Source organism: Chenopodium quinoa, unplaced genomic scaffold, assembly GCF_001683475.1.
Source record: "Chenopodium quinoa cultivar QQ74 unplaced genomic scaffold, ASM168347v1, whole genome shotgun sequence".
In the NCBI taxonomy this organism is placed as follows: domain Eukaryota; kingdom Viridiplantae; phylum Streptophyta; class Magnoliopsida; order Caryophyllales; family Amaranthaceae; genus Chenopodium; species Chenopodium quinoa.
The window spans coordinates 1,197,329-1,269,417 of NW_018743792.1; the positions used below are offsets into that span (position 1 = coordinate 1,197,329).

At 38.4% G+C, this 72,089-nt stretch overlaps 2 protein-coding genes and 1 long non-coding RNA gene across 12 annotated transcripts; all 3 read left to right on the forward strand.

Moving 5' to 3' along the window:
• The first annotated feature begins 4,183 nt into the window (after positions 1-4,183).
• LOC110685149 lies at positions 4,184-6,397 on the forward strand. Its single transcript, XR_002503919.1, has 5 exons — positions 4,184-4,525; positions 4,733-4,951; positions 5,079-5,404; positions 5,574-5,841; positions 5,955-6,397. It is a non-coding gene; the product is annotated as an uncharacterized LOC110685149 (long non-coding RNA).
• A 1,003-nt stretch (positions 6,398-7,400) lies between these two features.
• On the forward strand, positions 7,401-30,538 carry LOC110685178 (BEACH domain-containing protein C1-like). 10 transcript variants are annotated; one of them, XM_021861644.1, is made up of 14 exons: positions 7,410-8,503; positions 13,194-13,288; positions 13,729-14,172; positions 14,277-14,496; positions 15,090-15,216; positions 15,974-16,093; positions 16,600-16,653; positions 23,709-24,526; positions 24,609-24,809; positions 24,928-24,993; positions 25,432-25,566; positions 28,172-28,276; positions 29,105-29,218; positions 29,625-30,538. In XM_021861644.1, the coding sequence occupies exons 8-14, from the start codon at positions 24,476-24,478 to the stop codon at positions 29,943-29,945; spliced, it is 993 nt and encodes a 330-aa protein (XP_021717336.1). In that variant the 5' UTR covers positions 7,410-8,503; positions 13,194-13,288; positions 13,729-14,172; positions 14,277-14,496; positions 15,090-15,216; positions 15,974-16,093; positions 16,600-16,653; positions 23,709-24,475; the 3' UTR covers positions 29,946-30,538. The 10 variants fall into 10 exon arrangements, with proteins under 10 accessions (XP_021717343.1, XP_021717336.1, XP_021717335.1 ...); XM_021861651.1 differs by having other exon boundaries at positions 7,401-8,503; positions 13,729-14,496; positions 29,746-29,905; XM_021861643.1 differs by having other exon boundaries at positions 13,729-14,496; positions 15,090-15,221.
• On the forward strand, positions 16,647-19,045 carry LOC110685179. The gene is made up of 2 exons (XM_021861652.1): positions 16,647-18,545; positions 18,623-19,045. Exons 1-2 carry the CDS (start codon positions 17,919-17,921, stop codon positions 18,881-18,883), a joined length of 888 nt encoding a protein of 295 aa, XP_021717344.1. The 5' UTR covers positions 16,647-17,918; the 3' UTR covers positions 18,884-19,045.
• Positions 30,539-72,089: the final 41,551 nt, after the last annotated feature.

Consider the following 72,089-nt stretch of genomic DNA (forward strand, 5'->3'; position numbering starts at 1 on the left):
ACTCTACAACTGAAGCCGAGTACTTGGCCGCTTCGGAAGCAGCCAAGGAAGCTGTTTGGATTCGCAAGTTCATCAGTGAACTTGGTGTTGTACCCTCAATCAAGGGACCGATAGACCTTTATTGTGATAATAATGGAGCTATCGCTCAGACCAGGGAGCCGAGAGAACACCAGAAGGTCAAACACGTGCAACGACAATTTCACATGATAAGGGAATGGAAATCCGAAGGTGAAATCAGAATTTGTAAGATCGGCACGGATGATAATGTAGCCGATCCTTTAACTAAACCTTTGCCTCAAGTGAAACACAACAAACACGTTGAGGCAATGGGAATCAAGCATATTGGAGACTAGCTTTGATATTCCCTGTACAAGTGTTTTTTAATTAAACAGGGTATCAAGACCATGTCTTGGATAAAGAAACACCTGTTAACTGAACATTGAATATTAAATCGAAAAGTATCCCTAATCGAGGTCATCTAACAGATGGACGATTGATGACCGCAATAGATTAGTGTGTAGTATGATTTACAACACCGTTTCTTGTGCTGCGAGGACGTGACAGTCATAAATCATTTGCACAGGTACAGTTTGGAACTGTACTGGATAAGACCTATGAGAGTACTTTAAGAAAATTAAATTTTGTCATAAGTACATTTCTCATTATGGCTATCGGAACTTATTTCCTCAGACCATGAGTACTGTGAAGTTTTCTTGTTTGAGTACTAGGCTCTTTGATGTTTCCTAACGTCTGCCGTATCTGGGGATCATAACGGGAACACTCGGGAGTCTATGTCCTCTCAGTAAGAAGAACTTACAATACAAGACTGGGATTGTCCCCCTACTAACAATAGGGAAAATGTTTTGTTGTTTAAAAGGCCGCTCGAAGAGTGAGACAGTAAAATGCATGGCCATGCTCAGATGGATTTTAGAAATCATCTGTTTATTTGACAGTCAAACTCGGAGATCGAGAAACACTTCTGAACGTAATAAGGATGACAAGGAATCTTACCTTATAGTTCACGAAGAAACATTAAGTGACAAAGGAAATGAGCTATACACAATATGCACACTTGTCCGGAAGGACAAGTGGGAGATTGAAAGGAATGGTGTCCTTCCAACAAGTGTATTATTCCGATAGAGGGTTCAGAATTATTACAGAGGTAATTCTTCAGTAAGGTCAAGTGATCGGAATGCCTAGGTGGAGGCCGCTTCCGATCAGTAATATCAGGATACAATTGATATTACAGCTTAATCTTAACTGAACCCTTCGGGTCGAACCCAATCGAATCTCCGATCCGAGACGTCGAATTAATCCGAAAGGATTTAATGAGTCGACAGAGTTTTGGGAATACAAACGTCGGAAATCGAGCCTAGGGCGTCGATACCGAGCGTCGCAAAATCACAATCGACAAGCATGAGCGTAGCCATAGCTAGGCTAGGCTAGCTCATCGCAAACCTAGGTGCACCATGTGTGTGCTAGGCGCACCATGGTGTTCTAGGCACCATTGCAGCCTAGGCGCACCCTAGCAGCCCATCGCAAGCTAGCATGGGTGCCTATGTGCGCATGGCAGCCATCGCAGGCCACACAGGCACCAGGCAGCCCATAGCAGCTAGCAAGCATGCTAGCGTGGTGCCTGGGTGCATATGGCGCCTATCGCAGGCCATGGCATCACCAGGCGCACCATCGCAAGCACTGGGTGCTGCGTGCGTGCGTGCCTGGCCTGGCAGCACCATCGCAAGCACCAGGTGCTGGCATGGCTAGCTGCCTGGCAATGGCGCGCCATGTGCGTGTGCTTGAGTGCTAGCCTTCGCATGGCAGCACTAAGCATCGCAGCACATGCGAGGGGCTGCGCGCCAGCTCGATGCTAGGGCCTGGCACTCGCAGCCTCACACACTAGCCTCGCACAAGCAGCCTCGCATGTGATGCGTGTGGGCTGGCAGTGCGTGGTGCGTGGTGCATGGCTGGTGCGTGTGCGTGCAATGCCTGGCTAGGTGCTAGGCAGCAGCGCCACGCATGCGAGTGCGTGTACGTGCGCACATGCGTGGCTAGTGCTAGCGTAGGCATCGTGCTAGTGCGTGTGTGCGATGGGGTATGCGAATGGTGCGGGGGGGGGGCAGTGTGGCCAGCATGCGTGGCTCGCTAGCAGCACGCATGCTGGCTGTGCTAGCAGTGAGGCGCGAAGAGTGAGTGCGTGGGCTGCTGGGGCTAATACCAGCACTAGGTGCTAGCAGCGCCCAGCGCCAGCACGTAGCACCAGCACAGCCCAGCAGCAGCGTGCACTGGCTGGCTAGCTGGGTGCTGGGCAGCAAGGCACGCTAGCTGGCAGCCCCAGCTGGCACGCTAGCTGGCAGCCAGCTAGCACACCTTGACCCGGTTTTGGGCATGGTGTGTGGGGACCAACACATAGCCTTGGGGATCAAGGCAATGGTCCCCCCCAAGCCTTGGTCCTCACTTAGCTTTCTCTATATTTGTGCCATGTGTCGATTTGTGATTGAGTTGATTAATTATTTAATTTTGGAATTAAATAATTATCATTTTACCAACTCTCCCACATTGATGGGAGATTGGAAATCAAGGGATCATTTCCCTATAAATACCAAGCTTGGTATTGGGATTTGACACAACCTTGAGTGGAATTAAAAAGGCAACTCTAGAAAAGAGTAAACCTTTGATTCGTAAAACTCATAGTTATTTTGTCCGGGTCTTGACTAACCTTCAAGACTTGGGACGGCTCGGGTCGGGTCGAGGGTAAGATCCGTCGGAGATCTCGTCTTTTCGGGATTTTGAAGTAAGAGCTCTTTAGGAGCGAAGCACGCGTCAAAGGTATAATTCTTGTCCTTAATCTTGTTTGATTAAGTTTATTATGCTTGTTTAATTGCTTTAATTGAGGGGCGGGTCTTGGTGGGTTTCCTTCCGCGTAGTGTCGGGTCACTACGAAACCCTACAATCCCCATTTCATGATCAATGTGGGATAGTTGCATTTTTCACTAATTTATTTGATTCCAAAATAAATTATAAAACAATGCAATTACAAATCAACAAGTGGAATGAGGAGAGGAGAGGTTAGGTGAGGACCATGACCATGGGGGGACCATTGCCTTGTTCCCCAAGGCATGGCTCTAAGCCTTGGTCCCTACTCTCCTCAAACCGGCTTCAAGCAAAGGAGTGAGCTGGCTGCCCACCTTGCTGCCCAACTAGCACTGCCAGCCTGTGCACAGCTAGCATGGCCAGCACGCACCAACCAGTACAGTAGCACATGCGTGCTGCTAGCGAGCCACGCATGCTGCTGGCCGCTGGGCGCTGGGTGATGCCTGGCATGGTGCTACTGTGCGAGGCTGTTAGCATGTTGCTCGCTGCTTGCTGCTTGGTGCTGCCATGCGAAGGCACGCACGCAAGCAAGCAAGCACAGCTTGCTGCTGCTGCCATGGCCTACACGCACACGTACACGCACACGCACACACGCACAGGCCTAGCCATGCAATAGTGCTGTGCTATGCGTAGGCTGTGCGAGGGCTTGCGATAGCACCTAGGCACACAAGCACGCATGCTGCGGTGGTGTTGTGCCATGCGAAGGCACGCACACACGCAAGCACGCTGCTGCGATGGTGCTGCCATGCGAGGCACGCACCCACGCAAGCACCTAGTGCTAGCGATGGTGCTGCCTTGTGCGCCTAGAACGCATGGTGCGCCTAGCACACACATGGTGCGCCTTGGCTTGCGCCTAGCCATGCAAAGTGCATGCTAGCTCGAGCTAGCCTAGCGTCCACATGGCTAGGCCAATGTGATGCTATGGCTACGCTCGAACTTGTTGCTTGTTGATTTTGCGATGCTCGGTCTCGACGCCCTAGGCTCGATATCCGACATCTATGTTCGTAAAACTCTAGTGCTCATCAAATCCTTCGGATTGATTCGTCTGTTCGGATCGACAGTTCGTTTGGGTTCGACCCGAAGGGTTTAGTCGAGACAAAGCTGTAATATTAACTGCTCATTAATATTACAAATCGGAAGCGGCCTCCACCCAGGCATTCCGATCACTTGATCTCACTGAAAAATTAGCTTCCTGATAATTCTGAACCCTCTATCGGAATAATACACTTGTTGGAAGGACACCATTTCTTTCAATGTAATGCGTCGAAATACTGATTACTAGCGTTTAACCTTATAAATGGGCGTTGTGTATGAGTCGATGCGAAATTGAGCTCCATGTTTGAATTTTTAGGGAGAGGTTGTATACTCTGATGCCTGGGCAACGTCTAATTCCATTTTCGATCTCTTCTTTGAAACCTTTAGGATTGGACATCATACCCGGAGACTTATGGACCATGTAGTAGTTGTTGCATTGGATGACAAAGCATCTCGATGGTGCTTAAGTTTACATCTTCATTGCTATGCTCTTTTGCCTGAAGAGATTGATTTTTCTAAAGAGGCGTACTTTATGACACCCGATTACCTGAAAATGATGTGGAGAATGATCGATTTCCTGCGAAGTGTACTTGAAATGGGATACAATTTTGAATTCACTGTAAGCTTCTCCTCTTTGCTTTACTTGTCTAAACATCTGTGTAAGCTGTTATAGCTTCATTTATTTTTGCAGTCAAGTTTTTGTAGATGCATGAACAGATATCCTATTTCATTTCCTCTTTTGCATCTGCCTTAGTCATAGCGATTTATTCAAGTTGCTATATAATTTGAATTTGGATCTTGACATGTCGGTGCTTTTTAACCGTAGGCATCTGAAGTTGGTGGGCTCATCATGAATTAGGTCGGGGTGGCTACTGGTTTCGGTATCCCGTAGAAAGTGCTTCTTTTATGCCTGGGGTATTAGCCACAACTCGGTTTTCCCAAAATAATACGAAGTAAATACTGTTCTTAGAAATTTGGCAGAAAGATGAAGCTGATGCAATTAGAGGGTCTCCTCAGAAATCTTGATCAGTTTGCTTCACCAAAGGTATATATTTCTGTAAAACCCAACTTACAAATTCTTCTCAGTTTTCTAATTCCTCCCAATTTTTCTTTATTTCAATAAATTATTGCACAACATTTTTCTAATTCAATATTTTATATATGTTAATTAGTGTTGGATATTACTCCTTTGCTGCTGCAAATTGAACTTGAACAATACCCAACTGGCCCTCGTATTGCTTCTCGGATGTTATACACTGTATGTAATAATCCCATTACTTTCTTTGTTAGTATAACATTATTTTGTTGTTGATATGATTTGAAAGTTGTAGTCTTTTCGAAGTATGATCGATTTACTGGTCCGATAATTGATAGGTATTTTTGTTTCTTGAATTGGGTAGGCAAAGAATTCATTTGGAGATGTTAGTGATAAGGTGGTGGCTGATTTTGGTTGTGGGTGTGGCACATTAGGAATTGCTGCTGCTCTTTTGGGTGCAGAGTTAGTTTTTCTAGCATTTCTGTGAGCATGAGTGCTTGATTTGATGTTTAATGTACTTTGTCCGAAAATCGAGCTTTTATCAAATGATTGAATGTGTGAAGTACATCAGTCATATTTGTTTGTTTGTTGTCTTCTTTTTTCTTGGGCTGAAGTTGATTGCTATCAACAGTCATGTTATAGGTTTCGATGTGCACCATCTAATTTGCGCTCTAGCATGTTTTTTTATTTATTTATTTATTATAAATTTTCTTGTTAGACCTTCCTTGCAAGCTGAATAGAAGTATAAAGTGTTCCCAGTTGTTAATTTTGTCCTTACATGCGCTTGAATAGTAAGTATCTAATACATTTATGTCTTCTGCTTCCTTTACATAGTGATGCAGATTACTGGTTACTGTCGGATGGTGATGTCAGCATTACTGATATGTGGAGAACAGACTGTATCCTTTCACTTTTTTTTTTTTTCTTACGTTTCATTTTGTTGTATAAAACATAATTTTGTCAAGTTTCTGAAGAAAGAAACATGAACTTTGATTCCCTAACTCAATGATAGCTGGAGTTGAATGGAATGAATTAGGGACCATCCACGAAGACTATGCTGTGGCCAATGTTGGCACACCACAACCACAAAGCCCACATCCAAGTGCTACAGAAGTTCTACCTAATAACATGATGGGGAGGTGATTAACATAAAGTTCTGAGGGATTTGCCAATGTTGTCCATCTTGAATGCTTATGCTGGAACTGAACTGAGCTTCGTATATGTTGGGAAGGGAGCAGCATGACTTTGTGATGGTAGTGTGTAGATCAATAGGGTAATTGGTGCTAAATTTTATATAGTATGGGTAAGAAAACGAAGAATGAATCAGATTTGGTAAAATTAATGGAAGTTCCTTGCAAATAGATTCATTTTTTATTGTGAAATAAATCACTGTTGAATTGTTGAGTTATGGGGTTTGATTCCAATTATCAAATGTTGATTTCACAATTTAGGATTCTTTGTTAATTTATTTGTCTGTTTAGTTAATTTAGGGTTCTTCGTTAATTTATTTGTCTGTTTAGTTAATTCCAATTATCAAATGTTGATTAACCATCCTTATACATGAAATTCGCCATTGTAAGTGAAATTTTTGGCAAACAACTCATTATTAGTTTTTAGGTGTGCTAAAACCCATATGAAATCTACACTATTACAATAATAATGTATGAGGAAGAGATCTAATGTATGAGGATATCATTATTATTTCTCTTTAGCATTTTGTATACCATTAACACTATTACAATAATTTATGAGAATTACTAAACAACAATATTGTACAAAAGTATAATTAAGGATATTAATAGCTAAAATAAAGCATTGGAAAGCGTGAAATCACAAATGATATAGGGAGGGGAATGAGCTTGATGTTGAAAGCCTATCATTACCTGTCTAAGAGCCTCACAGAAACATGAATAAGTTATATAATCACTCCCGCTATCAACCTTTATAAAGGCAAATGCATCTTAAGCTGTCAATGAAGCTCTCCGAAGTAATGACTGTAAAGAAACAGATTGCCAATTAGATACATAGCTGAAAACTGCAACCTTATTTGCAAGCTTATTCAAAATAAAGTACTGTACTTTAGTTTTTTAATTCATTTAGTTGAAAACATCGACAATCCGGATGAGTGGAGCTACAGTGAGATGCAACAAAATAAATATATCAGAGTAGCTCACCAAGTTAGATTATCATAATCAATTGATAATTATGGTCTCTGAATTTCACAATGTTATTCAATAATCAAATCATGCTGTATCTATAATCTATAATCTATATCTATCTATAATAATAATAATAATAATAATAATAATAATAATAATAACTCTTAAAAAGTGAGAAGTTTACCCCCCTCTCTTTTGAACAGTAGAGCAGTGTTCGGATGGTTATACCCTCGCTGTTTTTATTTATTTACGGTTCTGCCATTGCATCTTGATTTCCTTTGATTTGTATCACGGTTATTTGCTGAAGATGGTTTTCAACCTCTGCTCCGGCCTTTCAACCTTGAATCGTTGCGGCTTGGACCTCGGCTAAGACCCTCGGCAACACCTTGGTTTCGGCGGCTCGAAGTAGCTTTGGCTGGCCTCGGCAATTGGAGGTGGTGGGCTGAAATACCTTCGGCATACCTCGGCAATGGAGTTTGAAGCTTCGGCCATGGCATAGAGCTTGAAGCTTTGCTCCGGCCTTTCAACCTTAAATCGTTGCGGCTTAGACCTCGGCTAAGACCCTCGGCCTCGGCAACACCTTGGTTTCGGCGGCTCGATGTAGCTTTGGCTGGGCCTCGGCAATTGGAGGTTGTGAGCTGAAACACCTTCGGCAAACCTCGGTAATGGAGTTTGAAGCTTCGGCCATGGCATAGAGCTTGAAGCTTCGGCGTTACTAGCCTCGGCTATGGAGCTTGAAGCTTCGGCGTTGTTAGCCTCGGCTATGGAGCTTGAAGCTTCGGCGTTGCTAGCCTCGGCTATGGAGCTTGAAGCTTCGGCACTACTAGCCTCGGCTATAGAGCATGAAGCTTCGGCGTTGCTAGCCTCGGCATGGCTCAAAAATGGAGCCTCGGCGAAGCTTGCTCAGAGGCTGGAAACTCGAACCTCAACCATGAGTGGTTTCGGCTGGGAGATCTTTTCCTCGGCGGAGCTTGCGAAGAGGCTAGGTAATGGAGAAACACCACCTCGGCTTGGAGAAGCCTTGAGCAATGCCGAACCAATTTGCTCGATTCGGATCTTTGAGCTTGGCATGAAGCTATTTAGCCTCTGCCATGAATGGCTTCGGCCTAGGGGAACCTCTGCCATAAATCAGCTCTGCCATGCCAACGCAACCCATGACCATCTATTAGCCCATTTTCAGAAATACCCTTCCAAACACCGTGTTTGAGTTCGATCAATTAACCCCTCCTAAAACCCTCATCCACCATTCCCATACTCCAGCGCCCAATTCTGTACTCCATCTCTCAAAAATGTTTTCTTCTTAACTGAAATTGAGCACAGATTAAGATTGCCCCCAAAATTACTTGATCGTCCATTAGAAGATGCTATCAAGGGTGAACTTGAATCCATCTTCTTGGACAAGGTTTTATCATCTTTCTTTTTTTGTTTTCTGGGTTTAATTTAGGGATTTGTTAAACATCGCCCACAAATTACTACATAAAGCCCACAAAATTCACTTGGTTTCCCAAAATTGCCCTTGACCTTAAAAAAAAAACACTCACACTCTCATCACTCACACTCTCATTGCTCATCTTCTTTCAACCTCTCTAAAAAAAAAAAATTTCAAAATAACGGCAATGTCGAGGCGGCAAGGCAAGGAAGTGGCGGCGGCGGCGGAGGGAAGGATGTCCCAAGGAGGAAAGGTATATTTTGTTTAAAAAAAAAAAAAAAAAGGGGAAAACCGCCGTGAACGCGGTGGGGCGCCCTGGCTGGACGCCCAGCCAGCGGTGGTGGCGCCAGATGCAGACGCCGCCACCAGTTGGCTGGCGCCTGGGCTGGACGCCACCGCCACGGTTGTGGCGTTTATTCTAGGCGCCGCAGCCGTGGCTGTGGCGTCCAGCCCAGGCGCCAGCCAACTGGTGGCGGCTTCTGCATCTGGCGCCACCACCGCCGGCTGGGCGTCCAGCCAAGGCGCCCCCCCCAATTTTTTTTTTTTTTTATTTTTTTTTAATTTTTTTAAAAAATTGTTTTTAATTTTTTTTTTTTTTTGTAATATAATTTTGAATTGTTTTTATATTTTGTTGTTTATTTTTATAAATTTTTTCAATTTCGTTGTATTTTTTCTACGTTTATATTTTGTTTACAATTATTTGTATGTTTTTAGTTTATTTGATTTGCGATGATGATTATTTATCGTATAAATTTTTGTATGTTTATATATTTTAAAATTTTGTGTAGGGTCGTCATGGTGGGGGGAAGAATATAGAGCTTCTTAGTAGAAGTTATTCAGTGGAGAGGTCGGGGCATAGACATGTCAGATCCCGTGGTATTTCGGCCTCAGTTCGTAGAGAACGGATCCACCGTCGGGATGAGGATGACGATGACGATGATGATGCTGAGGAGGGTGACCAGGAGGAGGAGCAGGAGGAGGGCGCAGATGAGGATGAGGATGTGGACGATGGCAGTGGACCGTATGATGATTACGGTCCATTCAGTCAGAGGGTTGATGACATGTACGAGACGCATATGGTGGAGGTGCGTAAGGGTAGGGGTGGTAGGTTTGTTAGTAGATCTGACACATCATCTGCGTCCACTGTATCCGGGGCAAGTAGGAAACGGTCGAGGGCGGGTAATGATTCTTGGGTTGTTAGGAGTGAGGTGCCCGGTGGGCCTGTTGACGGGAGTGTGATTCCTAGCTTTCTAGGACACATAGCTGCCCGTATTTGGGAGGACCAGGAGAGGCCTTCAGTTACGGGGTTGTTGAAATGTCATACCCGGGAAAAGACTTGTAGCTTTTTGCGTACATGGGCTGAGGCCTGGCCGGCGGAGAGCGAGATGTTCGAGCGACTGGAGGGCACTGGGGTGAAGCACGTTCCTGCCACCAAGCACGATAAGATTGACATTACGCTGATCACGGCTTTCATTGAGCGATGGCAGCCGGATACAAACTCTTTTCACCTTCCGTTCGGTGAGATGACGATCATGTTACATGACGTCGAGGCCATTCTGGGGATTCGTGTTGAGGGTAAACGACTTTGTGCAATTTCGCTGTACATCAACTCACGCACCAAACCGTAGTTGTCTTCGCCCATTTGAAAAACATCAGTCACGACCCGGAATCCGCAGTTACCATCTCCGATTACATCATTCCACCCTTCCAAGTACGACATGATGATCGCAGGTATCCTTTCCTTGTACGGAAACTGATCAACATCGTTTCTTCCTATTCACCATATAATTAATTATAGACAGTTAAGAAGGCAGGAGTAACACTTTAAAACTATGTGCAATAAAAACAACCAAAACGTACCAGTTCTCAGGGGCATATTCACAGACGATGAAGATTGACTACGACTAGATGACGATGTCCGACCACGAGAACGACCACGACCAAGACCACGGATATACTCAAACGCACTCCTGTTCCGCCGTTGTCGACCTCGAGGACGGTCAACTCCTTCGGGTTCCTCATAATCTAAGTTAGACGGGTGGAACATGTCATGAAGTACATGAGTAGCGTCACGAATAATAGAAGGATGGGTGGAGGACACTCGGTCGTACATCGAACGGAACTGCTCCAACTCCTCCTGTTCACGGTCGGCCGTTTGATTGTCTGCATGCTCACCAATAACAAGCGTCCTCCAGAATGCTGTCAACATGTAACGACGCCCTTTCTTCTGTAATAACGCGGTGAATGGTGCATGCGCAAGGTAATCCATGAGTTACTGAAATAGTACACCCACACCGAGTATACACTTCGTCAGCCAAGTCCCTCACCCTGTTCAGCTCAGTGAGAATCAACCCCAAGCAGTAGTGCGACACACGACCTTGGAGAATCTTAAATATAAAATGGCTATACATCGTACCATGTCGTCGTTTGGAGTCCTCTAGAGAGTTCCTGATGTCGTTCTTCTGAGTTTCAATTGACTTGTTCAGTCTAGCGAACAGTGTATCCAAAGCAGCGGTCGATGAATCAATCTAGTCCTTGGTAGCTCTATGAGCGCTCTCAACTCTACATGTTGTAGTGTTCCCAAAATGAAGTACCTGGTTTGTCCAATATTTGACAAACTTTTCCCTGTGAGGGACCCATTGATGCATCACATAGTCCACCAGTGCCGCACACCACTGGTACGAATCCCTGAAGTTAGCCAATGCTCGCTCATACGCTTCCTCTGTGGTAGCCTGTAGGATCTTCCGCCACTTACCATTCACTAATCTCTCTGCCATTTCCAAATTCTTCTTGAAAAGGTTGTAGGCTTTCACTTTCACGCAGTTGTTGATGTGCCATGTGCACAATAAGTGGTTCGATTCGGGAAACAGCTCTGCTATGGGGGCAAAGAGACCTCCCTCACAGTCGCTGACGATGGCTGCTGGATGAACATTAGGCCCGATGTAGTTTCTCAGCTTCTCCAACACCCAATAATAACTTGGAGCCGTCTCATCCCTGATGATTGCATGACCAATCAGAAAGTTCTGGTTCGTTGGAGCCATCCCAACCATCTCAACCAGAGGGAACTTGTACTTGTTTGTCTTGTACGTTGAGTCGATCAAAATCACAAATGGCCAAGACTTGATCATATCAGCACAATCAGGATGCACAAGGAAAAGATGAGTCACCTCCGCTGTATCTTCATCAGAATCAAACCAGAACAGGTAACCACGTGATTGTGCCTGGTGTAGCAGCTGCTGTATAGGGTTCCTTCCCTCTGACCGTTCAAACCTGAGTTGCTGTCTGACGTTGTAGATGTGTCTTCGGTTTGGATGGTCTTCTGGAAATTTCTCTAACACAGATGCTAATATTTTAGCAGGCTTCACTTGAGCATCACTCATTTCTTTCACAACTAGTTTCGCAGCAGGACTTAAGCCGCTCAGTTGTCGATACCCTCTTCATATACTATCATCTCATGGTTGTGATACCCCCATTTAGAGTAACCTATCACTTCCCAACCGTCACGACTCCGTAGTTGTCGAACCTTTACTCTGAACTCACACCCACAACCTTTCCGCTTTGTGTCAAACCGAGTGGCTGTACGAAAATCTCTTTCTTCTCTTTTGCGATAACGGTCACATCTCAAAATGCGATCCATTCTACCATCCCGTTGAGATTTATGAGTTGCTACTACCAAGCAAAATCCAGCTGCAATTGCAACCTGTTTTGCCCAATCAATCGCCTGTTGAGCTTCTTCGAATGGACCATCATGTCCAAATATCTCACTGTAATCATTTCCGTCTCCACCATATTCCTGCATCAATTATATATTACAATAAATACATTTAACGGATAATACATTTAATTTCTATATTTCCACATAATTAACACAAAAAAAAACATAATTATATATAATCAAACTTAATTTTTATAAAAACCTAATTCGAATTTTCAAACTAAATTTAAAAATATACCATTTCGAATTTTCAAATTTAATTTTAAAAAAACCTATTTCGAATTTTCAAATTTAATTTACAAAAAACCCATTTCGAATTTTTTTAAAAAATCATTTTCGATTTTTTTTTTCACAAAAAAATTAAATAAAAAACAACAAAATCAAAAAGGAAAAAATAAAAATTAATTATTAAAGGTGGCGTCTGCCAGTGCTGCCACAGCTACTGGACTGGCGCCTGGCAGGGCCGCCTCACCCAGTGGAGTGGCGTCTGCCCAGGACGCCAGTCTGGTGGTCTGGGCGTCTGGGCTGGACGCCACTCTGGTGGTCTGGGCGTCTAGCCTGGACGCCACTCTGGTGGTTCTGGCGTCCGGCTTGGACGTCCAGGCTACGGTTTGGGCGTCCACCCTAGGCGCCGGAGCCACTACGACGGTAAACCGTGAATTTTAACGGTGACTTACCTCGTTTTCCGTCGACGACGACGTACCTCCGGCGTCCCCCGCATCTCCGGCCTGCCATCCGGTCTCCCCCGGCGAGCCAGTACGGCTCCACATTTTTTACACCGAGATTATTTCAATTTTAGCAAAAGGGCATAATGGTCAAATCATAACATATTTGTGGGCTTTATATGGTAAATTGCGGGCGATGTTTAGCGTTTCACTTAATTTACTGATTAATCAAATTTCCCCTCTTTTTTTTATAATAATTCTAAATTTTAAAACGGTGGTTTAGGTGATTGCGAAACAGGTTTGTGTGTATCAATTTACGATATCAAATCAATTGATGGCGGCTTTGTATTACCTGTTGAAGGTGCTCCCACTTATACGGTATATGATTTTTCTCCTTTAATTTTTTTTGGTTGAGTAATTTGCAAAAAAAAAAAAAAAAAAAAAAAAAAAAAAAAAAAAAAAAAAAAAACTGGGTATTGGGATTAAATGACTTGAACTCCAATTAAGTTGAAGCTTTGGATAATTATCTTAGCATAAATTTCCCAGAAATGAACCTTTTTCAACAATATTGTTACTTCATGTTTAATTTTGAAATGGAAGGCACAACTTTTTACTACATTATGTCAATTATGTGTTAATTTTCAAAATTATGATTCTTGTTCGTGTTGTCATAGCAGAAATTGCTTATTGTGAAATAAATTGAGGCCCTTATGTCAAAATTATTATAGTGACTAGGAGTGTGCTTGTTAGGGTGATGCAAAGTACCGCGATAATTCAATGTTATAGTGACTATGGATGGTTGTATTGAATGGTTTCAGGTTATTTTTGAGAAGTTTTTGGAGAATTGTATGTTCATCGTTGACGGTTTGCCAGAAGTGGTGATTTGTAAATTGTGCACAAGTTTTTATTGCAATGCACGAGATGGTGAGGTGGCTTAGAGCTTTAAGGAGATGTTGAGGTGTGGGTTTTGAGGTTTAATTTTTTGAAATTGAAAATGGGTGCATCATCTGGAATTAGTCCCAATAGACAAGTGGAGGCTGTTAGATGAATTTGGGTTCTGCATAATTTGTATGGAACTGTATATTTTCTGTAGGATTTTTGGGTACTTAGATTGTTTTATCTGATTAATGAATTCTAAAAGCGGTAATGAGCTTTTATAATATTAGCAGCTTTAAGGATGCAAGATCAGAAATCATACCTTACTGGGGGCTTTTAGAAGAAAAACAAACTGAGTGGTTGTCAGATAAATGGAGATGCCAGAGGTCTTCCCCCCATCCTTGTGAAAATAGGTCCTTCCATATATATATGCTTATGCCTGTTTATTCTCTGTCGTCTTCTCTAGGAATGATCGATTTCTTTCTTGCAGAGGCATTTTCCATTCATATCGATTTGGGTTTTTCTGCACCATATTTTGATCTGTCGCTTCTTCGATCCGCCATGTTTATTTTGATTTGAGTTTCTCTACTTTGATGCGAGTATTAGCGAGATTTGGGGAAACGATTACTCATACATTAACGATCGGTCTTCTTCCAGTTGAAGAGGCGACGACGGCGGCGGCGGGTAATCAATTGGCGTTTGATTCACTGGTAATCCTATTATGTTTCTGATTTTAAGGGTTTTTTTTTTTTTGTATAATTCTTTGCTTGTTGATTTTTATGCCGTTTTCTGTAAATTTTAATTTTATGTAGCAGTATATTTTGTTTTGTTTTTTTATTTGAAAAAATGGGATGATGGGAGGGTTGTAGTTGAGGGTTTCATCTGTGAATTGAATCAGGATAATTTGATTAGATTCACTGTTCTTTGTAATGTTGTTGGTATCAATGACAATATTCTAAATTTCATATCCTGCTGCTTCTAATTTGCAAGGTTGTGCAATCCAAATCTTACAAATCTGGGTGTCTTAATAAGTTGAATGTGTTGGTAATATTTGTTCTGAATTCAACTCAAACTAATCTGAGAGAATTGTGTGTTTGAAACTCGATACACTTGCTTAGTGCGGCTTGAATTGCTGAACGTAGCATGTTCCTCTGATGGTTTTCTAGCAGTTTGCCTGTCTAAATGGTAGTCTGTAATATTGGTGCCAATTTCAAGTAGCATTTCTTTGCTGAACATAGCTTCAAATATGTTTCCTGCATTTCTTTGCTGAACATAGTTTCAAATTAGTTTCTTCTTTTGCTAGGCAGGAATGTTACTGGGGTAGAGTACAATTGAAAATTGCATTATAGTAGAATATAGAGGACTCTTGAAGGGCAGCTGCAGGAGTATGAATATGAAGAGAACTCTTGGCATATCTTGTGTCATAATGGGTAAGGTTTGTATAAATTTTGAGTATACTCGACTTGCACCTACTTGCACCATGTAAGTGAGATGTAGCCATTCGTAGGCTTTTAGTACGTAGTAAACAAATTACATACTGTATCCTTTGTATATAGCTTACCTCTATGGCTCTTTTAGGTGCTGCTTTTTGTTAATGTCAGGACTTAGGGCAATGAAATATAGGGTAAAGTGGCTATATTTTGATTGGTAAGGCATTGCTCCGTTAAAAGATACAAGGAACGTGGTGTATCTGAACTTTTGAAGTCGGCATCAAGTCTTTAGACTGTGAAGTTGTTTGGTAATTTGATAGAGTACTTAAAAGTTGAGTTGAAATGGTTGGGTTTGTGACTTTGTATGTAAGTGAGATGTAACCATTCGTAGGTTTTTAGTACGTAGTAAACAAATTACATACTGTATTCTTTGTATATAGCTTACTTCTATGGCTCATTTAGGTGCTGCTTTTTGTTAATGTCAGGACTTAGGGCAATGAAATATAGGGTAAAGTAGCTATATTTTGATTGGTAAGGCATTGCTCCGTTAAAAGATACAAGGAACGTGGTGTATCTGAACTTTTGAAGTCGGCATAAAGTCTTTAGACTGTGAAGTTGTTTGGTAATTTGAGAGAGTACTTACAAAGTTGAGTTGAAATGGTTGGGTTTGTGACTTTGTATTAGATAGTTTTGTGTTGGGTGATCTATTTTCATTTGCATGAGTTTGAAACTTTTTACCCTCTTATTTCCTGGCCAGGGATTGTGCTCAGAAGCAATTATTATTATGCCATTATGAAGGATTGGAGGTCCTGGTCGGAGGATAGCGAATGATCAGCTTGCAGATTTGATTATTGATTGTGAAGAAGATGCTGATACAGTAAGTCTTATTATCATCTGCTTCAGTGCTTCACTGACCTTGTTAAAAACCTCTTGGGTTGTTCAACATCTCTTGTGAACCTGTGGTTATGTTTTGGGATGAATGTTGTCTGTGCCAATGTTGATTCTGCTCGGCGTTTTGTCCAATGTAGCATTTTGAGATGAATTCAGATAATTTGCACCTAAGATCATGCTTTTGCTCTAAAGTGATGAATGCTGTATGAATTGCCTGCTAACTGTCGATATCTAAAAACTCAAACTTATATTTCTGCTATGTGTGGCTGGGGTTAGAACTTTGGATGCTGCAAGATGTCTCTGCTTTGGGATGAATGTTGCTGACATACTTATACCTTGATTTTTTTATTTTATTTTTTATTTTTCATGGCATATGGATACCTAGATAGCAGTGCACAAAATTCAGTTGTTATTAAACTTTTGATTCTGTTTCTCTTGTTGGTTTGACAATTCGCTTATTTTCTTCTTATTCGGTTGATTTTTCATCTCCAGTTTTTGAAATCCAGCCTTCTTCCCCTGAAACTGATCTTCTTACTTCTGATAAAGGTACCATTTTTTTTTTCTCTTTTTAATTTCTTCTGCATTTATTATTTTTTGATAACAATTTTCCTCTGTAGTTTATTTACTGGTTATATATACATTTTTGTGATTTTTCTGTTCAATTTTCATTTCATAATTTTATACAAGTATATTTTTTGTTGAGTTATTTAGAGTATTGTAGTGGAGAGCTCGCTCCACTTGTTAGCGCGCTCGTGCAAGGCAAGTGCGACCCGCTCCAAAAGCGCGACAAAATCGCGCTGAGTTTCTGGAAAATCTATCAGATTTTGGAGGCGCACCCGCGCCTCCGGATGGCGCGACCCGCGCCTAGGGCGCGACAAAATCGCGTCAGGTTTCTGGAAAATTGGATTTTTGGAAGAACAAGGAGCGCCCGCGCGAGCAAGTGGCGCGCCAGCGCGCAGGGGGTGGTGCGCCCGTGCCTCCTCGCTCGTCTTCGGTTTTGTGGTTATTCCCTTTATATCGTATCGATGCTTTGTTTTTGGATACACAAAAAAACTCCTTCCTCTCTGAAATTCTTCCCTCTTTACATTATTATGGAAGAACTTTGCAAACTCTTCTTTAATCCTCTATCATTAAAGTTTATTGATTGAGAATTTAATTATCTTATTACACATCTTTGTGCTTAGAGTGTGGTGTTGTCTATTGTATCTTAAAGTGAGTTTCCGGTTTCAACCCAAGCACCGAGGTGGGGGAAATTATCACTTTAGGAAAGTGTATACACGCCTTAGACAAGTATCCGGTATAGAAGACTCACGCGGTCATTGGTTTTCTCATGTTCTTAGGTGGTTTTCGGCTTGGAGTGAGGCAAGTAAAGAATCTTTCATATTAGTATTATTTTGTTGTAATTTTTGTTTTACATTGTTAATTCAGTGCTTGGTTTGTAATACTACGTTAAGTATTTGGTGTTGTAAATTTCGTTGGAATTTATACACATTCTAGGGTTTGTCCACCATAGTTAAGTGATTCTTGTTGTGTAGAATTGCATTGTAAACCCTAACAATTTAAAGTGATATTTGAACAACATGTCTAGTGTGAAAGAACTTACCACAAACTTTGTCAAACTCAAGAAGTTTGACGGTGTGGAATTTCGACGATGGAAGAAGATGTATTTTCTTCTTACATCGTTGAAGGTTGCCTATGTTATTAGCACTCCTAGACCAGTAGAACATTAAAATGAAACAATAAAGGATGTGCGTGAGATATCTAAGTGGGATAATGATGACTTTATATGTCGGGGATATATTCTCAATGGGATGGAGGATAATTTGTTTGATGTGTATCAACATGTTGAGTCGGTTAAAGAGCTATGGGAATCGTTAGAAAGCAAGTATATGGCGGAGGATGCTTCTAGCAAGAAATTCCTTGTAAGTAACTTTAATGATTTCAAATTTGTTGATGGTAGATCAATTATGGACCAATTTCATGAGATACAACGTATTTATAGTAACTTGAAACAATATGGAATCAATGTTGATGAATTGTTTGTTGTTTCGAGTATTATTGATAAGCTGCCCAATAGTTGGAAGGATGTAAAACATGACTTGAAACATAAAAAGGAGGACATATCTTTGTCCAATTTGGCTACCCATCTTCAAATTGAAGAAGGGATAAGGGCCATGGAGAAAGCTAAGGATGGAAATCCTAGCTCTTCCACCATCAATGTGATGGAGGAAGGCAAAACTAGTGCTTCAACTAGTGGTAAGAGGAAGATGTTTAATTCCTCTAGGGCAAGTCCAAGAAACAAAAGAACAACAACAAGTATGCTTGTTGGGAATGCGGTAAGACCGGACACCGCAAGAAGGACTGCTACATTTTCAAGAAGAAAATGGAGAAATCCAAGGATGGTCAAGCTTCTAAGAGCAAGGACCAACCCACCAAAGGTAATTTATTACATGAGGTTGAATTTAATTCCGGTATGGATTTAAATGCAACGGATCCTAACATTTTTATGGTGCAGGATGATGACTCATGGTGGATGGATTCGGGGGCTTCAAGGCATGTATGCAAGGTGAAGCATTGGTTCAAAACCTTTCACAAGGTTGGTGATGGAGAAGAGCTCTTTATGAGAAACAACTCTACCATCATGGTCCAAGGAAGAGGACAAGTTGATCTGATGTTTAGTTCGGGCAATAGTATCATCCTTAGGGATGTATTGTATGCTCCTAGTATTTCTAGAAATCTTGTATCAGGCCCAACCCTGAATAGACTTAGATATTAACTAGTTTTTGAAGCAGATACATGTATTATTACTAAGGGTAGCACTTTTATCGGACGTTGTTATTTGTCTCATGGTTTGTTTAAACTCTCATTAAGAGAGAAGTCTGTAATGTTGGATGATGTTGTTTTAATGTTGGTAATGACAATATTATGAATTTGTTTTCTTTATGGCATTATAGATTAGGTCATGTGAATTACAATAAGTTGAACTTCATGTCTAAACTAGAACTTATTCCACCATGTGATATTGCTCTTGATAAATGTACTACTTGCATGCTTAATAAGATCACTAGAACTCCTTCCAAGAAAGTTGAGAGATGTTCTAAGATCTTAGAAGTGGTTCATAGTGATTTGTGTGACTTTTATAGTACACCTTCTTTGGGAAATAAAAGATACATAGTTACGTTTATTGATGATTTTTCAAGATTTTGCTATGTGTATCTTTTATATTTCAAAGATGAAGCCTTGGTTAAATTTGATATTTATAAGAAAGAGGTAGAAGTGCAAGTAGAATCTTTAATTAAGAGATTGAGAACAGATAAGGGAGGGGAGTATTATGATCCTGCTTATTTCCAATCTTTGGGTATTATTCATGAGACTACAGCTGGTTATGCACCACAATCAAATGGTGTAGCTGAAAGGAAGAACAAAACTCTTCAAGAAATGGTTAATTCCATGCTATCTTACTCCGGGTTGAGTGAAGGGTTTTGGGGTGAAGCTATGTTGACGGCTTGTCACATACTTAACTGTGTTCCCACTAAGGGAAAAGATTCCACTCCTTATGAACTTTGGTACAAAAGGAAACCAAACTTGAAATATCTCAAAATTTGGGGTTGTAAGGCAGTTGTAAGAGTGTCCGGTAACAAAAAGAGAAAGCTCGGTGAAAGGGGCTTGGAATGCATTTTTATAGGTTATGCTGAGCATAGCAAAACCTATAGGTTCTATGTTATAGAACAAAGTGACTTTATTTCGAAACATTCGATTATTGAGTCACAGGATGCAATTTTTGATGAAAATCGTTTTTCATCAATGAGTAGACCTAAGGATCTACAAGTTAGTACCAAAGGAAAGGAAATTGTTGATTATGATGATCAACAAGAATCTCATGAATATTCATCTAATAATTAGGATGAGACTTCTCATATTAGAAGAAGTAAGAGACAAAGGAAACCTAAGAACTTCGGAGATGATTTTATAATCTATCTAGTTGAAGGATCTAGGGATGTCCTTAGCTTGACTACTCCATATTGTTTTAATGTGGATAGTGATCCAAAATCTTATAGTGAGGCCATATCTTCCCAAGATAGTGCATTTTGGAAAGAAGCTATAAATGATGAAATGGATTCCATCATGGGAAATGACACTTGGGTCTTAGAGGATTTACCTTCTGGTTGCAAACCTCTTGGTTGCAAGTGGATTTTCACTAGGAAAAGGAGACCGGATAGCTCCACAGTGAAATTTAAAGCCAGATTGGTAATCCAAGGCTTTAGGCAAAAGCATGGTGTTGATTATTTTGACACATATGCACCGGTAGCAAGAATAACCTCGATAAGGTTGTTAATTGCAATGGCTTCGGTATACAATCTAGTGATTCATCAAATGGATGTCAAAACGGCATTCCTTTATGGAGATCTAGAGGAAGAAGTGTATATAAAACAACCCGAAGGGTTTGCTTTGGAAGGACAGGAAAATAAGGTGTGTAAATTGGTTAAGTCATTATATGGACTTAAACAAGCACCAAAGCAGTGGCATCGGAAATTTGATGACACGATTTTGTCCTTTGGATTCAAAGTGAATCAAGCTGATAAGTGTATATATAGCAAATTTGATGACAAAGGTCATGGTGTCATCATTTTTCTATATGTTGATGATATGCTTCAAGTCTACAACAAGTAAAATTGACCAAGGAATTCTTATCCTCATCTTTTCCGATGAAGGATTTGGGGGAGGCGGATGTCATTTTGGGCATCAAGATAATTCGGGACAATGGAAGACTTATATTAAGTCAATCTCATTACATTGAGAAAATGATCAAACAGTTCAATACGTTTGATAAGTGTCCTGTAAACACCCCCATGGAACCCAATGTAAAATTGGTTAAGAATTCGGGGAAAACGATTTCCCAATTAGAGTATTCAAGGATAATTAGATTTGATGTATGCCATGACAAGTACAAGACTAGATATTGCATTGGCTGTGGGAAAACTTAGTAGATCTACTAGTAATCCGGGTGCACAGCATTGGTTTGCAGTTCGGAGGGTCTTGAGGTACCTTAAAGGTACATTAGACTATGGTTTGTCTTATAGTGGATTTCCTTCGGTTTTAGAAGGATATTCTGATGCAAGTTGGATCACTTACAAAGAGGATGACTCTTCTGTAAGTGGTTGGGTGTTCATGTTTGGGGGAGGTGCCATTTCATGGTCTTCCAAGAAACAAACTTGCATTGCCGATTCCACTATGGCAGCGGAGTTTATAGCTCTTGCCTCAGCTAGTAAGGAAGCTGAGTGGTTGAGAAATCTCATGTTAGAGCTGCCTTTATTGCCTAAGCCAATCTCACCAGTAGCTATTCATTGTGATTCGAATTCGGCTTTGATAAAGGCATATAGTCAAGTGTATAATGGTAAGTCTCGGCATATTTCACTAAGGCATAGCCTAGTGAAAGAGCTTATCAATGATGGGGTCATAAGTCTTGACTATGTTCCTACGAAAATGAATTTGGCGGATTGCTTTACTAAAGCAATGCCAAGACATTCCATCATATTTGCTTTCACTGGAATGGATTTATGTCCTAAAGCACAAATTTGTGAAACCCAATCTAACGCTTGAAGAAACATCAAGTCTTAGATTCAATGTGGTTGAATTACATTTTTGTTGTTTGTTAGCAATATTTGATGACCCATATTGCTATATTACTTGTGACGGTAAGGTAGCGTCAATTCAAAGTTCTCAAAGATTTAGAGTTGAGAAGCTCTAAATGAAAGTGTCTTGTCACGAGGACACACTTACGTATATGAGAACCTACCTATATAAGTTCGAAGTTTAGCCGCTTCAAGAAGTCTAGATGGACATATAGACTTTGATGAACTTATGAAAGATACGGACACATGGTTGTATAAAAGTGTCAAGTGATGTTAAATTCGAGTTATCTTGTGTGTATTTCACCTTCGAATGATTAGAGATATCCGTGTGATTCAATCCATATGGAAATCATGGGATATGATCATCGTTAAGTGTGTTATACTAAGTGTCAATTCAATCCGTAGGGACATTGACATTGATGCATGAGATGAAGCTTAATTGATGGAAGTAGAGAAGGATTTAAAGGAACACTCTAAATGGGGGAGGATTGTTGATTTATTTAGAGTGTTGTAGTGGAGAGCTCGCTCCACTTGTTAGCGCGCTCGTGAAAGGCAAACGCGACCCGCTCCAAAAGCGCGACAAAATTGCGCTTAGTTTCTGGAAAATCTGTCAGATTTTGGAGGCGCGCCCGTGCCTAGGGCGCGACAAAATCGCGTCAGGTTTCTAGAAAATTGGATTTTTGGAAGAACGAGGAGGAGCGCCCGCGCGAGCAAGTGGCGCGCTGCGCCCCATGGTGGCGCGCCCGCGCCTCCTCGCTCGCACCCGCGCCTCCTCGCTCGTCTTCAGTTTTGCAGTTATTCCCTTTATATCGTATCGATGCTTTGTTTTTGGATACACAGAAAAAAACTCCTTCCTCTCTGAAATTCTTCCCTCTCTACATTATTATTGAAGGACTTTGCAAACTCTTCTTTAATCCTCTATCATTAAAGTTTATTGATTGAGAATTTAATCATCTTATCACACATCTTTGTGCTTAAAGTGTGGTGTTGTCTATTGTATCTCAAAGTGAGTTTCCGGTTTCAACCCAAGCACTGAGGTGGGGGAAATTATCACTTTAGGAAAGTGTATACACGCCTTAGACAAGTATCCGGTATAGAAGACTCACGTGGTCATTGGTTTTCTCATGTTCTTGGTGGTTTTCGGCTTGGAGTGAGGCAAGTAAAGAATCTTTCATATTAGTATTATTTTGTTGTAATTTCTGATTTACATTGTTAATTCAGTGCTTGGTTTGTAATACTACGTTAATAATATGGTGTTGTAAATTTCGTTGGAATTTATACACATTCTAGGGTTTGTCCACCATAGTTAAGTGATTCTTGTTGTGTAGAATTGCATTGTAAACCCTAACATTTTTTTCCTTTTTTTTTTTATTTGGAAGTTTGGGGAATTTAATTTTAGCTTGAAAAAAGCTTTGTTCAATCAAATTTTGAATACTTAATTCAGTTCTATGAGTTATTACTTATTTATTTTGATATTTGAGTAGTTTTGCTAACACTAAATTGTGGAAATTAATTTTCAGGTGTATGCTATTCTTTGCTTCTATAAATTTTCTGATTTTATACTTTACCGGTAATTAGAATCAGTAGCAGAACTCTGTTTTTAAGCTTCATTTGATAGTTCAATCGTTTGCATTAACTAAATTTTTGTTTTGTAAATTATGAGAATGCCTTCATGTTGGGTTTAGAATACAACCTACCCTTAGCCCCTTCTAATCCTCCTCCACTTTTCCCGCCTTACAGGAGGATGATGAAAACACTTACCAGTGCTCCATCCTTTGATTCTCCGTCTTTTCTGTTTATATCACTTCTAAATGCTGTCTAACTGTCACTGGTGATACTTTACTGTTTTGAATTCATACTATGCTATGCTGGTTAGTTTGGGATTATATTGATTTGTTTAATTTTGTTTTTACTTTCTCAAATTTAATTGATTTAGGGTTTTTGATGAGTTTTGATTTTGGTTTGCAGCTTATCAGGAGCAATTTGGCTAAGTTAAAGGTACCCCTCCCGAATAGGAAGGTTATCAGGATCGGGATCCTACTTTGGATTGGTGAGAGGAGTAGGATCGAATCGGCAAAATCGGATCGTAGAATCGTAAGATTCTACAAAATTGATAAAAATAGTAATAAAAGGGTTGTTACATAATTAGATAACATTTTTTAAGCCATAAAAATGGTAAAATTTATAGTTTTTGTAGTTGGATAGTAATTTTCTTAGCTTAGAGAAAAGTTTGATTACATTAGGCTCATTTTATTAAGTAAAAAGTAAGATCGTACGATCTTGACCGATCCTACTCGATTCTGTCCGATCCTGCACGATTATGTCCGATCCTGATTGATCCTGTACAAACTAATAATAGTTTAAATGAAAAACAGGATTGTCCGATCCCACCCGATCCTGACCGATCCTGTACGATCTTGTGCGATCCTGACCGATCCTACAACGATCCTGCTTACTCTGCGATTCTGCATCTGATCCGAATCGTTTGGCTAAAATGGGATCGTAGGATCGCACGATCCTACGATCCGGATCGCGATTTTGACAACGATGTGAATAGGTCCACTTATCAGGAGCAATTCGGCCTAATATAATTAATCTGGATGCCAATTAGGTCCACTATTCTTCTTCGATTTCGCAAAAATTCGGATTGTGTATATACATATAATCTTTACGATTTCTGGGTTTAGGTTTAGATGTCTGGGAAATTTTAGGGTTTAGATTTTGAGAAGGGGTCAATGATGTCGCAACTGCAATTGCTGCTGCAAAATCGAATTCGCCAGCCTACGGTTTGTTTTCTTCAATTTCATTCTCTAATTGCTGATTTGTTTGATTTTAATTATCCAAAATGGGGTGGACCTTGAATTACAGAACACTACTGGGTATCTATCTACATGGAGGTCTGTGGAGAGAATGGCATCAGCTTCAGAAATTTTTGTTGCCAAAAATGTGTGTGGAATTAATCTATCAATCAGCGCTGATAATGCCAGGAATAATGCTTATAATTTTGACAAAATCGACGGTGTTGTTGGAATCATCAAACTTCTGGGTAATTTGGTTGCATCAGGACATGTAAATTTTAATTCCAATGCCCCATTGTCAGTTGTTACCGGCAGTTCTGGATTGCCTGATACAGGTGGCTCTATGTTTGATGATAAGGTTTCTCTTTTACTTTTTGCTCTGCAAAAAGGCTTTCCAGGCATCCCCAAGAAGACTTATGACTGCTAATGTGTACACAGCTTTACTGGCAGCCTCGGTATGACATCACTTTAAATTTTTATATTCATATTATTCTTCTCTGTTTGTTCATTAGTCTTGTTCAGTTTGTGGATTTACTAAACGAATTTGTGCCGCTAGAGTTAAGAAAAAAGTGTTCTTTAGGTTATGATAACGTGTCTCTTTGTCAGTTCTGGGAATGTGCTTCCAGAAGATAAGTAGATAACTTGATAAGTCTTTCTATTATCCATGAAAAAAATGTTTCTTTTGAATTTATGATACGATATTTTGAGTTGGGTGATTAGTTTTCTATGATTATAATTCCCAAGTTTCTTTGCTCATCTGCTTCTCTGCTTGTATAGTTGTGTTATGTTATTCTTCCAAAGACGCAACATAGACAATTTGTAAATTCAGCTGCTGTTGATTCATACAAGTTTTCACATAATTTTTTGACATGGATTTTGTCTTATTCTTTCAGATAAATGCTACTTCGACTGAAGATGGTTTGAACTTGTATGATTCTGGACATCGATTTGAACATGTACAGCTTTTGCTGGTTCTCTTAAGGTCACTTCCCTACGCATCTACAGCATTGCAATGTCGAGTGCTCCAGGTACTGCTCTCCACTCTTTTGTAATACACTAATAATATATGGTTGTCTTGTTGAAGAATTGAATCCCATAAAAGTTTTAATAGGTATTTTCCATACAGGTTAACATAATACATATTTTGGATTCTGGGTTTTGGACCTTGAAATTATTCATTATAGTTTTTGAATAGGAGAAAATGAGGTAGTGGTGATTGAAGGAAGATAAATAGTATTGACAATTGAAATTATATTGCTTCTTCTTTATGTTTTATTTTTTGGTGATTAGATTTAACTGTTTCTTATTTAGGCATTAACAGTGTAGCTACTTCTATGTGAAAAAAGGGAAGGAATACCTAAGGATATTTTTTTGGAAGGAAAGATTAAGAATACCAAAGGATTTTGGGAGGAGGAGGAGTTAGTGTAGAGATTCCCATTTTTGTTTTGGCCCTTTGACCTTTTATTTTTATTTTATTTTTACTTTTTTTATTTTATATATTTATTTTAATGTTTTTTAATTTGTTATAATAGTACTTAGTCCAACATGATTTCACACTTTTGGGTTATCTTGGGAGCTGTTCACTTGTAATTTTGTAAAATGTTCATAGTGACCTTTCTCAAACCATTTATGTTTGTTACTCATATGTTGTTACCACTCATTTAAATCTTTTTAAATTTTTTATGCTTGTTACTCTTTTAAAACTCTGGTAAGTGGCCCATATGCTCTTTCTTTTTCTCACTTTATACACCTTTTTTCCGAAGTCTTTCAACTGGTTATCTTGTTATGTCCTCTTTCTTTGTCAGATCTCGCATGGTTCCTTATGACAATTCATGTTAGCCGACCCATTTGGGTCTAAAGCTTAGTTGTTGTTCATAGTGACCTTATTTTTTTTACAAAAATTTAAAAATCAAATATTAGTATTTATTTTAATACAATTAAGAGGGTAATTTCACCTAGGTTAGGAGTGACTAGTACTAATTGCATGTAGCATTAGGTTAGGTGTGAAAGGAGCTACAGACGTGGGAGGTTTTTGTTTCAAGTTTATGTATTAGCGTTGAGGTGCGCAATATTGCGTACCTAACATGTTCTTTGAATTATATCGTGGTTGTACCTAATTGTTATTTGTCTGTCTATTTACAATCAGTAATATCATGAATTTGCTTTTCAATTCATGAAGTGCAGTCTTAAGTCCTCTTAACATAGTGCTGTGAGTTTTTGTTAAAAAGAAAAATTACATAATGCTGTAAGTTTAAGGAAATTTTCACTTTTGCTACCACCAAAACACATGTGTTTCACTTTTGCTACCCCTTTAAATTTTATTTTTATTTTACTACCACCTAAAAGCACATTTGTTAAAATTTGCTACCTGTTAACGGATTCAGTTACTATTTCCGTTAGTGAGATCCAGCCACCCTCAATGTCACCTTCCAGCCACCCCCTCCCTCCTCAGCCACCCTAACTGCCTCCCCGTCAGCCACCCAAAAAAAAAATAATAATAAAAATGTTGAAAAAAAAAAGAAAAATCAGCTGCCTCTTCTTCCTCCTTTCCTCCCTGCCTTCTTCTTCTTCTTCCTCCCTTTCCATTATTTTGGCTGCTCCCGTCAGCCACCCCTGCCCTGCCGGCGGCCGGCGCCCAAAGCTTTGGCCACCAGTCCACCACCCTAACAACCACTTGCCCCCTGAACTGCATCCTGCCATCGCCACCTCCACCACAGTCACGCCAGAAAAACCCTATAACCACCCCCAAAAACCCAACCTCATCCCCGAAAATTCTAAACCCCAACCCTTTCTCTTTCCTTCCTTCCTACCTCCTTCCTTTCTCTTTCCCTTCACTCTCCATTAATTCCGATCCCCTCCACCCTCTTTGCTGCTGCTGCTTCACAAGCTGAATTCCAAGGCCGGTTTCGTAGTGTCTCGGGTTCCATGGTCCCTCCTTATTCTCTCGTTTAAGGCCAAAATCAAGTTGAATATTGAGTCTGAAACCTTTTCCTCCCTTTATTGTCCTCAATTTCTCTCTCTTCGTTTTCAATTTCCGGCCGCCTCCTACCCTCTCTCGACACCGAAATCTCAGCTCGCCCCCCTTTTTCGATTTCTAGGTTTTCGGTGTTTTAGGTTCTGGGTTAGGGGTGGCTGTTTTGGGTGGGGAAAGGGGAGGGGGGTCGATTCAGGGTGGGGGAAGGGGAGGGAGGGTTGTTTTCCGGTTTCGGGGGTGGGGGTTGTGGCAGCGAGAAGGGGATAAGGGAGGGGGGTGGGATGCGTAGGTGGAGGAAAGGGAGGTGGATTGGAGTCACCAGCGCCGACAGGGGGAGGGTGGCTGACGGGAGCAGCCAAAATAATGGAAAGGGAGGAAGAAGAAGAAGGCAGGGAGGAAGGGAGGAAGAAGAGGCAGCTGGTTTTTCTGTTTTTTTTTTTTTTTTTTTTTTTTTTAATTTTTTTTTTTTTTTTAATTTTGAATAAACTTAACGGAACCCTGACGGTTTCTGTTAAGTGGTAGCAAATTTTAATAAAGGTGTTTTTGTGTGGTAGAAATGCATGTGTTTTGGTGGTAGCAAAAGTGAAATTACCCTTAGTTTAATGCAGCATTTTATACAAACTTTTAAGGTTTCTAAATTGCCGTCTACATGATTTCAGGATCTTCTGTTTTTGGCTTGCAGTCATCCAGATAACCGGAGCTTTCTAACTCAAATGGAGGAATGGCCTGAGTGGCTTTTGGAGGTTCTCATATCAATTTATGAGGTAGTGTCTCTATTCATTCTGGAAATGTCTAATTTGAAAATAAATTGCACGGAGGTGGAAATTGGAGTGTAAATGGAAATGGGAAATGGCCAATATGAAAAACTTACAGACATAAGATCATATGTACACTCGAATTGCTTGTGACATAAGACATAACTAAGATTATTGAGCAGATAATGTCAGTCAAAGAGAGAAGATGCTTGAGAGAAGATTGGTGATGTAGAGAGAGTCTAGAGATTCTGAAGGGAGTTGGGAGAGAAAAAGGGACATCACTTGTGATGGCTGCTTTTGTTATCAGCTCGAAAGGTTGATGGTCCAATTCTGTCAAGCTATGGATATATTGTGAGTCTCTACCCATATATAGTCCTGCTATGGTGTTCAATTTGGCTCAGGGAGAAAGGTTGGTGGAGAGGTGATTGTAAGAACTGAGATGCACTGAAATATAGTGAGCCATCTTTGGTCACATTTTATTTTTAAATTTTTTTTTTCACATTTTTTTTATTAAGTCATCTTTGGGTTATAGTGGCCTGACACTCTTTTAACGAAGTTTGTTGTCCTCAAGATGCTTTCAGACATTCCCTTAATGTCCTTTGACGATACTTGCTACTCCTCGAATTGTCCTTTCCTGCCCGTGCATACTGGGGATGTTTCAGGAACGGGAAATGTCACCCTTTTGCCCATTCTGTGCTTCATAGCTATGAAAAAGCATTACGAAACTGGACATATTCTTACGGTTATCGTTAGAAACTGGGGATATCTAACCCATGTGCTTTGTGTATGTGTATGAATCACTTGCGTACTGACGTCATTGTTCTCTTGTTTGATTAGAGAACTTCAGTGAAAAGCTTGAATTCTTCAAGTTTGGGAGATGTAGAAGATCTTATACACAGTTTCATGATCATCATGTTAGAACATTCAATGCGGCAAAAGGATGGATGGAAGGTGGGCTTACTTGGTGCAGTACTTATCTACCTTTATAGCAGGAATATAATATATAAACTTTTACAAATGTCTAAAGGGATTGTCTACAGCATACCTTCGAAAAGATGTTTAGTTAAATATGTTGATTTGTCTAATTGTGATTCCTTTCACTTCAGTGTGCCTCTTATTTATTATTCAAATACAAGAAAAAAGATAGCTTTTGTTTCTATTTCTTTTCATCTTTGTGCTTGAGTGAGTTATCTGGGAATCAGTCTGTTTCATAACTTTGTTGATCAATAGAGTTAAATTATAACTTAATATGTTAATCACTTTATTAATGACTTGGCCAATATGTTATCTTCTTATATCTGGTTGTTTTGAGTGCAATAGTATCATTTTTGGCCTTGCTGTTATTTCTTTTGCACAGGATATTGAAGCGACAATTCATAAGATCTGTCTTCTTAATTCAGCAGCAGCAACTTATTTCAGCAACTGTCTTCTTATTTCAGCAGTAGCAACTTATTTCAGCAACTGTCTTCTTATTTCAGCAACAGCAGCTTATTTCAGCAGATCGGTCTTCTTCAAGATTTTGAGCAACTTATTTCAGCATCAGTCTTATTTCTTCAAAGATTTTGATTCCAGCATCGGTCATCTTATTTCAGTAACTTATTTCAGCATTGGTCTTCTTCAAGATTTTGATTCCAGCAGCAGCAGCTTATTTCAGCATCGGTCTTCTTCAAGATTTTGATTCCAGCAGTAGCAACTTATTTCAGCAGCAGCAGCATCTTATTTCAGCAGCAGCAGCTTATTTCCAGCTACAGAAGCAGCTTATTTCAGCAACAGAAACAACTTATTTCAGCAGCAGCAGCAGATTTCAGCAGAAGCAAATTATTTCAGCAGAAGCTTATTTCAGCAGAAGCTTATTTCAGTAGAAGCTTATTTCAACAGAAGCGTATTTCAGCAGAAGCAGATTTCAGCAGAAGCAGCTTATTTTAGCAGAAGCAGATTTCAGCAGAAGATTATGTCAGCAGAAGATGATTTCAGCAGAAGCAGATTATTTCAGTAGAAGCAGATTTCAGCAGAAGCAGCTTTTTTTTTGCAGAAGATTATTTCAACAGCTTATTTCAGCAGCAGCAGATTTCAGCAGAAGCTTATTTTTGCAGAAGATGATTTCAGCAGTGCAGAAGCAGATTTTAGCAGCCGCAACAACAACAGCTTATTACGAAAGACTTTGGTAAACATTCTAATAAATGAATGCAAAAATACATTATGATTTCAATGTACTTATTTCGAAACAACTTCAAATATATTAGTAGAATTATGTATTTCTTAAATTTTACACATTTTTTTTTTACCATAAGATCATTGTTTTTTAATTAAGTTTATTTCATTACCATATTTATTAGTAATGTTTTACAACAATGGCTTTATGTAAATACCCAATTCTGTGCTATAAAACATTACTAAGAAATAAAGTGATATCCAAGTTTGATATTTACACTGTTTTCTTAATTTTTATTCATTTCACATTTTAAGTAAATTAGAAATGCTTACTAAAACAATGATCTTACTTTTCAATCAAATTAGAAAAGAAAACTTCAAAACCTTATGTTGTTGTTTTTTCCTTCAGCTTCATCGGTAGTTTACAGTGGTCCTAAACCTCTGAAGAAGAATTTCAAGATTAACTAATGAAAAGTACAAAAGTATTTTTCTTACCTTTTTTGTTTATGACAAAAGTACTTTCGTACTTACCTTTTTTAGTGAAATTATTTTACATCTATCCTATATAATAACTTTGAATGCAACAATCTTCTCTTAGATTACATTAAAACTAAAAATTTTAATGACATGCACAAAATACACAAACATAATTACCGTGTAACAGAAACATCGAATACAGTAATCACCAATAATAATCGCCGTCATTGGGGTGCCGCGCGCGAAAATAGAATATCTAATGTTATTTATGAAAATAGTAATTCAAAAAACTTCTTTTTAACAACATAATTTAAATTATATCTATCCCATATACTAACTTTGAATACAACAATCTTCTCTTAGATTACATTTAACAATTTAAATTTTAACGATATGCACACAATACGCAAACAAAATTACCGTGTAATAGAAACACCGAATAACACTAATAATAATCACCGCAATTGGGGAAGCGCGCGCGATCCCACAACTAGTGTATTTCTAATGTTACACTAAAATCTAAATTTACATTGTAGTATATAAAAAAAAATTCATATACTTCTAAGAAATTATATGTGTCAGTGTGACACATAGCTTCCCTCTCCTATGCAATATAAGTATGTCATAACATCTACTAAATCAGTTTAAATTTTTTTAAAGGTTTACAAAATTGCTTTTAAAAGAGGTTGAACTTTTGATCAACAGTAATTAAGTTTAAAACCTTACGGAGATTATCTTAGCTATTTTTTATTTATGTTTTCATTTTCAACTTAAGGAATAAAAGATAAATCTAAGTTTATTCGGCAGATAAACAATAAAACATTTGTCAAGTGACAACTTTGTATATATAAATCACTAACTTTTTAATAAATATGGGCCTAAAATGTCATATTGACTAGATTTTTTGTTAATTTACCTATGAAATTGCCGATTGATAAACATTTTTTGTTTAAGTGATAAATAAACTGGGAATTCTTCCAACTTAAATATATATGAGTTTCATGGAGTATGTGATTTTTTCCATTAGACCTTTTATAGTTGGTAAAATATCATCATATAATTTATATGTATTAGGAAACAAGTAATATATTATGATTGTTAAAAAAGTAATAATCCATGGTATCATTCTAGTCACACACTAGTTGTTACTTCGTATTAAATATGCCAAAATGGTTGTCTTGTCTTATTTATTTGTTCAAATAAGTACAAAAATAATGAAGTACATGTATATTATAAGCAATAGCTAATGGACCGTGTACAAAAAATTATTACGCAGATAGGAGTCATTTGGACTAAAAATTGTGGGCATTAAGGTCATATCCGTATTATTGAACAAAAGTATCGATTGATGAGAACAATACTTCCTCTATCTCTTATTTTTTGCCCTATTAAATTTTTTACGGTCTTAAAAAACGTGTATTCAAATGTATATTCATTATTTTTATATGCGTAAATTATAAAAATATGATACTATAAAATATACAATGAGACGATTCTAGCAAGATCTCACATGAACATATTATAACTTAGTCCGTTTTAGGTTGGAAGGAAATAGGAGGAAAAGGAAAGAAAAATCATTGTTACTTATGTTTGGTTATAAAAATAAACGAAATTTGATAAGAAATGAAAAAAAATGGAAGGAAAGCTCTCTTCACAAAATCTTCCCTTTTGGAGGAATTAGAGAGGAAAGGAAGAAATTAAATCTATCAAGTTTAAAATTAGTCATACCAAACAATAGATTACTCTCTTTTTCCTTCCTTTACTGATATCAAAACAAACATTAGATGATATAGTTTCTTTCCTTTTCCGTTCTCTCCCTTTCTCTTACCTTCCCTTCCTATCCCTTTCTTTCCTTTACTATTATTAAACCAAGTATAGCCTATAGATTAAAAAATATTCACGGTCAAAATTTTAAAAATTTGACCCATATATTTACAATACGGCAAAAATAAGGGATGAAAGGAGTACATAACATCAAATACCCTCCCCTGTGCATGCCACATCAACTTTTAAGTAGATCATAGCACTGAAAGGGTTAAAAAAAACAAAAAAAAAATTCATTTTAATCAATAATAATTCCCCATTATTATTAATTTATTAAATCAAATTCAATAGAAAACAAAAAGAACCTTAAATCACGTTCAACTTAAGTTACATTGTCAAATAATCTATTGAATTATACAATCCATTCAACATAGGAAAGTAGAATGAGATTTTATTTTTTATCAAGTCAAATTATTTTAGTTGAATTGTTAAAAAAATGTATTGAATTATATAATAAACATATAGTAAACAAACCTATTAAGAGATACCAAGTTAGATCCAAGGTCATATACGATAATTTTTAATAATTTTTCTTAAATTGAAACTACATTTAATAATAAAATATAAATTTGTCTATAATATTATGATGAATCCCTACTTTTTAAAAATTGAGAAAACTCAACTTTTTATGAATATTGTTTGGACAATTATACACTCTAAAATGTTTATTTACTTATTTGTCCTCATTCATTTTAATTGTCTTTTTTAACTCTTAGAATAGTATATGGACTTTTATAACCCTAAAAATATTTATTTACATGTTGTTCATCATTACTAACTGTTGACCTTATGATTTTGATGATGACACAACCTAACTTATTTACATACTAATAAGTGCTTGATTGTTTAAGTGTGTGATCAGATGCATTGAATAGGAGAATTAAGTTATGTTGCAAAGATTCCATGAGGAACAAGATAGCACAGGACAAAGTAATCCAAAAGAGAAAAGTTCCCTCACAGGAACTGACACTTTAGAGTTGGAGCCTTGAGAAGAGATGTTCCTCTTAAGGAACAGGAGCTTCGGAGTAGAAGCTTCACCAGAGAAGAAAAATTCCTTTGGAAGAACAGAAGTGTCAAAGTAGATACTTTATCAGAAAAACATGAAAACTAAAATATTTTTATGTTTTAGGATTAATGTAAGTATAAGAATTAAGTTTATACTCTAAATTAGCTATGTGGAATTGGCCTAAAAGAAAAGTTTGTGTGTTGCTTAATTTTACGAAAACCTATGGTTTAATTCTTATCCTTTTGATTTATGAAAAGATATTATTTTCTTTTTAATTTCGAAATCTCAGTTACAAAAATAAAATCTGCTCATATTTTCCAAAACTCGCGGACTACTCTCCATGACTTAGTCCATGTCATGGTCTTGCGCATTAAGGAGTTCATGTCCTTAATTTTAGGACATGATCAGTTTAGTGGGTAGAAAGTAGTGGCGTTAAGGCCAAGCAGCACAAGGCATTTTTCCTAAGCTAAAAAGGTTTATAAATAGCCAGTTATTTCAGTTGAAAAACTCACCCTTGCTCAAATAGATTTTATCTTTTATTTTCTTTAACAGAGTTAAGAGTCTAATTCCACACTAGTGAATTAGAGTGTTCTTATGTTCTTATACACTAGTAGAAAAACACAAATGCACATCGAGGAATTCGCACCGGTTCTTAAAAACTAGTAGGAAAAAAACGAGGCGAGATTTAGTGTAAGAGCAATGGCACTGGTTCAAACCAAACCGGTGCGAATTTCTTGAAATGGCACCGGTTCAAACCGGTGCTAATTGCTTTCCTAAAAAAACCCACCCCTTTTCCTTCTTTCTCTTTCCCCTCTACTTTCTTTTTGTTTCCTCAGTCTTTCGTTTTATCTCTCTCTTCTTTCTCCTCAACATCATCTCTTTCCCCCCATTCTGTTGTTCCTCACTCTCACTGTCTTCTTCCATCCACCATCTATTTATCTTCTTCTTCTTGGATTTCTAGGTTCGATTTTCCTAAAATCGATTTTCTATTCATCTTCTTCTTCTTTGTTTTTCTGGGTTCGTTCGATTTTCCTAAAATCGGTTTTCTATTCATCTTCTTCTTCTTCTTCTTTGTTTTTTTGGGTTCGATTTTCCTAAAATTGATTTCTATTCATCTTCTTCTTCTTCTTCATTTTTCTGGGTTCGATTTTCCTAAAATCGATTTTTGCAAATCAGAAACCTAGATCTATGTTTGAGTCCCTCGATGTCGGCCATGATTGTTTTCCCATTACACCTTGCATTATTTGAGAGTAACAATGAGGTTGAAAAGGGGTTAATCTTAGCCCTAATTGACGCACTTGAGCAGGGGTCGTCGTGGCCTGAGCTCCTTTACAGTTCCGGCAAGGGCCTTGACATAATGCTCCAACTGAGTCTTCCTGTTCGAAATGAACTTGCTTGCTAACATTTGTTGGTAGATTTCTGAAACCCTAACCTCTCTGTTATTTAAGTTTTCTAAATTTATTTTAATTCTATACTTAGAAGCATGTTTAAGTGGCGGATGAATGATTCATGTTGTATACCAGCATACGTTGCTGGCGGGCTGGATTATTGTTGCTGGTTATTGTTGCTGGATTATTGTTGCTGGATTATTGTTATGAATGATGAGCATGTGTACTATTAATGTGCCCAATGAACCTCTTTGAGCGGACATGTTGTGTGCTATAAATATCATAATGCGTTGAGTCCCTTGGCCGTAAATAGTTACACTAGGATAATCCATATGATGAAGGGACTCACTTTCATCATACAGCTTCTCACTGTGATTTGCTCCGGTTTGTCTGTTGAGGTAGCACAGTTTGAGAAGTTTTTGGATGAAAAAAACCCCCCTGATGGATTAATGAATTATTTGCTTTATTTTGAGGAAATTTGCGGTTTTTGTTGATGAATGTTGTTGTAATTTACGTTTTCTGTTGATGAATGAAGTGAGGTTTTTGTTGAGGAATGATGATGAATTTTGCGAATTTTTGAATTAACTTTACTCGTAACATATACGGAGTAGTACATGTCATGCATATAAATAACCCTAGGGAAAAAAGTTACCCTAGGGGGGGGGGGAGGTTTAGAGTAACTATGACCCCTATTTTGAGGGGAAATTATTACCCCTATACAACATTACCTTCAGTCCAAGCACTTAAAAAATGTTAGAATTTTTATTCATTAACTTGTCCTCCCCTATTACCGGCATTCCAGGCATCCCCTTAAAGTTTATTGTTTAATGTTTCAATTGGAGTATAATTTCTTCTTCATTTGTCACCTATATTACTAAGTTCCCCACACTCTTTTAATTCTACATTATTGACTTTTCTGTTTATTACTATCCTACTTGATAAGCACGAGTCCAAGTGATTCATTACACTCTTCACTTGCAATTGTTGTTGTAGTATGGTGATTATTAAGCTGCTGAAATCGAAACATATACGTGTTGTTGAATTTTCAAGTACAAGTAATGTCTTTTGTTATGCTTCCCCTGTACATAGAATCTTACAAAATCCTCACTTGATTGTCACCACCTTTTCATTGTAGTTTTGCTTTGCTTTTTTGCTTGCTTCAAAATTACTCAATTCTTAAACTTGTTCTCTCTAATTTTCACTTTCTTGTTTGCATCATTTTGTATAATTGAATAATTGAATAATTGATTCATAACAATACATGTACATCGGGGTGTTACACTCACACACACACACACACACACACAGCCACATAGGGCTTGATCATACACCCAGAGGAAATAGTAGAAGCATTAAACCTTTAGTAAACAAGAGTTGATAAATAAATTATCCTTATTGGACATCATACAAGTAGAGCTCGTATTCCGATTCTTCAATACCAATACATGTACACGCCGTTGTATAAGTTTTTGAATGCTCCCTTTGCACAATATAAGAACTAGGTGTATACATCTTCAAGCTAAAGGCCTAAGTTCAGTATGCATAATTCCACAGACTTGGTTATTACTTCATACTTCTAACTTTATCTAGCACATAAGAAGTACAAGTATATGTTAGATTGGTATTACTGAAGTGCTCACCTTAGCATTTGCTTCACCATTTCTCTTAAGATATGTGCATTTAGCCGGGATGAGATAGATGGGTATGTTGAGGCTGCTGCTAACTACATGGTGAAGGATGATCTCTCGATAACACCTTCCTCAACCATCTCGAGCAGCAACCTTGAGCACCAGCAGAGCATCCCAAACAACCAGCAAGAGCAGAACAACAAGAAACGTAGCAGTAAGCAAACCAGAAGCACCAAACCTAGGCTGTAGCAACCAGAAAATAGAGCAGAAGCAGCAGCTAAGACAAGGGGCAAAGACAAACAGCAGACAAAGCAGCCAACAACATAAGCAGAACAGTAACCAGCAAACGAACAACATCACCATTAGAAGCTTGCAATAGCAGGAACAAACAGCGGCATGTACACCATAGAAACACTCTAACCAGCATCCAGCAGCAGACACCCAGCAGAAGAAGCAGAAAGCAAAACACAACAAGCTGAACACTAGCACCAATCGGGACAGACACCACTGAAGCAACCACACACAACACCAGCATCCTTCCTAGCAACCGTTGTCGTTCTTCAGAGAAGCCAAGAACAGGCCTTAAGAACCCAAGAGCCTGATAACAGCTAGCAAAGCAAAACAGCAAAAAGGACCAACAACAGCAGCAGCCACCAGCAAGGTTACATCAACAGTAGCACCCTGTATTTTAATTTATTTTTTGGACCAAAGTTGTAATATTACAGCCTTTTTTAATGAAAATATGTAACTTTATATATATGTTAGAGTTTATATATAAATTTAAGTGGAAAAAATGAAATTTTTGTTTTTATTTTTTCGGGGAATTAAGGGCACCGGTTTTGAAAATAAAGGGGGGTTTTGAACCGGTGCGCATTTCATATTTTCTACTAGTAATACTAGAGTTAATTCTTTTGAGTTGTATTTTGGGGAATTGGGAAGTTTGAGTGAACTTTTGTTTTAGCTTTGAGTGAAGCTAGGAGAAAGAGAAGAGAAAGAGAAGAGAAGAGTAACAAGTTGGGTGACTTATTGCTTGGGGCTTTGAGTATTCAACCCTCCCTTCTTGTAGTATTCATTGAAACAACAATTGGTATCAGAGTCTAAGTTCTCGGAGAATCAGGAAACCCTGACGAGAAGGATCTTGGTCAAGATGAATACTCATGAAAAGCTCGAGGAAGGAAATTCAACTCAGAGGCCGCCTATGTTCAATGGTAAGTTTTATACTTACTAAGACCGAATGGAGATCTTAATCAAGGCAGAGAACTACCAAGTCTGGAGGGTCAATGAAGCCGGTGATTTTGAAGTTACCAAAACAAATGCTGAAAATGAGGTAATTCCTAAGCCCATGTCTGAATACGATAAGGAAGATTTTAACAAAATGGAAATCAATGTTATCACTAGGCGAAAAAGGGTCTTTAACACTGGTTCAAACCCCCCTTTGCGCACCGGTTTTGAACCGTTCCAGATTTGAGGGATGCCAAATCTCTAAAGATTTCGCACCGGTTCAAAATCGGTGGCAATTCAATGATTTAGCACCGGTTAACCGGTGCGAAATACCCTCTTTGGCACCGGTTAACCGGTGCGAAAAGGTGATGGCGCGCTTTTTTTGTTTTTCTTCAATATAATAGACACTGGTTAGAAGCCTGAACCGGTGCCTTTAACTGTGTTTTTTTTTCGGCAATAAATAATAATATTAATACTAATACTAATAATAATGATGAGAACCTGTACATCCTGCATTAATTGGACCATTTTTATATTATAATAACAATAATTATTATTTTTATTATAACATTATAAATAATAATAATAATTATTATTATAATATTATAAATAATAATAATAATTTCTAAATTGAAATAATAACAATATATAGATATTAATTAATAATCCCAAATGCAATACTAATTACAAACAATACTAATTAAAAAAAAGTGTCCTAATTACAAACAATACTAATCAATAATGTAGTTAACAAGTTCAACTAAAAATGATATTTACAAATTAAATGTGATGAAGGACGCCAACATGTCTCGAACTTCATTAAGTTCTTTGCTCGTCAACGGACCTCCCTTTTGTACCTTGCAAAACTTGGAATGAACAAAAAGTATGTTAAAATTAATAACTTAGGTTATGCATGTAAAATACATTTACAAGTTCAGTTAAGCAAAAATTTATTACTTAGGCCTATTTGACTACTAGGATGCCTATTTCCTACATTTCTCGTCAAATAAACACATTGTTACTCATAATGTCATTATTACTTAGTTATAGGCGGCTAAGGCTTGAAATCACATGAATTGAGCATTTCAAGTGTTTTAGGACGCATTTTGCTCCAAAATGGCCCAAGTAAGGCCTATTTGACTACTAGGATGCCTATTTCATACATTTCTTGTAAAATGAAATCATTCTTTCTCATAACATGTCATTATTACTTAGTTATAGGCGGCTAAGGCTTGAAATCACATGAAAAGAGCAATTTAAGGGTTTTTAGGGCGCATTTTCATCCAAAATGGCCCAAGTAAGGCCTATTTGACTACTAGGATACCTATTTCCTACATTTCTTATCAAATGAACTCATTATTTCTCATCACATGTCATTATTACATAGTTATAGGCGGCTAAGGATTGAAATTACATGAATTGAGCATTTCAAGTGTTTTAGGACACATTTTGCTCCAAAATGGCCCAAGTAAGGCCTATTTGACTACTAGGATGCCTATTTCCTACATTTCATATCAAATCAACTCATTGCTACTCATAAAATGTCATTATACTTGGTTATAGGCGGCTAAGGCTTGAAATCACATGAAAAGAGCAATTTAAGGGTTTTAGGACGCATTTTCATCCAAAATGGCCTAAGTAAGGCCTATTTGACTAATATGATGCCTATTTCCTACATTTCTTGTCAAATCAACTCATTGTTACTCATAACATGTCATTATTACTTAGTTATAGGCAGCTAAGGGTTGAAATTACATGAATGGAGCATTTCAAGTGTTTTAGGACGCATTTTGCTCCAAAATGGCCCAAGTAAGGCCTATTTGACTACTAGGATGCCTGTTTCCTACATTTTATGTCAAATGAACTCATTGTTACTCATAATATGTCATTATTACTTAGTTATAGGTGGCTAAGGCTTGAAATCAAATGAATTGAGCATTTCAAGTGTTTTAGGACGCATTATGCTCTAAAATGGCCCAAGTAAGGCCTATTTGACTACTAGGATGCCTATTTCCAACATTTCTTGTCAAATGAACTCATTATTTCTCATAAAATGTCATTATTACTTATTTATAGGCAGCTTAGGATTGAAATCACATAAAAAGAGCAATTTAACGGTTTTAGGACTCATTTTCATCCAAAATGGCCCAAGTAAGGCCTATTTGACTACTAGGATGCCTGTTCTCTACATTTCTTATCAAATGAACTCATTATTTCTCATAACATGTCATTATTACATGGTTATAGGCGGCTAAGGATTGAAATTACATGAATTGAGCATTTCAAGTGTTTTAGGACACATTTTGCTCCAAAATGGCCCAAGTAAGGCCTATTTGACTACTAGGATGCCTATTTCCTACATTTTTGTCAAATCAACTCATTGTTACTCATAACATGTCATTATTACTTAGTTATAGAAAGATAAGGCTTGAAATCACATGAATTGAGCATTTCAAGTGTTTTAGGACGCATTATGGTCCAAAATGGCCCAAGTAAGGCCTATTTGACTACTAGGATGCCTATTTCCTACAATTCTTGTCAAATGAACTCATTATTTTTGATAATTTAGAGTGTCGGAGGAGCGCTCGCACTTCTGAATCGCGCTCGCGCCAGTTTGGCGCGACCCGCGACTAAACCGCGATGAGTTTCTGGAAATTCTGGAAAAGTTTGGAGGCGCGCCCGCGCCTCCGGTTGGCGCGCCCACGCCATGGCATGGCGCGACCCGCGCCTAAACCGCGCTAACTTTCTGGAAATTTGAAGATTTTGGGCAAAGAAGGAGGCGCGCCCGCGCGGGCAGGTGGGGCGCCCGCGCCCTATGATGGCGCGCCCGCACTGCTGTGGTGGCGCGCCCGCGCCTCTTTGCACGCGCCCGCGCTTCTTGCCGTTTTGCGGTTTTATACGACGGTTGATTCTATTTATAATAGAACGTTGTTTTCGAAAGAGATTGATACATAACTTTTCTTTGTTATTATCCCTAAGGAATTCTCCATTTTTCTCTCAAAAATCTTGCAAACTTTTGTGAGAAATCTTCTTGATTTTAGTCTTCTTTGTGAATTATTCATCATCAATTTGTTTCTTAGTGCAAAGAACAATTGGGCTGACTTTTGTATCTCAAAGAGTATTTCCGGATCAAACCCAAGCACCATTGTTGGGGAAATTAAACTCTTTAGGAATGTATTCATACGCCTAAGTCAGTGTATCAAGGATTGAGACTCAAGTGGTCACCGGTTTTCTCATGTTCATGTTGGATGTAATAGCTTGGAGTAGAGGCAAGTAAAATATCTTTCACAACTAGTGTTTTCATTGTGTTTTTCTGTATTACTTTGATAAATTGGTGTTTGGTTGTAATACATTGAATTGTATTTGGATTTTTGTATAATTCATTATCAATTATACATAGTTAGGTTTTGTTCCCACAATTGTTATAGTAGTTCTTGTTTTAGAATTACTTGAAAACCTAACAATCTAAAGAGTTTAAGCGTTTAGAAGTAATCAAGCATGTCTAGTGTGAAAGAATTGACCACAAATTTTGTCAAACTCAAGAAGTTTGACGGTGTGGAGTTTCGGAGATGGAAGAAGAAGATGTACTTTCTTCTTACATCTTTGAAAGTGGCCTATGTTATTAGTACTCCAGGGCCTAGTGAACATGAGAAAGAATCCTTGGAAAATGTTCGGGAAATGTCAAAATGGGACAACGATGACTTTATTTGTCGTGGTCATATTTTGAATGGTATGGAGGACGATCTTTTTGTGTATCAAAATGTGGAGTCGGCTAAGGAGCTTTGGGAGTCCTTAGAAGGCAAATATATGGCTGAAGATGCTTCAAGTAAGAAATTTTTAGGAAATAATTTTAATAATTTTAAGTTTGTTGATGGTCGGTCCATAATGGACCAATTTCATGAATTACAACGAATCTATGGGAACTTGAAACAACATGGTATTTCTATGGATGAATTGTTTTTAGTTTCAAGTATAATTGACAAGTTGCCTGCTAGTTGGAAAAGTGTTAAGCATGAGCTTAAACACAAGAAAGAGGACATGTCTTTGTCCGAGTTGGCCACCCATCTTCAAGTTGAAGAAGGGATAAGAGCCATAAAAAGTGCTAAGGATGGGAATCCTAGCTCATCTACCATTAATTTGGTAGAGGAAGGAAAACCTAGTGCTTCCACTAGTGGAAAGAGGAAGAATAATACCTCTTTCAAGAAAAAGTCCAAGAAGCAAGCAAACAATAACAAGTTTGCTTGTTGGGAATGCGGTAAAGTTGGTCACCATAAGAAGGACTGCTTTTCTTACATGAAAAGAATGGAGAAAGCCAAGGAGGGCCATGCTAGTACTAGCAAGGAACAACCCACCAAAGGTAATCCAATTCATGAGGTTGAAATTAATTCCGGTTTGGATTTAAATGCAACGGATCCTAACATTTTTATGGTGCAGGATGATGACTCATGGTGGATTGATTCGGGGGCTTCAAGGCATGTATGCAAGATGAGGCATTGGTTCAAAACCTTTCACAAGGTTGGTGATGGAGAAAATCTCTTTATGGGAAACAATTCAACCATCAAGGTCCTTGGTAGAGGACAAGTAGAACTAATGTTTAGTTCGGGGAATGCAATCATTCTTAGGGATGTGTTGTATGCTCTGGAAATTAGTAGGAATCTTGTATCGGGGCCTTCCCTGAATAGTCTTGGCTATAAACTAGTGTTTGAAGCTAATAGGTGTATTATTACTAGAGGAACAAATTTCATAGGTCGTTGTTATTTATGTAATGGATTATTTAAGCTTGCTTTGAAAGACATGTATGGATTTGATGATGTTTGTTTGAATGTTGATGCAAGTGATAATCATGTTGATTTAAGTTTATTTGACTTGTGGCATTCTAGATTAGGACATGTGAATTATAATAAAATGCTTTTCATGTCCAAACAAGAATTGATTCCATGTTGTGATATTTCTCCTAATAAGTGTTCTACTTGCATGTTGAACAAGATCACTAGAACTCTATTTAAGAGAGTTGAGAGAAGTTCTAACATTTTAGAACTAATCCATAGTGACTTGTGTGATTTTCATAGTACGCCTTCTTTGGGGAACAAAAGATACATGGTCACTTTTATAGATGATTATTCTAGGTTTTGTTACGTGTATCTTTTGCATTCCAAAGATGAAGCTTTAACCAAGTTTGGTATTTATAAAAAGGAAGTAGAATTGCAAGTAGATTCATTTATTAAGAGAATTAGAACTAATAAGGGAGGGGAATACTATGATCCAAGTTATTTCCAATCTTTGGGTATAATTCATGAGACTACAGCTGGTTATGCACCACAATCAAATGGTGTAGCTGAAAGGAAAAACAGAACTCTAGAAGAAATGGTTAATTCCATGTTATCTTACTCAGGTTTGAGTGAAGGGTTCTGGGGTGAAGCAATGTTGACAGCATGTCACATTCTTAACCGAGTTCCCACAAAGGGAAAAGAATCTACTCCTTATGAACTTTGGTACAAAAGAAAGCCAAACTTGAAGTATCTCAAGGTTTGGGGTTGTAGGGCAGTCGTAAGAGTGCCCGGCAACAAGAAAAGAAAGCTCGGTGAAAGGGGCTTGGATTGCATATTTATAGGGTATGCTGAGCATAGCAAAACCTATAGGTTCTATGTAATAGAACAAAATTACTATATATCTGTTCATTCAGTTATAGAGTCAAGAGATGCAATTTTTGATGAAAACCGATTTTCATCAATAAGTAGACCGAAAGATCTACAAATTAGTGCCAATGATAGGGAGTTAGTAGAGCTGAATGATCAACTTGAAACTCATGAAAGTGCATTCGATTATGAGAATGTAGGACCTCCTCAATTGAGGAGAAGTACTAGAGAAAGGAAAAATAGGGATCCTCTAGATGACTTCATAATTTATTTGGTTGAAGGATCTAGAGATACCCTAAGTTATACTACTCCATATTGTTTCAATGTGGATAGTGACCCAAAGACTTATAGTGAAGCAATATCTTCCCAAGATAGTGCATTTTGGAAAGAGGCTATAAATGATGAGATGGATTCCATCATGGGGAATAACACTTGGGTCTTAGAGGATTTACCTTCCGGTTGCAAACCTCTTGGTTGCAAATGGATTTTCACTAGGAAAAGGAGACCTGATGGCTCCATAGTGAAATTTAAAGCCAGATTGGTTATCCAAGGCTTTAGGCAAAAGCATGGTGTTGATTATTTTGACACCTATGCACCGGTTGCAAGAATAACCTCGATAAGGTTGTTAATTGCAATGACTTCAGTATACAATCTAGTAATCCATCAAATGGATGTGAAAACGACATTCCTTTATGGAGATCTAGAGGAAGTAGTGTACATGAAACAACCCGAAGGGTTTGTTTTGGAAGGACAAGAAGATAAGGTGTGTAAATTGGTTAAGTCCTTGTATGGACTTAAACAAGCACCAAAACAGTGGCATCGAAAATTTGATGACACAATTTTGTCTTTTGGATTCAAGGTGAATCAAGCTGATAAGTGTATATATAGAAAATTTGATGACAAAGGTCATGGTGTCATCATTTGTCTATATGTTGATGATATGCTTATCTTTGGTACAAGTCTACAACAAGTAGAATTGACCAAGGAATTCTTATCCTCATCTTTTCAGATGAAGGATTTGGGGGAGCCGGATGTCATTTTAGGCATCAAGATAATTCGGGACAATGGAAGACTTATTCTAAGTCAATCTCACTATGTTGAGAAAATGATCAAATGGTTCAATATGTTTGATAAGTGTCCCGTGAACACCCCCATGGAATCAAATGTCAAATTGGTTAAGAATTCGGGGAAAACAATTTCCCAATTGGAATACTCAAGGATAATTGGTTCCTTGATGTATGCCATGACTAGTACAAGACCAGATATTGCATTGGCTGTGGGAAAACTAAGTAGATTTACTAGTAACCCGGATGCACAACATTGGTTTGCAATAAGGAGGGTCTTGAGGTACCTTAAGGGTACGTTAGACTATGGTCTATCTTATAGTGGATTTCCTTCAGTTTTAGAAGGATTTTCGGATGCTAGTTGGATCACTTACAAAGAGGATGACTCTTCTGTAAGTGGTTGGGTATTTATGTTTGGAGGAGGTGCCATTTCATGGTCTTCCAAGAAACAAACTTGCATCGCTGACTCCACTATGGCAGCAGAGTTTATAGCTCTTGCTTCAGCTAGTAAGGAAGCTGAGTGGTTGAGGAATCTCATGATTGAGTTGCCTTTATTGTCAAAGCCAATGCCACCGGTGGCAATCCATTGTGATTCCAATTCGGCATTGATAAAGGCTTATAGTCAAGTGTACAATGGTAAGTCTCGGCATATTTCACTAAGGCATAGCCTAGTGAAAGAGCTTATCCATGATGGGGTCATAAGTCTTGACTATGTTCCAACAAAGTTGAATTTGGCGGATTGCTTTACAAAGGCAATGCCAAGACATTCCATCATATTTGCTATGAATGGAATGGGTTTATGTCCAAAAACACAAATTTGTGAAACCCAATCTAACGCTTGAAGAAACATCAAGTCTTAGATTCAATGTGGTTGAATTGCATTTTTGTTGTTTGTTAGCAATATTTATGACCCATATTGCTATAGTACTTGTGATGTATGAGGTAGCGTCAATTAAAAGTTCTCAAAGGTTTAGAGTTGAGAAGCTCTAAATGTAAGTGTCTTGTCACAAGGGCACAATTACGTATATGAGAACCTACCTATATAAGTTCGAAGTTTAGCCGCTTTAAGAAGTCTAAAAGGACATATAGACTTTGATGAACTTATGAAAGATACGGACACATGGCTGTTTAAAGGTGTTAAGTGATGATTAATTCGATTTGTCTTATGTGTACTTCACCTTCGAATGATTGGATATATCCGTGTGATTCAATCTGTATGGAAATCATGGGATATGATCATCGTTAAGTGTGTTGTACTAGGTGTTAATTCAATCCGAAGGGACATTAACATTGATACATAAGATGTGGCTAGAAGATAGAATTGGAGAATATATAAAGAAGACACTCTAAATGGGGGAGGATTGTTGATAATTTAGAGTGTCGGAGGAGCGCTCGCGCTTCTGAATCGCGCTCGCGCCAGTTAGGCGCGACCCGCGACTAAACCGCGATGAGTTTCTGGAAATTCTAGAAAAGTTTGGAGGCGCGCCCGCGCCATGGCATGGCGCGACCCGCGCCTAAACCGCGCTAACTTTCTGGAAATTCGAAGATTTTAGGCAAAGAAGGAGGCGCGCCCGCGCGAGCTGGTGGCGCGCCCGCACTGCTGTGGTGGCGCGCCCGCGCCTCTTCGCACGCGCCCGCGCTTCTTGTCGTTTTGCTGTTTTATACGACGGTTTATTCTATTTATAATAGAAGGTTGTTTTCGAAAGAGATTGATACAGAACTTTTCTCTGTTATTCTCCCTAAGGAATTCTCCATTTTTCTCTCAAAAATCTTGCAAACTTTTGTGAGAAATCTTCTTGATTTTAGCCTTCTTTGTGAATTATTCATCATCAATTTGTTTCTTAGTGCAAAGAACAATTGGGCTGACTTTTGTATCTCAAAGAGTATTTCCGGATCAAACCCAAGCACCATTGTGGGGGAAATTAAACTCTTTAGGAATGTATTCATACGCCTAAGTCAGTGTATCAAGGATTGAGACTCAAGTGGTCACCGGTTTTCTCATGTTCATGTTGGATGTAATAGCTTGGAGTAGAGGCAAGTAAAATATCTTTCACAACTAGTGTTTTCATTGTGTTTTTCTGTATTACTTTGATAAATTGGTGTTTGGTTGTAATACATTGAATTGTATTTGGATTTTTGTATAATTAATTATCAATTATACATAGTTAGGTTTTGTTCCCACAATTGTTATAGTAGTTCTTGTTTTAGAATTACTTGAAAACCTAACAATTATTTCTCATAACATGTCATTATTACTTAGTTATAGACAGCTAAAGTTTGAAATCACATGAAAAGAGCAATTTAAGGGTTTAAGGTCGCATTTTCATCCAAAATGGCCCAAGTAAGGCCTATTTGACTACTAGGATGCCTATTTCCTACATTTCTTATCAAATGAACTTATTCTTTCTCATAAAATGTCATTATTACTTAGTTATAGGCGGCTAAGGCTTGAAATTGCATGAATTGAGCATTTCAAGTGTTGTAGGATGCATTTTCATCCAAAATGGCCCAAGTAAGGGCTATTTGACTATTAGGATGCCTATTTCCTACATTTTTTTATCAAATGAACTCATTCTTTCTCATAAAATGTCGTTATTACTTAGTTAAAGGCGGCTAAGGCTTGAAATTACATGAGAATTTCAAGTGTTGTAGGACGCATTTTCATCCAAAATGGCCCAAGTAAGGCCTATTTGACTACCAGGATGCCTATTTCCTTCATTTCTTATAAAATGAACTCATTCTTTCTCATAACATGTCATTATTACTTATATAGGTGGCTAAGGCTTGAAATTACATGAATTGAGCATTTCAAGTGTTTTAGGATGCATTTTGCTCCAAAATGGCCCAAGTAAGGCCTATTTGATTACTAGGATGCCTACTTCCTACATTTCTTGTCAAATCAACTCATTGTTATTCATAACATGGATATTACTTAGTTATAGGCGGCTAAGGGTTGAAATTATATGAATTGAGCATTTCAAGTGTTTTAGGACGCATTTTGCTCCAAAATGGCCCAAGTAAGGCCTAATTGACTACTAGGATGCCTATTTCTTACATTTCTTGTCAAATCACGTGTTAAGAGCTAATAAACTAAGTAAATGGCATACCTCATCAAGCTGTAGTGTGTCTCTACAACGACTCACTATGTCAAACATGAATCTCATCACGTATAGGCCACAATCAACTCCGTTATCTTGTTGTGCGCACTAGCATAGGAACAAAGTACATGAATCAAACATGCATAGAAAATTAGTAACATTTTACGCATTGTTTATTACGAAAATCACAATATCATGTAGCATTACCATCGGTAATTTCCATGTGGGACCTTGAGGAGCTCGACAATTTATCTTTTTCATAACACTATAGAAAAGCCAGATTAAATATGATTAGTATGCCTAATAAATGAGTTAGGTAATGGTAATCAACACTAGGTAGCTTTATTTACTTTTGCGGTATGGACTTCACGAGGAGATTTTTTGGATGAGGCAATCGAGCTGAATAAAAAAGGAATATTGTGTTACCGGAAACACAAATCACCAGCAAGGTCCAATGCAAACTACACAAATTCACAATAGACAAAGAAATCAATAATTAGCCATGTACAATCTATAAGCAGGGGAAACAAATGAATTTGACATGGTTAGACGTACTCCTCATAACATGGGACGAATATGAACTAGTATCCCGCACGCACTAATTCCTTGATACTCCGTTCAACATAGTACAACACGTCAGGGTGGTTGCCTAAGATTCTAGTAGTGGAGATCCGCTCGGGGCATAACCACCCAACTTGACACGGAGAATCAATGTCATGTAAGTGCTCCTGTAGTGCTCTGCATGCATGATAATAGAATATTAATGGAAAAATAAATGAAAATCACCACTAATTTGAATAACATAATTTGAGCGGCATTGAATTACCTCATGAATGTTTGAATGAGGGAAATGTTAAGCATTGAACCACTTAGAAATTCCTTCACATCTTCTTTGTTGAGCCATGCAATTGCATCGTCATCATAGTGGAACAATGCCTTGGGTAGTGCAACTTGAACAGGAGTGTCACTAGGCAACATACTAACACGGTTGTGTAGATAAGTTAAATCTTTAGAGAGCGATTGAAGGACCGTGTCTGCAACAAGTGGAGTGGCTTGCATAGCTGAACCTCTTGAAGAGTTCTTCTTCGACGCTTTTTCACTCTCTGACTGTTGTTCACTCCTCTTCTTTGCCACAGGTTGATCAATGCTTTTAGGCTGCTCGACCCTCCTTCTCTTTGAAGTTTGGCTTTTCTTCGAAATCTGATAAAGCAAATCATACAATTGGTTAGAAAATAAATCCATCCAACTCTTGGGAAGACAACCGGGCATAAAGTGAACCCAAAATCTTACCTCGTTGATCAACCTTACCCTAACACATGGCCATTACACAAAGCTACCTTTTGCTTCCTAGAGTGTAGTAATCCCATCCTCCTCTACGGGCACCAATACTAGGATGTACTCGAACCCCGCAATCATAGAATTGATCTCGACCAAGTAATGTTGTGGCCTAAGCGGTCGCAAATGGACCGTACCACTGATCGGTTGTGCACTACCATACGCAACCAACTCCAAAGCTCCATTGTTTGATAGCCCTGGGTGTAGAAGTGCACAACGGGTCTCTTCCTACACCAATTTGGAAGAAGAAAATTCATTACCGAAAACAAAACCGAAAACATCCGTACAACAACACACACAGAAACACACACAACAACACACAACAACACACACAGCAACATACACAGCCACAAACAACAGCAACACACATAGCCACACACAGCAACACACACAACCACAAACAACAGCAACACACACAACCACAAACAACAGCAACACACAGCAGCACACAACAACACACACAACCACATACAACAGCAGCACAGAAACAACAGGAAGACATTAGGCAGACAACAGGCAGGCAGCTGGCAGATAGCAGACAGGCAGACAACAGGCAGGCAGCAGGTAGGTAGCAGGCAGACAATAGGCAGGCAGCAGGCAGACAACATCATGACAACATGACAACACATAAACAACAAGCATGACAGCAGGAAGCAGGCCGACAGCAACATGACAGCAGCAGGCAGACAACACAGAAACAACGGTGAGACAGAAGTAGCACAGAAACAGGATAAAAACAGAACAGAAACACCAGATAGAAGCAGCACAGAAACATGACAGAATTAATACTATCACCTCGGACATCTCCTTTCCCGATCAATCGTTATGCAAGTAATACAATGGTCACTCTCTCAAACACCTCCAACATAACCGAGAACATTTACATAGAACTAAACAAATCACCTGTAAATCTGGAAATTCATGAGGTGTTGGATTATGAAGCTCCCTCGAGTTCGCATGTGTAGGAGTACCTTACGTAACTCAATATGAAAAAACTAATAGATATGAAACTACCTCATGTATGTCATCATCGTCTCCATGTATCCCATCTTCTCCTTATCCTTGTGGGTGACTACATGAGTCGACCGGTGTAGTCGAGGGGAAAGGCAAGCCGGGCAAGTTCATTTACTTCGCCCAAGCATTGAATTCTTCTCGTATCTCGTTGCGCACTTGTTCCTTGATTGATGCCACCGTGGCATCCAAGTCATGTGGGGAGTTCACACTTGCTCAGGATCTTCCTGATTTGGTATATTCTAGACCCATCACCTTTTCCCATCCTAGCAAGGTCCCTCCGGCACCTAATACCCGTCCTGGATGGTAGGGCTTTCCCAAAGCCAAGGTGAAAGGGTCCTTTTCTACTATTGGGACGAGCTTGCCTTTAACCAGTTCTTCAGTGTACTCAAGCTGCAGCAAAAACAAAAAGGCAACATCAAGTTAATGTTTTTGTAAAGTGATATTTATGCAAAAGCTTCATAAAGTTCACTAGTTCATAGTTGCTTACGAGTTTATCTGCCATTTCTTTGGTTTCCGGAGCTTTGATGATCCATTTTCTGGTTTTCTTGTCACGCAAATGCAGAGAATAAATGAAATCGCCAGCACGACTCACCAACGTAGTGGTCGTGGAGTCAGAGGGTTCTTTAGAGGACCCTAGAAGCGCAGTGGGGTATACTCCCTCCTTGACCCACGTTTCCCTCCATTCACCAAATGTCTTACACCCCATACGATGGGTGTATTGCCTCTGCAATGCATTTTTGGAAATTTGCTCCCTCAGTTCCTACATAATTAGACATGTTAGTATCATTACGTAAAAAAGAGTTAATAGTTTATACAATTGTCATCAGAATTACTTAAACTTACAATTGCTTCCTTTTTACTTTTTTGAAGAGCGAAAGCTTCCAAATCATCCTTTGATACGCTTGGCCATTTTTGCCATGGGAGTTGCTCTTCCTCGATGACTTCATCATCATTGCCACCTCCTTTCTTATTCTTTAGTTTTCTCACAACTGTCTTTGTGATCCACCCACGAACTAAGGTGGTCTTGAAGCCTTTGAATCTTTCCGCTAGTAAAGATTCAAACACCCTTCGCTTGGCGGCATCATTTGGAATATTAAACAGACTCTGCAAGCACAAATAAAAGTGATTATTAGTTTCCCCTCTTAAATAACAATAAAGTGAAGGTATTTATAATTGTGTAAATGTGCAAACAAAATACTTTCCCTTGTATCATTCCAAAATGTGTCAATCAAGTCTGGAGATACTTCCCGCCAACCAAGAGTAATGGGGAATTTGCGCACACAAATGCCAACGTCAACAGCATTTGGAGCCTTGTCATACTTCAGTACCATGGGAGCGACGGGTTTCTTGAAACTTGTCGTAGGACCCCTTGCCTTTTTCTTAGCCGGTGCCTTTACCCCCCTCCACTTTGTCCTTGGCTTTGAGTGTGGGAAGTATGATTCTCACCAACCGTCTCAGAAACTGCATTATCGATAGGAGGCGCTCGTTTAGCTGAAATTTCAAAGTCATCAAGCCTACGCTCCAACTCATCCTGAGCCTGATCTTCTGCCTCACCCAAATCAGGCTCCTTGTTCACATCATACAACTCGTCCTCATCCTCAGAGAAATCATCATCATCATCCTCTACATCCTCGACACAAATACGGTCCCGATCGTCAGCCATGAGATGTAAACACCTACCAATACAAACATAACACGTTATTAGTTGTAATATAAATAAATTTGTAAGGTAAAGTTATAATAAAATATAAATTAATGAATTATAATACAAATCAACATAGAAAATGGACAAGTGTAGGTCGTTTGTATCCCATATTTCAAATGTTTTAAAAGTTACTTCATTCATTTAAAAGAAAATGTGAAAAATGGGCAAGTAAGTTAACACTTTCATTCATTTTCACCTAACCTGTGATTTAATAATAATTTCAACGCCTACAATTTCAAAATTGCTGAAAAATAGTACCTCAATCTAAGATTCCTTCGTTGTGGTCTGATCACATATAATTGGCTTGGTCATCTATGTCATTTGTTACAACAGGTCTAGGAATAGTGGAAGGTGTCGAGTCATCAAACGCATCATATTCTTCCTCATCCTTGATATCTTTAATGCCTAGAATTCTTCTTTTGCCGGCTAGCACAATAGACCATTTTGAATCGGCTGGGTCAGTTACGTAAAACACTTGCTTAGCTTGAGATGCAAGGATGAATGGTTCCGCACTATCATTCAGATGGCCAAGATCTACAAGATGTAAAGTCATCATATTTGATATTACGCCTGATATTATCAACCCAATTACACCGGAAAAGAGCAACCGTGAAGTTACAATAATCAACCTCCCATATTTCTTGAATTCGACCATAGTATGACAATTCTGCATCAACAGGTGATTAATCCTTAGCACTTGCAAACTCCCTTGACGATGCCACAAGCGTTACACCATTGTTTTGGGTCGAGGAAGATTTCAAATCTTGACGCTCAGTCCAAAAAGTGTACCCATTTATGTCATATCCCTTAAATGAGCGAACATCATCCCTAGGACCATAAGCAAGCCACCTTACTGTATCAGTGACCCTCTCATCCATTCTACCCATCACTCGATCACGAAACCAATTCACAAACCTCTTATTATGCAACTGCATCAATGCCCTTTCACTTTTCGATGGGAATTCATCACGCAAACTAGCCATTTGCTCATCTAAGTATGGGTGAACATCTGCAACATGATGCAACACATATAGGTGTGCTTGTAAGAACTTATCTCGGTCTGGTGACATTCATTTCGACCCAATTGTGCCCTGAACATTAAGTCTCCCTTCATGTCGAGAAGTAGGAAGACAAATAGGTTCAGCAACGGCTATATAGTCGGCCACAAAATTACCAATCTCCTCACCCACGGTCCCTTGAATCATACTTCCTTCCAAGTTAGCCCGATTCCTTACCTTATTTTTCAATGTACCCATGTGTCTTTCAAAAGAATAGAACCACCTCATGAACACTGGACCGCACAATTTAATCTCACACACCAAATGAAGAATCAAATGCACCATTATGTCAAAAAATGAGGGTGGGAAGTACATCTCAAATTTGCACAAAGTCACAATCACATCCGCCTGCAAAGCATCAAGTGTACAAGGATCAAGCACTTTGTTGCATATTGTATTGAAAAACGAACAAAGGCTTGTAATAGCTTCCCTCACGTGCTTTGGTAAAATACCACGTATTGCAATTGGTAGGAATACTTGCATCAAAACATGACAATCATGGGATTTCATACTTGTCAGCTTCAATTCTCCATTTAAGGATATAAATCTTTTCATGTTAGATGTGTACCCTGATGGAACCTTAATGCCGCACAGACATGCACAAAACATCCGTTTTTCTACCCTTGACAATGTGTAGCAAGCCGGAGGTAAATAAGCCTTATCATCCTTGGCTTTTCCCGCATATTTCTTCTTCGACACATCCGTGGCTTTTCCCTTTCCCTTGCTCTTCCCGTTTCCTTTTTTCAAACTCATTTCAGTTTCCTTTTCCTGTTCCTTTCCCTTTCTAACCTTTTCCTGAGCCCATAATTCTGGACGAATCCCCATCTTTTTCAAATCTAACCGTGCACCCTTACCGTCCTTTGTTTTGCCTTGAATATTCATCAGCGTTCCCACAAGAGCATCACACACATTCTTCTCTATATGCATTACATCAAGACAGTGCCTAACATCATGTTCTTTTCAGTACGGAAGCTTCCAAAAGATTGATTCTTTTTTAAAGAGAGCAATTGAATCCGCAACTTTTTCTGTTTTCCCAAATAATGTTCGTATACCCTTAACTCGATCATAAACCTCCTCACCAGACAACGGCCTAGGCGCAGTCCCTCTTCCACTGTCCCATCGAAAGCCTTTTTCTGCCTACGATACGGGTGATCGCGCTTGAGCAACCTTCTGGTCCGCACGTACACCTCTTTGTGAGAATGATCAAGGCGGATGCTTGATGTGTCATCAATACAAATGGGGCATGCTTTTTTTCCTTTGTTCTTGTACCCAGACAAGTTGCCATATGCAGGAATATCATTAACGGTCCACATAAGAGCTGCACACAATGTGAACATCTCATTCTTACGAGCATCAAAAACGGAAACCCCTTCGTCCCACATCTTTCTCAAATCGTCAACAAGTGGCACAAGATAAACATCTATGTCGTTTCCAGGTTGCCTTGGCCCCGTTATCAAAAGTGAATGCATTACATATTTCCGTTTCATGCACAACCAAGGAGGCAAATTGTAGATCACTAAAAGTACCGGCCATCTGCTATGTTGGGTACTAAGAGTGCCAAATGGATTCATCCCGTCTGTGGACAAACCAAGCCTTAAATTTCTGACTTCATGACCAAATTCCCCAAACTTCATATCAATGTTCTTCCACTGCGGGGAGTCGGCTGGATGCTTCAACATTCTATTTTTCTTTCTTCCCTCTGCATGCCACCTAAGTTTTTAGCATCTTTTGGTGTTGAGAATAGACGCTTAAACCTTGGAATAATGGGAAGATACCACAACACCTTAGCAGGAGGTCCCTTCGTACCAGCATTGCAACTCATGCGCTTGTAACGCGACTTTTTGCATTGTGGACACTCCTCCAATTGTTCATATTCATTTCGATAAAGAATACAATCATTAGGACATGCATGTATCTTATTATACTCCAAACCAAATAGACACATGAGCTTCTTTGCGTAATAGTAAGACTTAGGAATTTAATTCCCGTCAGTCAACGTCTCACTTATCGCGGTCAACAAAGAAGTAAAACTATTGTCCGTCCACCCATGCATCGACTTAATGTTAAAAAGTGTTAGCACGGTTGATAGTTTGGACTATATTTTGCACCCAGGATACAAAGGCTTTTTAGAAGCCTCCGATAATGACTCAAACACGTCACCTTCAACACCACGCATCATCTCATCCACCCCTTCATCCTCGACCTCATCCACCTGATCATCCTCAAATCCATCCTCATCACCATTATTAATAATATGTTCACCATTCCAGTATTCCTTATCCACACGAATCTCATTGCTTCTATCATGCACATCATTTCCATTAACATTCCCACTGTACTCTCCTTCTTCACCGTGCCAAATCCACACATGGTATTTAAGCCTAAACCCATGACAAATTATATGATCTCTAATGATTTCAACACTATTGACCACCTTCACATTATTACAATCAACACAAGGACAATAGAGCCAATCGACACCCATTCTGCGCTGATAAGATGAAGCCCTCTCGCAAAACTCTTGAACCCCATTAAAGAATTCCAATGTATCACGTCTACCATACATCTAGCCACGATCCTTCTCTATTAAGTAAATTGTCTCTAAACGTAGCAACATATTACGAATAATGTATAATTGCTACATCTATTATATATGTAAATCAAATTCAAACACACACCATGCATATAACATTCATATAGATAAAAAAATTCATATATGCTTCCAAAGGGTCCTTATAACTCCAACCTAACCCATCCTTGAACGTGTAATCTCACTAGTGAATGTATGTCGACTTTCCAATTTTAAGGAAAATCCGGCAGCATTTCCCCCTACTTCTCCAAGTACACGATGTAGGTAATTACTTACCTACATATGTACCCAGAGAACAAGGTGAGGAAATGGTAAGCCAAGATGTTCCTTAAAATCGAAAAAAAAGACATACATTCACCACCTAAGTGAGAGTAAACGTTCAAGAACAGTCCCAACCGGGGACTATTCAAGACTTTCTCCTAATAAGAAAGCCTTGAACGGGTATCTAGGCATATGATGATGCAATCATTTCATATATTTTTGTATTTATTTGTCACTAAATAATACACAAGTTGTAATAGCATGAAAATTTTTTTATTAAATGAATAAAGAGACAGAAATATAGCTTAGTAAAGTGTATAATTGATACCAATATAGCAAGTACAATGGATGGATTATTTCTAACTTCCCACTTGAGCTAAATATGTAGTCTTCAAGCTAATAAACTTGTGCTTCAATTCACATATGTATCTATAAAAAAACAAAAAGAAAAAACAAAACAAAAAACAAAAGTTAGTAAGTATTTCATGGTTTGCTTGGTACATTAACGTTCATTCAAATACACCAACTTAAGAATCAAACATTAATACATAATGATGTTGTATTGTACCAAACCAATAATATACAAGAGAAAACATGACAGTTAAAATAATGGAATATAAGACCTTAATAAAAGTAATACAGACTATCTACCACACCACTCCTAGACTCCATTCAATACAACTAAACCAATGCCTCTAACAGCTCTAATGGTCTAAGAATAGACCAGGGCAAGAAAATTTGGGTGAAATCAATCCAAGAGATGGCAGAGCTCAGGCACAGCAAGTCCCTCGTTTATCTTACATTGAGCACACACATTGGCAATTGCAAGAGCAAGAACATGACCAAAACTTTGACAGTAACCTACCCTCAAGATAAGAAGACAGTACGTGTATCTTCTTGAACCCTAGTCATCACTTCATAGCCAGCAGTTAATGCCTTAATTGTTAAGGGTGATATGCCACAGTCCCCAAATCTGAAACAACAATCAAGAACATAGCTTAACAGATAAAGGTTAAAAATGAAATAGTACATCAATTGAAGTTCTTAAAGTCATTACGTAACACCAGCAAAAAACAAACAACATCAATTTTACCTATGCGAGGCAGCTAAGGATATAATTATCAGTGGCTAGAAATCTGTTGTTTCCCTCCCCTGCTCAAAATCTGACCACAACTCCTAAGCCATTAATCGTGAACAGCTAGACCCATTCTATTTTCACAACTCCTTCTAATACACTAGACCCTGGTATAACAGCTCCCTCACAACCCCCAATTCATCCACCAAATACCATCGTAGCCCAACCACCAAATAACACCAAACTCCCCTACTCCCTCACAGCCACCAATTCAATGACAAAACCTACATTACAAGAACCCTAAAAATTACTAAGCTGAAAAACAAATCCACGGAAACCCTATATTGCGAAGGAATTCGATAGTTTGCGCATACCACAAAAAACACTTACCTCGATGCTGCTTCAATGGAGGTGAGAAATCTCAAAATCTGCTTCAATGGAGAATAAAGCGCACGACCTTCAATGGAGGAGAGATATGGAGAAAGAAGGAGGTGCATGTAGCTGCTTCAATGGAAGTGAGAAAGCTCAGAACTTCAATGGAGTAAGGTGAAACCTAGGAGATGGTGGAAGAGAAGAGCGAAAAAACCAGGGAAATGTGTAAATGAAAATAGCAGGAGGAAAGAAAGACGTTGAGGCTTAAAGGGCGATTTATTTATTTATTTCTTTTATTTCGCACCGGTTTGAACTGGTGCTAATACAATATTTCGCACTGGTTTGGTTTGAACAGGTGCGAAATTTCTTTCCAACTTTTTTTTTATATATTTTTTATTTTTATTTTTTAATTAGCACCGGTTTGAACAGGTGCGAAAAATATAATTTTGCACCGGTTTGGTTGGAACCGGTGCGAAAAGTCAATTTCCCAATCCCGCCCATTTCTTTGCACACTGGTTTTCAAGAACCGGTGCGAAAGGGGGGGTGCCTATTTCATTTTTTACTTGTGTATGGCTGTAAAACTACTCCATCGTGGGCTTGGACCTCACGAACACAATCGTGTTATGGGGTGCAAGAACGCAAAAGAAATTTGGGATTTGTTGTAGATTACTCATGAAGGAACTAATGAGGTTAAGCGCTAAAAAATTGATCTACTTATATATTTCTAAGTATGAGAGATTTGAGATGCAACCAAAAGAAACCATTCAAGAGATGTTAACCCGATTCACTAACATTATAAATGAGTTAGTTTCTCTTGGTAGAAAAATTCCTACAGCTGAGCAGGTCAAGAAGGTCCTTCAAAGCCTCCCACAGGATGAAAGATAGAGAGCTAAAGTGACAGCCCTTCAGGAAACTAAGGACTTCACTATGTTCAATATCGAGCAACTGGCTGGTTCACTCATGACTTATGAGCAGCACCTTGGAGTTAGTAACAAACCTATGAAGAACAAAAGGCTGACACTTATAGATGATGATGAGGAAGACTCAGAAGTAGAGACGCACCTTAAGGAACTTTGTGAAAAAGTCTTGAATTCCTAAGCCTGATTATAGCTGCCCAAGTGTAGGTCCCATGACCACTTTATTAGAGACTGCCCCTAGTGGGAGAATGATAAAGGCAAGGGAAAGTTCAAGGAGCAAGGAAAGGAAAATTTAGCAAAGCAAACTATTCCAAGTTACACATGAAGAAAGCTACGATTGCTTCTTAGGGAGACTCAGACAGTGAAGAAGGAGAAGATGATCAACTAGATAAGGAAACTGCAAACCTTTGTCTTATGGCTAGATCAGATGATAACAGAGCCTACCTTGAAGAACTCCGGAAAGAGGTATTTCTTGATCCTAAACAGCTTAAAACTCTCTCTAAAGAAGTCTTAATTGATATATGTCTAGAAGAAGAAGAATACTTTAGTGAAACTTGTGTCAAGCTTAATGAATGTGAGAAAGCTCTCAAAATTGGAAAGAACATGGCACATGGTTGGAAACAGCCTATGCTACGGCTCAAAGCAAATTAAGAGAGCTAGACACTAAGTATAAACACATAACTAATATAGCTAATAGAATGAAGAATGACAGAATTCTCCTAAATGTTGAATTAACTCAGTATAAACTCATGAATTCTAATATTAGTTCTAGTAGTTCCTCAAATGATCAAATGAAAAAAATTCAGTGTTGATTTCAAAAATCTAAAAAATGAACTTTCGGTTTCGAAAACACAAAAGGATCAAATTGAGAAGGAACTGACTGCTAGAAAGGTTAGAAGCATATATCGAAAGGTCATACCTAAGTGGATCTTAGAAGCTCAAACAAAACGTACTGAAGGACTTAGTTATGTAGCCAAGAGAAAGGGAAAACAAAAGAAATATATAGAGCTTCCGAGCATGAAGATATGTACTTTTTGTGGTAAGACTAGACACCTCTATGAGCATTGTAGAAATAAAGAGGAAGCAAATTAAAGAATCTATAGGCAAGTATGGGTAAAGAAAACTGATATTGCATCCACATCCAAGGAACCCTAGGAAACTTGCATTCCTGATCCTAATGCTTAGTTTTCTTACAGGTTCTAGTGAGGGGGAAAAACTCGTGGTATCTCGACAGCGGGTGTTCCAAATACATGACAGGTGATAAATCAAAATTTCTCTCACTAGAAGACTACCCTAGAGGAATTTTAACCTTTGGGGATAATAAGATGGGTGAGATCATTGCAAAAGGAAAGATTGGAAGATCGAAGTCTCACTACATAGACAACGTGTTCTTGGTTGAGGGCTTGATGCACAACTTGATCAGTATATCACAATTTTGTGATAGAGGAAACTCTGTAAGTTTTACTTCTGATGCTTACCAAATCATCAACAACTCAGGAAAGATTGTTCTTGAAGGAACGAGAAGAGGGAACACATATACTGTTGACCTCAACTTAATCCCAAGGAACAACCTTACATGTGTGGGTGTTGTTGAAGACGATCCCTTGCTATGGCATAAACGTTTTGGACATGCTAGCTTTTCACTACTCGACAAACTAAGGTCAAGGAACTTGGTTGTAGGACTACCTACAGTTAATTTCCTACACAACAAAGTTTGTTATGCATGTGTGAAAGGCAAAAATGTTCGTTCATCTTTTAAATCGAAGAAAATGGTGAGCACCACAAAGCCTATGGAATTAATCCATATGAATTTGTGTGGTCCCATGAGAATTCAAAGCAGGAGTAGCAAGAAGTATATATGTTGGTTATTATTGATGAATATTCTTAATTCACTTGGGTGATTTTTCTTGCTAGCAAAGATGAAACCTTTGATGAGTTTGTTGCCTTTGCCATGAAAGTACAGAAGATCAGCGGCTATTTCATAATTCATCTCAGATCAGATCACGGAATTGAATTTGAGAACTTCAAGTTCGATGAGTTTTGCAGGGAAAATGGAATGAAGCACAACTTCTCAGGACCAAGAACTCCCCAACAAAACGGAGTTGTGGAAAGAAAGAATCGAACCCTAGAGGAAATGGCAAGAACGATGCTGATTGCAAGTGGATTGCCAAGAAACTCTGGGCTGAAGCCGTGACCATAACATTTTACATTCTCAACAGAGTAACAATCAGAAGCATCATCAATAAGACTCCAAAGAACTATTCAAGGGAAGAAAACCTAACATATCTCATCTCACGTCCTTCGGTTGTAAGTGCTTTTTACATAACAATGGTAAGAAAAACCTAGGTAAATTTGAGCGAGAAGTAAAGAGGCTATATTCCTTAGATATGCCTCTAATAGTAAAGCCTACAGAGTTTATAATAAAAATTCAATGTGTGTCGAGGAAAGCATTCACATAATATTTGATTAAGTTAACCAATTTGTGAGTGTACAGGAACAAGATGAAAATAATGATCTTGAAATTGGATTGATAAGAGATAAGGATGAAGAAGAAATTCAAAAGAAAACCAGAGAAGAGCAAACTGTTCCAGAGTTGAATCAATAGGAGAATGAAGAAGTTTCTCAGCCAGAAGAACAAGTCAATGAGGAACCAACAGAAGAAGAAAAAGCAGAAGGAACAGAGCAAGAAGCTCCTCAAATTGGAATTCCAGCAAGGGAATTTCAACCCAAGCCGTTCAAATATCAAGGTTTTCATCCTACTAATCTCATCATCAGTGTCATCGCTAAAGGAACTCAAACTAGATTGTAGATGATGAACTTCTGTGCCTTCCATGCATTTCTATCCATTCTAGAACCTCAAAATCATTTAGAAGCCTTGGGACATGCTGGTTGGATTGTGGCCATGCAAGAAGAGCTGAACGAGTTTGAGAGAAACAAATTTTGGCATCTCGAGCCTAACACAAAGAACAAGAAAGTCATTGGGCTCAACTGGGTGTACAGGAACAAGCTGGACGAGCATGGAGCCATAGTAAGGAACAAGGAAAGATTGGTTGTGAAAGGCTACAACCAATAGGAAGGTATTGATTTCGGTGAAACCTTTGCTCCAGTAGCTAGATTAGAAGCTTGATGAGTGCAATTTATGGCACTCATTTGATGAGTTTTTAAGTTGTTTTTACTTTCTAAATAAATGCTTGGTTTTATCCATTTTTTCTTTAGTTTCTTTATTCTTTCTTATTTTGTGCTTTTGTCCACTTTTGTGGATATTCTAGTGTTTTCTCCTTTATTTGTTCACTTTTTGTGGTTGTAGGTATTGTACGAGGTTCGGTTTTTGATATTGGTGGCTTACTAAGTTGGAAGATGCCTTTGGAGCAAGCTTATAGCATTAGGAAATCTCAAGAAGTAAGAAAGTGGCGTGCTCCAAGTTCTAGCTCTTGTGCTCTCAAGCTGCGCTCTCATGAAACCATGGTGTTGAACCCATGTCAAGTCCATTTGAATCTGCCATGCTTAGTGACTATCATGAAGATATTACGTGCACACACGAGGACCCATTTGCGAGCACACGAAGCTACGAAGCGTCGAAGGAACCCGAAAGAGCGCGGGCGCACTTCCTTATTTTCTGGATTGTTTCGAATTTGATTTCCCACCTCTTATAAATACTTATTTTAACTGATTTTGTAAAAAGAAGTGCTTTTTTAGACATTATTTTCCTCATAATTTTTGCTAGGTTTAGAGTTTCTCTCTCTACTTTTAGGGTTAATTTTAGGAGTAGTTTTAGAGAGAGAAAGTGAGGGATTTCAATGGTGATTTGAAAGATTGAAGATGCAAGGGTGACAATTGTTTTTAAGATCTTTTCAATTATCAATGAGCATTTTTAATTCTATCTCATCTTATTGCTTTGTTTAATTTCATGTTTGTTTGATTTGATTTTGATGATTGAATCTTGATTAGTGTAGTTGTTCTTCATATTTGTTGATTCTTGATTTCATTTGCTTTCTTGTTGATTAGATGATGATTCTTGAGTAGTTGTTTTGCTAGGGTTTGCGTGAAACTTGTATGAGTGATTTCTTGTGATGGAATTTGGAATTACGTTGATTGATTGTTGAGATTAAAGTGATTAATGTAAGTTTGCATGTGTGTAGTTTTATTAGGCCTTGAGAACTATGCTAAATTGCATTGTGGTTCCTAATGACAGGACCACTTGATCTAGGATTTGCAATTGTTGATTGGTTTGGATTGTGATTCTCTTAGTTTGTTATTCATAGAGGAAACGTAGCTTAACGATTAGGAAATTGCTCTTTGATTCCAATTGATTGCTCTTATCATTAGTCTTCACAACCATTGATTAGCTTAACCTTCCCAAGTTGTATCAATTTTCATGATTACTTGTTGATCCCTATTCCTTAGTGTTTCATTTGTTTGCTTCTTTTATTTGGTAGATGATTAGTATTAGTTACTCTATTCTTCACCCTTGACTTCGATCTAGCCTTGGCGCACATTGGAAACACTTAAGAATAACCATTCCTAGTGGTTCGACCCTTGACTTACCTTTATACTTGTATATAGGTATGTTATGTGATTATAAATTTTGTTTTGCTCTAGGGAGGATTAGTCAACGACCTAGTTTTCCCTACGTCAAAGCTATAAGAATATTAGTAGCTTTTGCTTCGTTTATGGGTTTCAAACTATATCAAGTGGATGTGAAATGTGCTTTTCTCAATGGTTATTTAATGGAGGATGTTTATGTTGAACAACACCTCCTGGTTTCGAAAATCCAAAATTTCCAAATCATGTTTTCAAGCTTGATAAAGCTCTTTATGGGCTTAAGCAAGCTCCAAGAGCCTGGTATGAAAGGCTTTCTAAGTTCCTTTTGAAAAATGATTTCAATAGAGGAAAAGTCGACAAAACTCTTTTTCTAAAATCTCAAGGAACTGATCTTTTAGTTGTTTAGATTTATGTAGATGATATTATATTTGGAGCAACTAACAGTGTTTTATGCAAGTACTTTGTTGAGCTAATGGGTAGTGATTTTGAAATGAGTATGATGGGTAAATTAAAATTCTTCCTTGGACTACAAATAAAGTAAACATCGGAAGGAATTATGATTCATCAGCAGAAGTATGTCAAGGAACTTCTGAAGAAATACAACATGGAGAATGCCAAAACAAATCACACACCCTTGGGAACAACAACCAGACTTGATGAGGATCCACAAGAAAAAAGTGTGGATCTAACCACTTACATAGGTATGATTGGTTCATTACTGTATTTTACAGCCAATAGGCCTGACATTTCATTTAGTGTTGGATTGTGTGCAAGATTTCAGTCGAATCCTAAAGAATCACATCTAACTACTGTTAAAAGAATTCTAAGATACCTCAAGGAACAAATGACTTGTGTCTGTTCTATCCTAGAAGTGATGACTTTATGCTTAGAGTATTTACTGATGCTGACTACCTGGAGACACCTGATTGTGTCTCCCCAAATACCAAACCTAGTGATGAGTATCTTTCACGTTTTTTATTATCGAGTTAGGTGAAGTGTTGAGGAGTCTCATGAATTTACTAAGCCTTGACCATTTCTTACCCTTTCATTAAATGTTTTAATCGAAAATTATTTGTTTCGTGCCTTTAAACCCTCACGAATTTACTAAGCCTTGACCATTTCTAACCCTTTCATTAAATGTTTTAATCCAAAATTATTTGTTTCGTGCCTTTAAACCCAAAAACGTTCATTTCATGACCTTAAAAATAAATCATTTCGTGTCCTCTTTATAAAACGTCCAAACAAGTTTATTTTGGCCCATAATCTAAGTCCAATAATTGTGTTGTTGGATGGGGTTTGAAAAGAGCTTTCCAACAATATATTATAAGCCTAAATCTGAGTTATAACGAAGAAGTTATGGCCAAAATACTAAACCGAGCCCAAATAAAACCTTACCTACGACCCAATGACCATGTGGAAGGTCCATTAACCTTAAAAACCATTCCTAAATCCCTTAGGATTTATTATTAGCTTCTAGAATCCTCTAGAAGGTTCTAATTTATCCTGTTTTTTGAAAAGATAAAAATTTAAAAATTTTACCTCGAATAAAACACTTGTTATTCACTAGGTTTAATTCTAATAAAATTAGAATATGTACGGAAATACGATTAACCCAATTTGATTGGAAGTCGGATTCCGTACGGATTCTATCTTCCAAATGTATCTCTAAACAATGCTTATATCGTGCTACGATACTAATATCACATAGCAATATAAGTATTGCGCCGCGATATAGCAGGCGTTTCGCTATACAATCTGTTTTACTCCGAGTCGAATTCTGACTCTTTTCTGATCTTTTCCCTCATTTTTCTTTATAAATAGAGGTCATTTTCCTTCGTTTTGATTCACCAACAATCATAATCTTAATCCCTCTCTAAGCTATAAGCTTCTCTCTCTCTCTTTCTTAGCCTTAGCCTAAACACATCACCCACCATACGACCTTTACGAGACTTGAATACTCCAAGCCCTTCTCGTAGTTACCTTCAATCTTGACGTGAAAGGTTGATATTTTTGAGGGTTTGGTCCCAAATCTATATTTCAATTATTCTTATTTGTTTATTTATTTGATTTAATCTTTCTTGAAGTTACTAACGTGTTTATTGTTTTGATAGAAAGAGATACGAGGCATCAAAGTGAGTAATTTGATCTCCCTAATATTTATTCCTTTGATGTAGAAATCACGCTTAGAATATTATTTTAATTCCTAGTATCATGTTAGGTTGTTTATTTTAATTCCTAGTATCATGTTAGGATGTTGATTTGATTCCTAGTATCATGTTTAGGGTGTTAATTAATATTTCTAATGTCATGCTTTCTAGAATCATGTTTAGGATAAAGTTTTCATCTTTATTATTTAGTGACATGCTAGGGTATGTTATTAATCTACTTAGTATCATGTCTAGGATCTTGCTATTAATCATGTTATTATGATGATGATTGTTGTGTTAATTATTATATGTTGCTTGATTATTCTTGATTATTGTTATTGCTTGATCACCCCCTTTTTTGCAGGTTTAAAGGGAATTTGTACTTGAAATCACGCCTAATAAGATAATTAATAATTTATTTTAGGGCTAATATGATTTTAATTCAAGTGATCGCCAATAATAGATTTATTTGTGCATTAATAATCAACTAATGTAGATTAAACAGGTTTAGGACTAACTTGTTGGATGTATGTTGATCGAAAAGTGCACATGAATATCATAAGAATTAAGTAGAGGTTGATTTAGGGCGGGTTCAATCTCTTTTAGGTTGGATTCGTACCATCATCCCCAGATATCCAGTCATGGTTCTGGACCACTATGGAGTTAGCGATCTCTGTGATCGTGAATGAGGTGTAACCTTCACACCCGTGAACGGTTTACAAGTTCCTAAAACTTTTTGGCGACTTTTTTATCTCTAGCTTCCTTCCCTTTGGACGCCACTATGCTTAAATGCATGATCACAGTGGGGCTCAAAGTTGATGTTTGAAATATTCCCTAAAGTTTTTGGCGACTCCACTGGGAAGGATTTCTAATTTTGATTCCTAAAATCTATTTTGGCAATTGACTTTAGAATGAGTGGATGAGACTTGAAAGATTCTTCATATTCATGTGCGTAATTTTGATTAATATTGTGGCATAAGCATAAAAAGGTCCGCATTGGAAAGACCATCCGAAATGCGTCAAAAACATAGGATTTTTACACGTAGAAAATGTCGGAAATATCATTCACAACTAGAATCGAAAAAATACTAGAAAATCAGACAATCCGAAGTACACCGAAAACAACCTCAAAGCATAGGAACCGTCGCGAGACGACAGGATCCATCGCCATGCGACAGGTATATCACGACGCGATATTGCTGTCGCTGTGCGATGGCTCCTGTTTTCTCGCGCCAAGTTCATCTGACATCGCGCCAGGAGTCTGCCTTCTTGTTTTGACCGATTCTAGTGACGTTTCGCCGATTCGACTTCCTGATTGAGTTGTTACTTCTTTTCCGAACCCATATGTGTTCTACATATGGTTTTAGCCCCTGGGAATTCACGCTCCATCTACCCAATCGAACGCTCCGTGCAACGATAGGTACATCCGAGTTTGTGAATTCACTAAACTATGGAAGCAAGTCTAACTTGTGGACTCCCATCCATATGCGCCAACCCTTCAAAAGGTAAGGCTTCCGCACAATGCAATTGCACTCATAACCATGGATCCTCTTTTACTATCATAATCCTTGAACTTTAGAGAACTAGAGCCATGGTTAGGTTACAAACTCATTGCATCATATTGTGACTATTTGACTAGTTGTGCATTCCTTACTAGTGCATATCTTGCTTGTGATTAAACTAACCTCTTGTGTTGACTTGTGTTCATAAAGTCTTAATAAACTAACTAATGCCTGAAAAAAGAACTTTGCTTAATTAATTAAATTGGATTAAAACAGTCTAAATATACTCGACCTACTAAGACTATAAGCTTCCGTTTTGAAATAATTACTGAAAATAAGTTAAACTACGTTCACTTCTGGTGCGAAAGTCTGGCTTGTAACGCCGAACGTTAGTTCTATCGCGACGCGATAGTTCCATCGTTTCGCGATGGTTCGATTTTCCTTTCTGATTCTTCGTGTCAAGTCTAAGCTTTTTTGATTAATTAATTTAAATAACCAAGGTCTTAATTTTGTTTTTGATTGAGTCTAACCACATAGTCCCATGGACATTACACGAGTCTTGACCCTGTCACTTTCACTTACTAGTCAATGCACACACTTTGTATATGTCTTCACCATGACCATGTCTAAAGTCTTGTGTGCGCTTTTCCGTCATTTTATTAGGGGGTAAGTCGGATATTGTCCTCCCAACATAAACCATGTTGCTTAAAATTTGATAAAATCCCCATACTTGATTCCCAAAATATGCACCCATTTTTTGATTTTTCAACCCCAATAAAAATAAAAGTCAATTCGAGCCAAGTCACTAAAAGTGTCAATGGTTTAATTTTACAGCACTTGGTCAAGGAGAAAAGGGCGCTTAATCAAAGATAACACCTTCATTCAAGTACTACTTTTCGATAGACTGATTCGACGCAGGAAAAAGTTCATAATAATGGCCAGTCAAGAAGAAGTCGACCAACTTAAACAAAGGGCTTAAAGGGCTTACCACCCAGGTCAACGACCCTAATAAGCAAGTGCCAGTTGAAACCATCAAGCGTATGGAGGACATCTTGAGTCAAATCTCTAATGACTATAAGTACCTTGGAATTAGTTCAAAAGGGGTCTCAGTAGACAAGGATCTTCTTCTGCAGAAGTTCTCTACTAATGACATCCTTAAGTTCAACCCCATCGACAATCCTTACTTTCATTTAAGGGCTTCCAAAACAATCATGGAAATCAAAGGGATCGACAAGAAGGTTTTCCCTTTACTATTCTCACTTTCTCTTGACCCCGTGTGCCAACAATGGTTCTTCTCCATGGACAACAAGAAAACTACTACATGGGAATCTATCACACATGCTTTAATTGATAGATATAAATGTAATATTCAAGTAGAAACTGATCATAGGGAACTTGTAATGCTAAAACAAAAAGAGAATGAAGGTTTTACTGCTTTCTATAATAAGTGGAAGGAAACTTCTGCTAGAATGATTGAAGTTCCTAATGAGAAAGAATCTGTAAGGATGTTCATTAAGAACCTCCAAGACAAATATCAAAAGCATTTAAAATATCAGTGCAATCTAAATACTTTCAAGGTCGTCTACAATATAGGCATTGTAATTGAATATAACTTGGCAAAACAAAAAGTTGCTAACAGTAGTAACAACAGTGGCTGGAAAGGAAAGAAGAATGACAATCCTTCTTCTTCCAAATACACCAACTCTAGTAACAATGTTAGTACCTTTGATCTAAGCCACGTTCTGGCCATGAATAATCAAGGACAGAAGAAACAATTTAGAAGATAGTTCACCCCCATTGGGATGAGTTACGATACCGCCTTTGATTGTCTTCATGTAAAGGGACTTATTATTCCTATTGGACCCATTCAAGATCCCGCACCTGAAAGGAGGTCATCCAATTGGAATCCAAACGCACACTGCAAGTATCATTAAGGCAGGGGCCACTCTATTGAAAGTTGTTGGAAATTGGAGGAAGCTATCCAACACTTAATCGATAACAACAAACTCCCAATGCCTCCTGCTAGCAAGAAGCCAAGCATCAGCAATTCTCCACTTGCTGATTCCCTGGCAATTTCTGATGAACAAGATCCAATAGATCCATTACTCCTCATTAAACCAATCAAAGATTATCTCTGGAAGAAATTCATGCCATTAAAGATGAAGAGGAGATTTTATTCGATACCATGAGTGCTTTCCAAGATGAAATTACTAATAAGAACGTTGGTAGTCAAGGTCCTACTAGGGAAGAAGTTAAAAGGAATGGTGTCCTTCCAACAAGTGTACTATTCTGATAGAGGGTTTGGAATTATTAGAAACCTAATTCTTCAGTGAGGTCAAGTGATAGGAATGCCTAGGTGGAGGCCTCTTCCAATCAGTAATATTAATGGGTAGTTAATATTACGGCTTAATCTTAACTAAACCCTTCGGGTCGCACCCCAATCAAATAACCGATCCGAGACGACGAATTAATCAGAAGGATTAGAAGAGTCATTAGAGTATTACGAAAAAGACGTCGGATATCGAGCTTGAAGCACCGAAACCGAGCATCATAAGTCGAGTTAAATTTAGAATTCGACGAGATGTAGAATCAAGCAAGCGAAAAGTACGAGCCAAGCCGTAGCCTCGCATTAGCCTAGTCGTGCGAGTGCTAGGCTAGGCGAGGTCCAAAACCGCATATGTGCTAGCGCGCCAAGCATTGCCCAGCACTCGCACATCGCACAACACGAGCATCGCAAGCTTCCATGCGTGTGTGTGTGCTGTGGCTATGCAGCACCAACCATCGCAGTATGCTCGGCATCGCACAACACAGCTCGCAGCATCACAAGCTATGCGTGCGTGTGCTATAGCTATGCGTGTTTGCTAGCGTAGCAACACCAAGAAGCAGCAACTGGGCCTCGCACATCGCTAGCACACTCGCAACGCGTCGCAGCAGCAGCAGCACGCAATGCATGCGTGACTTTCTTGTTGCGCGCATGAGAAGGCAGGGTGGCCAGTAAGCCCAGCCTTGGTGCTAGGCGCCTACTGGGCAGCCTTGGTAGCCAAGGCAGGCTTTTAGCCAGCCGAGCATGGGGACAACTGTACGGTTTGTAGAGGGGACCGGTTTTGGGGATTGCTTGCGGAGCAAGGGGGCTTTGGTTCCCCCCTGGTGGTCCTCACCTACCCTTTCTCACCATGTGCCACTTGGCACTTGTTGATTCATTTTTCATTTTTAATTTGTTTTGGATTAAAATAAATTGACGAAAAATGCAATTGTCCCACGTTAATGGGGAATGGGAAATCAAGGCTCGCTTCCCTATAAATACCCATGTTTTGGATTTGGGAAAAAGCACTTGAGTTGAACTCAATAAGGCATCTCCTTGAAAGTGAGAAAACCTTTAAGTCCGTAATACTCTAGTTTTTCCTTGGTCTAGCCCCGACTAACCTTCAGGGTAGAGACCGCTCGGGTCTGGTCGAGGGTGCGAGTCATCGGAGGCCTGCGCACTTGCGAGGCTAGAGCTTTCAAGTAAGAGCTCGTAAGCGAGCGAAGCACGTGTCAAGGGCAATAATGTCTTTTCTCTTTCTTTCTCTCTTTGTTGTTTAATTATGTGATTACATGTTTAGTTACCTTAATTAGTGTGCGGGTCTTGGGAAGGTATCATTCCGCGTAGTGTTGGAAGCTACGAAACCCAACAGCTATATCGGAGCCGAGCTCACTTTAATTACTGTGACTAATAATTAATTGAGGTGATTTAAAATGGATTTAAATTTCTGATTTTGCTTTCTAATTAGATTAGAAGCTCGTTTTAATTAGTTTTAATCTCGTATTTACACTAATTTTGGTTGACGAACCCAGATTCCACCCAAAAATAGTGAATTTTGGGTGGAATCGATGTTCTAAAACGTTTTTGACCTTCATTGAGGATTATCCAAAAGCCAAAATCCACCTAAAAACATGTTTTTCGAGGGGTTTTTCGTTTTTGACAAAAATGTTTAAAAGTTTAAACCTTGATTAATTATGGCATGTTAAAGGTAGATTAAATGTATGGTTGGATCACTAATCTACTGCAATAATAAACCTTATTAAGCAAGTTTATAAAGTCATAATTGGTGCTTAATTTGGTAAGCTCATTTTTCACATAAACTTGAAATTTCACAATTTTGCAAATTAATTGCTTCAAGTGTGAATGTTTATGTTGAATGTGTAATTTTGAAGTCCCTAATATGTTAATGATCCAATCTTTAATTGTTTATTTGGTTGGAACTTTGATTTCTAAATTCCATGTTGAACTAATTTTTGGATTTAATCATTTTTGAGATGATTTAAGTCCTAAAAGTTCAAAACATGTGATTGAAATTTAATTAATCTTCATATTGGAAGATGTAATTTTTCAATTATACATGGGTTAGTGTTGGAAATTTTTTATTAGATGAATGGGTTTATTTTTCAAACCTCTTTAATTTTGTCAAATCTCATTATTAATTTATGTATGGTTAAATTAATTATGAGTATGGCCCTTAAATTTTGGTTTGTGCACTATAAAATTGAGTTTATTTAAGTTAGACTTGTTTTATTTTCATTCTTGCTCAATGATGGTTCTAAAATCAATTTAGAATCAAATTTATGTCACACATATATCGTGATTAAATCCAGAGATAAAAGCACGTAAATCGAGGCAAAGATCGCCCAAGCACCATGTACGGCTAGCCGGGCTGCTCACGCAGCCCACATGTGGCTGCCGAGGTGCATATAGGGCCGCTCATGCCTCGAAGCGTTGCTGCTGTGTGGTGTGAGTGCCTGAGCTAGGTGCACGCTTGATGTTGCTCGCATGTGCTGCATTGTGAGGTGTTGCGTGAAGCTAGAGCCTGCGTGTAAGTGCTGCTAGGCAGTGAGGCTTACGAGGGCTAGCAGGGCAGCCACACGCTGCCAGCGCTAGCAACGTGCTAGCATGCGTAGCATGCTATGAGGCTTCTTGTGCCAGAAGGCGTGGCGTGCGCTGCTAACTAGGCAGGCTAGCACCCAAGCACGCATGGTGTGGCCTTGATGCCTAGCAAGCCTAGCCACATGGCTTGGATGCTAGGCACTCGGCCGTTTAGTGAGCTATGGTTTTGCATTATTTGGCCGTTTTAAATATTTTATTTAATTATTTAACGAGGCTAGGCCTCGGTTCCTCCGGCACTTGCAAAATAATTTGGCAAAATATGGGTTAACCGGCTTGATTAATTGGATTAATTAAGTTGGATGCCGAATTTAGCGGGAGCTTCGTTAATTACTTGAGCTATTTTATTGCGTCTAAATCACCTAATATGATTAACAACCTTGACTAGTTTTAATTAGGCGCGTTAATTGGATTAACCACCTAAGTTAGTTACTAGTTTGCGCGTGTTATGCATTGTTACTTGTTTTCGTTGTAAAATGTATGGGCCATTCACAAATAGTGAATGGATGAATGGAATGTATATTGTATCACATGTTTTGTGAAAATGGCAACTAGTGGGGCCCGACTAGGATAGTAAATACGGACTGCGATCCGTTATGTATTTTTGTAAATCTAAATAAGGTCTGTATACCATTGCGTATTTTTGTACCTTAATATTTTGATTAATCCTAGTCATAGTAACTTGTAGTTGCATATTTGGTGGAGATGTCTCGAAGACGGCGTTTCTAAGAAGACAAGCCAAGAAATCACATCAAAGACCCATGGAGATTTGAAGACTCAAGGGGTCATACTAGTTGCCAAATGCATCTTTTACTTATGTTTTATATATATAATTGTGTTTATATATGATTGAATGGTGTGATACATGCATGTTTAGGATTTCAAATGTTACG

Excerpts from the sequence above, each read along its gene's own strand:
- LOC110685178 (XM_021861643.1), top strand. The coding sequence starts at position 24,476 with ATGATGTCGCAACTGCAATTGCTGCTGCAAAATCGAATTCGCCAGCCT. Across the intron at positions 24,527-24,608 it reads ATCGAATTCGCCAGCCTACG|AACACTACTGGGTATCTATC; the intron begins GTTTGTTTTCTT and ends CTTGAATTACAG. Across the intron at positions 24,994-25,431 it reads CAGCTTTACTGGCAGCCTCG|ATAAATGCTACTTCGACTGA; the intron begins GTATGACATCAC and ends TTATTCTTTCAG.
- LOC110685179 (XM_021861652.1), top strand. The coding sequence starts at position 17,919 with ATGGAGGATAATTTGTTTGATGTGTATCAACATGTTGAGTCGGTTAAA. Across the intron at positions 18,546-18,622 it reads CAAGGACCAACCCACCAAAG|GATGATGACTCATGGTGGAT; the intron begins GTAATTTATTAC and ends TTTATGGTGCAG.